The 72,089-nt window shown below is 44.4% G+C and overlaps 1 protein-coding gene across 1 annotated transcript; it reads right to left on the bottom strand.

Moving 5' to 3' along the window:
- Nucleotides 1-19,978: 19,978 nt before the first annotated feature.
- On the bottom strand, nt 19,979-67,235 carry LOC142767564 (uncharacterized). The gene is made up of 8 exons (XM_075869490.1): nt 67,108-67,235; nt 61,747-61,844; nt 54,984-55,173; nt 48,742-48,796; nt 38,555-38,661; nt 34,976-35,061; nt 27,087-27,321; nt 19,979-20,116 (listed from the first exon to the last, which is right to left on the bottom strand). The coding sequence occupies exons 1-8, from the start codon at nt 67,201-67,203 to the stop codon at nt 20,105-20,107; spliced, it is 879 nt and encodes a 292-aa protein (XP_075725605.1). The 5' UTR covers nt 67,204-67,235; the 3' UTR covers nt 19,979-20,104.
- Nucleotides 67,236-72,089: the final 4,854 nt, after the last annotated feature.

Here is a 72,089-nt window from a genome sequence, read left to right as displayed (position 1 = left end):
ATACTCTCTCAAACCACCACGCTTGCTCGTGATCCGAGAGATCAGGCGCAAGACGTTGTTCGCCTGACCCCTCAGTCACTCAATTGCGCCTCCGTTACAGCTTCGCGCGTCAATCCATAGACCTAGGATCTTCATAGAGTCTACTCTCGGAACTACCGTCCACTCTCGAGACCACAGCTTTACCGGAGGAGCATTCAAAGGCTCGAAATTCCACATGCCCTGGCGCGCCTTCCGGAGAAGTAAAAGCTCCGACTTTGTTGGAGGGCGAGGCCCGTACCCCTATAAAACCCTGAGGGACGTCTAGGACCTCCTGCATAGACTCTTCAAGCGTGGTCAGCGCGCTGCCCGTGCACCACATGGTAATACCGTTCAAATAATTAGCATGCCCAACGGCAGGCACTCCAGCTACCAGTTCCGACACCATGTGCAGAGAAATATTGAAGAGCAAAGTTGACGAGACCAACCCTTGCGGTGTGCCCCTTTCTCCTAACTCATACTCGTCACTCAAGACTGAGCCGAACCTACGACGTGCTCTCCACCCCACAACAAAAGATTGCGTGAACCGATAAAATTTACGCTCTAAAATAATACACTAGATTTCTTTCAGGATGTGCCCATGAGCAGCCATATCAATCACCTTAGCAAGATCCAAGGCCAAAATCACCTTGACATCACGTGTATGATTATCCAGAATAGCCCGCTGAATGAGGAGAAAAGCATCCTGTGTGGACGGTGCTCGGCCGAACCTGATCAGATTGTGTCTGAAGAATTAATGTTGCACTACGCATTTCGTGACCCGATTATGAATCGCACTTTCGGCAACCTTGGCTACACATCGTCAGCGCAGCGTGATAAATGTTACGGTCTTCAGAAATATTTACGTATGCTTTCTTTAGCATAAAGATACACAAGGAGAATATTGACGTGTTGTTATGGTGCCTCAGATATACGCAGTAATTGCTTTTTAATCGACAATCATGCAAGTAATAACGCCTGAATTGAGCAATATTGGTGGGAGCTGTGGATAGGGTTGGAGATTTAAAGTATCGCTTGGAGCCGTTTGAGGTGTCTTTATGGCGGACAAACACACAAAGTTACAGATAGACAGAAAGAAAGACAGACAGACATATTAAAAGCTTTGCGTCGAGGTATCTCAAGAAATACTATCGTCTTTAAAAACGTTTGAGTATTCAGACAAAATGGCAACACAAAAAGCATCTCAGTATCAGGATAAGGAGGTAAATTCGAGAGCCACAAGAACCAAGCATAATTTATGCGTTAAACATATTTAATTTGGCTCATTGATTCCCTTACAACCTTGCGTGGCAGGTTAGCCGTGGACAGACAGATCTCCTCGTTTCAAATTTACAAAATTGTCTGTGATTTGACAGCTTTAGTTACACTCACATTACTTGTGTGGAACTATATGTTTTTAAACCAAGGATCAACGTACACAGGGAGGAATTTTCGACATATCTAAGCTGCATACTTCAAACATTCTCGTATCATGACAGCAAAGTAAATCGAAATCGTTTAAAACAACATTATGACAGAAATGACTGAGTGACGTTTGCTGTAGTTACTTGCCACTGGGTCATGCAAATCTACCCTTGATATGGTTTATTTTATCACACTGTTTGTTGCCATCTAGTGCGACAAATTCTCAATAAAGCTCTAGAGTAACTCAAGTGGTTAGTTGGCGGTATTTCATCTTTTTCTACTCAGTGAAGTGCCATGTATCAGAGGAAACTTTTACGTATGAAAGCTGGCCTTCATGACAATGCCTCTTATCTTGTCCACGGAATCTCAGCTATTACAAATGTAATTGAATGATCTCAGGCCACATATGCATGTTTGGCATCTGCTCTGGTAAGCAAGCTGCAATCATGTCCAACCAGTTCATCCTTGTTATCATCTAATCTCTCATCGTTATATTCGCTGGTACGAAGTACGCTGATAGTTTTCTGTGTAATTTCAGCGTGACTAGCAAAGTTGACCGCATGGTTTTCATTATTCAAGCATTTACCTGTGTTATCACCTAGTGCATTGACCATACGTCATACATATAAAGTGGGTGCCGCCAGTGCTGGAACAATTACACATTTCGCCGACAGCTGCTGTTGTCCCCTCGGAAAGATCCAGGTATATTTCTCATACTGTGCTTAGTTTGTTTTATTCTGTGAACGTAAACCAGGACATAGTGTGCACAACGCAGCTGCCGTTCGGCATCCCTTTGTAGGCTAAACAATCGCACCATGTACTTCAGGCTGGGCGCTTGACAAATGAATTACTCTCGTGGTGAAATTCATTCCCATCACGATTGATTGATTGATTTGTGGGGTTTAACGTCCCAAAACCACCATATGATTATGAGAGACGCCGTAGTGGAGGGCTCCGGAAATTTCGACCACCCGGGGTTCTTTAACGTGCACCCATATTTGAGCACACGGATTCATTCCCATCACATATACCAGCGTATTTGTCTGTACCTGTAGCTTCCATTTAGAGCATCTCGATAATCCAGTTTATAACTGCAGTTCTATGTTCTTTGAAGGTAAGCAAGGTGTTGTGGGGAATTCGCAAGGCAATGACTAGTGGGACCATCGCTGAGTGCGAAGCGCGAGCGGGTGCACGAGCTGTAGGCACTGGACTGCCCGAGCATTCGTTTCCGTGCCGGCAGTCTGCTTATTAGCTGGCGTCGCTAATAAACCCCCTTGCAAAGTGGTGGAAGTGTGCTGGGTACGCAAACCTGAAACTTCAAAGCCGGAAGCTGCCCACTGCATCAGCCATGCCTGATCAGACGACCGAGCAAGGCACCACCAGCAAAGCATGGCCCAATCTCAACTGGTTATCGTGTCTACCAGCCTGTGCCAACGAGATCCCCCTTTCTTCAGCGGCACCGAGGACCAAGATGTGGAGGACTGGTTGCAGCTGTTTGAAAAGGTGAGCGCCGCCAACAAGTGGGATGACCCCTCGAAATTGCAGTATGTCCCATTTTATCTCAAAGACGTCACCAGCCTGTGGTTAACAAACCACCGTATTGAATTTACCACTTGGGCCGCTTTCAACACCACCCTCGCAGCTGTGTTCGATCGCCCCGCAGTGCACAAGCTGCGTGCTGAGCAGCGCCTACGCGGACGTGACAAAGGCAGGGCGAAAACTTCACTAGCTATATTGAAGATGTAATCGATTTATGCCGGCGCTTTAACCCTAAGATGACCGAACATGTCAAGATTAGGCATATCTTGAAAGGCATAGACGATGATGCCTTTCAAATGTTGCTGGCAAAGGGCCCAAGTACCCTATCCGAACTTCTGACCTTGTGCCAAAGCTTGGAAGAGATTCGGAAACAACGTGCAGCAGTTCGGAGGTCGACAACAGCAGACGACTCTTTCGCTGCCCTGGCCGTCCGTGGTGACAGCTCCCTGCTGGAGCAGATAAAAGAATATGTACGCGAAGAGGTCACACGACAGCTTCCGTGTCTCTCGTATCTGCCGACCACCGAAGCACCAACAAACCGCCTAACGCCGACAATCAGACAAGCTATTCAGGAGCAGGTCTCCGAGGCGTTTTCATTACCTACGCCTGCCTCTCCACCAACACCTGTTTCCGCGCCACTGACTTATGCGGCCGTCCCGGCAATGCCTCCACCTCGTCTGCCAATGTATACGCCACAACCTGTGCGACCGTCCACCGCGCCGTTTCCAGCTACACAGCAGCACGCCGTAAATCCTTGGCGCACTGCTTACAACCGGTCCATATCTTCCTTTTGCGGAATTCCAGTTCACGTTGCACGTCTATGTTGTCGGCGTTTCACAGTTAACGCACCAAGATATCCTGACTATTCGTTTCGGCCTCCATACCACGCGCCTCACGTACCACCTGAAGTTCACGAACGCGATGCGCAAACTTCTTCCGGCGGCCGAACATTCGCTTTTCGACGTTCTACTTCCCGCTCGCCTTCACCTTCAACAAGTCGTCGTTCTGTATCGCCTATGCATCGACGACCCACCTCCGTTGAGACGGAAAACTAACGGCTGCAGCTCCGGAGGCACTAGCTGCGTCATTGTCTAATCGTTTAAGTCCTCGCCTGTCTCCCGCCAATCTTATCGATGTAATCGTCGAAGGTGTACGAACACTCGCACTCATCGATACCGGTGCCGCGATATCTGTGATTAGTCCAAAACTCTGCCGTTCTCTTCCTAAAGTGGCGATGCTTTTTCCCGTGGTTTCTCTTAGTACTGCGAGCGCCCAACAAATTGAGCCCGTCGCGGCAAGTACAGCAAAAGTGGTTATTCGAAATGTGTTGTACACCATAGAATTTCACGTGTTGGCTTCATGTTCCGACGATGTCATCCTAGGATGGGATTTGTTATCACGTCATCACGCCGTCGTGGACTGCGCTCGGACCGAAGTGGAGCTGTTACCATTTCGTGATGCGCCTTCTTTTGATGCGGCCGTATCTAGTGTGGCTAACCTTGTCGTCGCGACGGACATAGACCTTCCTTTTTTCCGCGCCCAGTTTGTTCCTGCCTGCTGTGCTTCACTTTCTGACGCTACCGTCCTATTCACGCTATCTGACATCTTCGGTAGCAGCCACCACACATTGCTGCTATTCGCCATTCTTGAGCTTTGTCAAGACACTACCGGAATATTTATTTCCAATCCCAACTCGTGCCCTCTCAGTTTGCGCCGCAACGAGACGCTCGGCCACATTCAGCTTATCGATGAAGGTACTATCGTGCCAGCCAATTACTTCGACACCAAGCCAAATATGGAGCTTAACGCGTTGGTTCCTCACTTTGCCTTGAACAGCGTGTCTACCGATGCATTTCACCGTTCTATTGACAGCCATCTCGCCCCGGCTAAACGAGAGCAGCTTGTTACCCTGTTGCACGAATTCAAGCGTTCGTTTGACTTTCCCCAAGCGGTACTAGGAAGAACGAACACTGTTGTGCACACAATTGACACAGGAAAGAGTACTCCTTTGCGCCAGTGCACCGGCGGAGCGTCGCGTAATTGCAGAACAAGTAGACGACATGCTACAGCGTGGAGTCATCAAGCCTTCTTGTAGTCCTTGGTCTTCCCCAGTTGTACTCGTCAAGAAAAAGGATGGTTCCATCCGGTTCTACGTAGACTACAGGCGCCTAAACAACATTACGGTGAAAGATGTTTACCCTCTTCCCCGCATAGACGACGCTCTCGATTGTCTCCAAGGTGCAGAATTCTTTCCCTCGCTTGACCTTCGCTCGGGTTATTGGCGGGTCCCAATGGCTGTGTCTGATCGTCTAAAAACGGCGTTTGTCACACCGTATGGCCTCTATGAATTTACCGTATTGCCATTCGGACTCTGCATTGTGCCTGCCACATTCGAGCGAATGATGGACAGCATTTTACGCGGTCTCAAATTGAACATATGCTTGTGCTATCTTGATGACGTTGTGGTTTTTTCACCCGATTTCACTTCACATCTCACTCGTCTGCGTTAGATTTTACAGTGCCTTACAAACGCCAGGCTTCAGCTTAACCTGAAGAAATGTCACTTCGAGGCTAAACAACTCACCATACTTGGTCATGTCGTCTCAAAAGCCAGCATCCTTCCCGACCCTGACAAGCTTCGTGCTGTTGCCGAATTTCCTAAGCCGACTGCAGTTAAAGAACTACGGAGCTTTGTGGGCCTGTGCTTCTATTTTCGTCGGTTTGTCCGGAACTTTGCCTCCATCATCCCTCCACTCACCAAACTCCTTGCTGGCCCTGCAGATCTTTCGAATCGGACAGCAGCCTGTGACAAATTCTTCGCAACACTGCGCCAACTCCTTACCTCACCACCCGTACTGCGCCATTACGAACCTACTGCGCCAACCGAAGTACATACAGTTGCAAGTGGCGTCGGCCTTGGTGCAGTACTCGCGCAACGCAAAGCAGATTTTACGGAGTATGTGGTCGCCTATGCCAGCCGCGCCCTCACTAAGGCAGAAGCCAACTATTCTGTTACGGAAAAAGAGTGCCTCGCGATTGTGTGGGCGTTAAACAAGTTTCGCCCCTATTCGTACGGCCAAACTTTTGATGTGGTAACTGACCATCAGGCACTCTGTTGGTTGGCTTCACTGAAAGATCCTTCTGGCCGCCTCGGACGTTGGGCACTACGCCTCCGGGAATTCGACATACACGTCGTCTACCGATCGGGGCGAAAGCACTCTGACGCAGATGCACTTTCACGATCACCCGTGGAATCGGATGATACGGATATATCAGCCCTTGACCTTCCCCTCTCTGCCGTCAGCGTCACAGACATGCCATCCGAACAGCGGAAGGACCCTTGGATTGCCTCGCTCTTGAATATGCTTTCTGACGAATTAACTCCCGGTTAGCCGCGTGCTCTTCACCGCCAAGCAACGCATTTCGCCATACGGAGTGCCTGTTATACCGTCGCAACTATCAAGTGGCGGGTCGTAAATGGCTGCTAGTCATACCCAGCCATATGCGGTCTGATATCTGCAAATATTTTCATGCTGAACCGCAACACGCACATGCCGGTGCGCTAAAGACGTATGAGCGGATCCGCAAACGTTACTACTGGCGGGGTATGTACACGTTTGTACGCAAACACATTCGCTCATGTTCCCAGTGTCAGCAGCGCAAGACATTTCCTCATTTCCCCGGTCAACTGCAGCCTTTGCCATGTCCTGCACGCCCATTTGATCGTGTTGGGATTGACCTATACGGCCCGCTACCGTGCTCTGTTGATGGTAATCGATGGGTGATTGTGGCTGCCGACCATCTGACAAGGTACACCGAAACGGCAGCGCTACCTTCGGCTGGCGCTCGTGACGTTGCAACCTTCATCTTGCACCTGTTTGTCCTTCGTCATGGTGCACCACGGGACCTCCTGAGTGACAGAGGTAGCGTATTTTTGTCCGAAGTTCGGCAGCTGCTCCTGCATTCATGCCGTACGGTACACCGCACATCAACAGCCTACCACCCTAAGACGAACGGCCTAGCGGAACGTTTCAACAGAACCCGCGTAGACATGCCCGCTATGTATATTGATTCCGACCACTTCAACTGGGACGTTGTTCTTCCTTTCATGACGTACGCCTACAATACAGCGATTCAGTCAACAACAGGCTTTTCTCTAATTTTTTTCTTTTATATGGTTGCGACCCATGCAACACACTCGACACAATTCTGCCATACAATCCTGATGCCTCCGAGTTCAGTCCAGTTTCTGAAATGGCCGAACATGCCGAAGAGTGTCGTCAGCTTGCACGGTCCTTTACAGCCAATAACCAAGCCCTCCAAAAAGATCGCCACGGCCATAATCTTGTTCACAATACCTTCCCCGTCGGTTCTCTGGTGTGGCTCCGACTGCCTTTCCACTCTCCTGGACGGACTCCTAACTTTGCACCGAAGTATACGGGCCCTTACCGCGTCATACAGCACCCTTCTTCTGTCACTTATGTGATTGAACCGCTCAAGCCGTCCACGGACAAGCGCCGCCTTGGTCGTGAGACGGCCCACGTCAGTGGCCTCAAGCCCTGTTACGACCCTCCTGTTCTCTCGTCACCTTGAGTCGCCAGGATGGCTCGTCTTCGTCGCCGGGGCATTGTAGTGGGGAATTCGCAAGGCAATGACTAGTGGGTTTATCGCTGAGTGCGAAGCGCGAGTGGGTGCACGAGCTGTAGACGCCGGCCTGCCCGAGCATTTGTTTCCGTACCGGCTGTCTGCCTATTACCTGGCGTCGCTAATAAACCCCTTTTCAAAGGTAAGATTACTCGAAATTAAGGTTTCTGTTCTTGTTAACTCTCGCACTCCTGTTGTTATTTACATTACTCCTCACATCACTCAGTTGAGAGTCAGTCATTACCAAGCTGTACACCGAGAGATGTGGTAAACATTTATATAATAAAAATAGCAATTTCAAGAAAACAGTGTTTTATAAGATCCAAGATACTCTATAATGAAATATTTACATGCAGCAAATTTCAGCAGATTGTGAAAATAGTCGGCAGTTTGTCTTTTCAGGGCAGAAAGCTTTTGATATACCTCTTCAGGCGGGAATTACGATGCACTGTTTATAAATGCGTTAAAATCATATGGCATAATTTCAGTGCACTCACTGTTGTTATACGATAAAACGAATGACCGAGTTGTTTTACTTTAGTTTCACTGATTGGGCTCACTCAGCGTGTAAATGAATACCTAATTATCCTGCAGTCATCAGCTTCAATACTTGCTTTAGAATATTGGCTTATTAGGGCTCAAATGCATGCATCGTTTGTTTCTTGGTTGTACTCGTTTTGAGGGAAGGAACAAAATTTCAGGCCACGTTGCTCCTAGAAAGCGACTCGTGCAAACTCTCCTCGAACTTGTAGCGTCTCCGTCAAAGTGATTGCACCAATGCGTGACCAAATTAAGACAAATTACTGCTACTCGTCTGTTTAGGAAGCCTGAATGAATTTGACACTATGGCGCGTGGCATGCCCCGAACCTTGATGTGCAATTGTGCAGACTGCACTTTAAGGGATTACACACAAAAATAAAATATCGGCAGTGCTTGCTACAGTTCGTGTGACAAGCGTAACGATGCAGCTATGTTTTCCCTATGACACAGGCATACATAAAGCTGCTAAGCAAATATCTGAAACCAATAGGCTACAATTTCAGTAAGTGTAATTTTTTTGTGTACCGGAATATATTTTCGGTGTAAACTAAAGCAGGAGAAATGAGCAGAGAACTAAGTTTCATTGAACCAACATAAATATACGATTTATCGTATCGCTTTATGGTATTAAATATATGATAGAGCAAAGGAATCAGGTAACAAACTGGCGGTAAAGATATCATGGATGTAATCAAGAAGAAGAAATGGACATGAGGCAGGTATGTATCACGTGAGCACGATAACTGCTGATCATCAAGAGTGAGTGACTGGATTCTTAGAGAAGGCAAGTGGGTTAGAGGGAGACAGAAGGTTAGGTGGGTAGATGAGATTAAGAAGTTTAGGGGTATAAAGTGGCAGCAGCAAGCACCGGACCGAGACGACTGGCGGATCATGGGAGAGACCTTTGCCCTACAGTGGACGTAGTCGGGCTGATGATGATGATGATGATGATGATGATGATGATGATGATGATGATGATGAAATATGCGATGCCCCCAAGACGACTTAAGGGGGTTCTTAAAATCGTACTGCCGCACTCTGGAATGACGCTAATTATTGCAATACACAAACTTTAGAACAGAAACATTGACCACCTTTACGTGCCTGGTGTATAAGAGGCCCTACCTATTTGTCACTCACACTTCCAGCCGAAGAGTATAGTGAATCTTGGATGAAAATTTTCACATTGTGAATTATGTGCTATAAGCAGAAAATCTTGGTTTAAATTGTGATAACAATACAAGTCTTTTCTGCATTCTTTACCTTATCATTCCGGGCACTCCTTGTGGACCGCACTCCCAATTTGCGTCCCATAATAAAAATGTCTGTCGGCTACGGATTTCCCATGTTGGTCCTCCTTATAGGTAAATTATCATACACAATGAGTTGTTTTACCTCTCGTGTGCGCACAATTATCTTTCCCTAAAATTCAACTTGTAAGCTGATCTACGCCAATCTTAATACTTCCAAACTGGCATATACAATAAACTCAATTTTCGAGTTTGCATTTGAGTGACATAGGAGAAAACGTGCTGATGCTGAGACCGAAACGTGGAGTTTTGATGCGAGGAGAGCTGTGTTTACTGTAGCTGACCTGTACGAGTAGGCCGGAACGCTTTTCTATGCTGAAAAATGTTTAAGTTCTTCTAAATGTGGGAGCGAGAATACCATATACTTCCCCTATGCTAGTTTACACCTGGTCTGCGAGGTAGAATTTATTTGAATTTTCAACATTTCCTTCCAGAGGGCTTCACTGGCGCCCAGATTTTTATTGTGCGCTGTATGCCCAGTTTTATTTTTTTTCTTCCTATTGTGCTCCTTGCCCCTTTCTGTTTGGTGTTTGTTTAAGATATAAATAGCAACTGGTATCACACCTTTTATTCAAAAGTACAATATGTAATTTCGACAATGGCGCACAGGTCACTCTTGTAACAGATCGGCTAAGTATGGGATCATGCCTTGTAGTCGGTTAAGTATAGAGCGCATGAAGAAATAAGAGAATAACTCTTGTGCCTGAATACGTCTTGGTATTTACTTATACAGGGAGAGAATAAGGCACAAGACATATATTGTGCCGGCATTTACAAACTAAACAAATTGTCAAGTATTTTGATAGATTACCACATGAAAGATTTTTCAAATTTTGCAGTTAGAAAGTTATGAAAGTCTTAGACATCTCGACAATAGGTCATTTTTTAAAATACTTGTCAAGACGTTTGCCTCTTGCCCGACATTTCTAGTAGTATCTGCGGCTCTTCATGCAACAAATTGGCAAACGTGAAGGTCATTCTTTCATATAAACGTTCATTTCAGTGACCTTGTCATGGCAGAAGGAGAGGCCTGCGATGCTGCTAAGTTAGCCATCAGTGCAGCATGTAGTGTGCTCGGGCATGAAGATAAATTTCCTCGTGTACGACTCCAGTGATAAATGGCTCACCATTGACACGACTTCGGCGTCGTGTGGCCCAATTTTGTTGAATAAACAACGTTACGCTGCTCGCTATACTTGTGCGCGTTTTTCTTTGGAACTACGAGTGTATTCAGCGTGTCACACATTCTTATTTATATTTGAGCCCTTACCGCGAAATATAACGCAGCAACCAGTTGCCTCAGACCGTCATCGCGTTCAGCGCAATCTCTTTCCAAGCTTTAATTGTAGACAAAAAGTGCTAGCCCTCTTGCGGCATCCAGCATCGTAGAAGCACTTCCATAGAAAGTCAGTAAGCCTTCTCACACTACATTACACTGAGAATACTAGTGCACGCTCGGATTGTCGAGTAAAATTATGAGGTCACTCATTTGAAGCGCGGACGCATTGATAGAAATGTTCGATCACATACTTTGACACCACGGATGTTGGCGAAAAGCTTGCGAACTTGGAAATTTCTTTAGATAACAGTATGCAATACTGGAGCCATAACCTCCAACCTTGTGCGCAGCAGCATGCAGCCGCATCTCTGCAAAAACAGTCAGTCTCACCTAAGGGGCAAAGCAAAGTATGTGATAGCGAGAAGGTGGAATGACGCTGCTACAACGTAGAGGAGCCAAAAAATCTTGAGCACGGCTCATACGGAAAGTAGCCCGTACCAAGAGAATCCACCGTTATTCACAGGCCGAGAACCAACTTTTGAGCTGTTCCGTCACTCTTCCATAGATTAGTTCTTCTTTTGGCAAACGTGACTGCTGTAATAAATAAAGTGACCTTCATGTGCTCTGTAGCTTGAATGCCTACTTTAGAGCCAGAGTAGAAGGCGCAAAATACTCCCCCTTAAAAGATATGCTTGTAAGCACAGGATATTACGCGGGCAAGGCTTCCAACAAATGCGCTGCCCAATAAAAATCAAAATAATGTCTACAATATGCAAGTCGTCAATGCTTCGATGTTGATAGTTCCACCCTACAACCTTTTGTGAGCCATAATTTGTTTATTTTGTATTCTACTGCTTTACTCCTTTAGTATACATTTTGTCTAGCTTTATGTTTATATTTACAAGAAAATATCTAAGTCGGCAAATATAATCGAACTTCCCACTAATAACGACATTCAGGTAGTCGTTGGTTGCAACTAAAAATATACAGCTGAATTCTAGGTACATGCTAATATGCCAAATTCAAGAGCTTTCATGCATATTTTTTTTGTCAGGCCACTCTTTCGGCCCATGTTCTTCATTGTGTGTTTCCCAGAGCAGCTTTTTTTTCTAGTTTCTAGCGTACTTATGCGGTACTTGTTACAACGCATTTATGAGGCATAGATGCAATCAGCTCCTGTAGGTACATGACCTATTGAACAGCACAGTTGGCTTTTCATATGGAGAGTTCGGCGAAAGTACAGGCAGCACGAGTTTTCTCTTCCATTTAACATATTCTGTTTGAGTCACGTCCCAATAACTCAGAAAAATTACTTTTAATTTTTCAATAAATCCTCAAACCAATTGAGTTATCATCAGCATCGAAACTTCAACGTGAACTGATACGTAGGTCTACGATTTACCTTCAGGACGCCTAGTGGGCCCTTTCATGATTCACAAAATGAATAATTATGGCGTAGTGGTCACCTAAGTGTGATTCAGCTTCGATTGAAAAAGACGCAGTAAGCGATGGATGTATAATGTTTGTACAAAATAATCTACAAAATATAAATGTGAATATTAGAAATGTAACTGAGACTAATGACTTGAATTGTCGTGTTGTAATGAGTATGATGATATATTCCCCCAAAACGCCAAGTTTCAATCTCTCAAAATTTTAAATAACATATTAATAGATTACTTGGAGCAGGCAGAAACTAAAAATATAATAGCCGCAGATGCTTTAGTAAATAATCAAAGGCAAGTGTAGGCATTGGCTCTGATTTGCTTGACTGGTCCTTTTCAGTGAGACTGCCTGATTTTACTCCAGTTTTTGAAGCGGAACTCGTGGCAATCATTTTAGCTCTTCGAAAACTTCTGTCAAATCACAACGCCGCAGTCGTAATGACGGATTCTCTTTCAGTTTGTGCCGCTCTGACAGATACAGAGAACTCTCCAATTCTAAAGATATTCAAAACATTAGTACCCCCGCAGTTGATACTCCTGAGGTTACTATGGGTTCCGGGACACTGTGGTTTAAGATTAAATGAATTAGCCTATTCCTTAGCACGAGCCGCACTTAATGGTCCAGTTTTATCCATACTGCTAGATGTTGAATATATTACAGCAATGAGATATCGAAAATCAGCAATCTCCACTGATACGATAAAAAAAGTAACTACAAGGACAGAATATAATCACCTCAAGTTTCCATGGCTACCCCACTGGAGCCAGTCCAGAAAGCTCGAAGTTTTAATTACTAAATTTCGATGTCGTGCCTCCCCCCTAAATTTGTATATACACAGAGCTGGTCAGACAACATCACCCCTCTGCGCATTCTGCGGAGAAATGGAATCACTAGAACATTATTTTTTGTATTGTCACCGATACGCTATACTTCGAAAAAGGTTACTACTTATTCCATTTCTGAAAATAGGCGTTAGATTGACGGCGGAAACTGCACTAAGCTTTGTTGCCTCACTTTTAAGACATTGCCACAGGGATGCTTTCAGTGCCGTTTGCGATTATATTCAGGCAACCAAGCGTATACCTTTGTAATCCTCAATCAAATAATTATTATTTAGTACTCCCCCCCCAAAAAAAAAATCTAAATGGCAAAGTTAAGTAAACGCAGCTGAGTGGTATTCACAACACCTGAAATCTCAAAATTTCCCAGCTTGACTTTTCTATTTTTTTCTGGTTTGCTCTCTTTTTATGTGGTTTTCCTTACATTAGTCATATTCAAATACAGATTCATTACACGTAGTTAAAATGATCACAGAAAAACTACAGTATGCTTTCTTGGCCAATCCCCCTGAGTTGGTATGAGCCATCAGTCCAGGAAAACAAACAAACAAATGAAAATGATAGTTGTAACCTTCATAAACAACACAGAGTAGGCTGCATCAGGAATAAATTAGGGTTAAGAATATCAAAGTTCAAGAGTAAAAAATCAACATGGGTCGGGCACGTAGCACGTACGCAAAATAACCGCTGGTCATCAGGAGTAACTGACTGGATTCTCAGAGAAGGCAAACGCACAAAGGCGAAGAGCAAGATAGGTGGACTAATGAGATTAGAAAGTTCTCAGGTATAACGTGCCAACAGAAAGCACAAGACCGGGTTGACTGGTGGATCACGGGAGAAGCCTTTGCCTACCCGTGGGCGAGGTCAGGCTGCTGCTGCTGCTGCTGCTGCTGCTGCTGCTGCTGCTGCTGCTGCAGATGATGATGATAATGACCATGGTGGTGGTGGTGATGATGATGATGATGATGTTGGTAATGATGATGATATGAACCTAACAACTGAACTTTCAGTAGAAATTCTAGAGTAGTTCGGAACCGCCCATGTTACGGGCACAGTCGCTTATTTCCCTACAACATCTAAAGCATGCATCAACAGCCGAAGGCAGGCTACCAATCGATAAAGGAGTGTGCTCAGCACGCTGAAATGCATCACCGTTCGTCTTTTTTTCGAACGCCAAGCTAGAGCGTCCTCCAAACTTTCCCCTTATATAAGGGCATAGAGTAATTCGCTGCTTTGCGAAATGTAGATCACTTGTGATGCACTCCATTGTTCGCACATGCTTTTGCAGTAGGTGTGATAACACATTTGCGATGGGTTAAAATAGGGCGACTGCCATAAACTACGCCGTGACTGTGCAAGATTTTTTCTAAAGTTACGACTACGCAACGTAGAAAAATTCGTGCGTCAAGTACAACCACCTCGATCCACATTTAATCACCTGCATAAGAGTAGTCTCGTTCCTAAAGGTGTGAATTCAAGCATTGAGTAATAAGAAAACATTTATGCTGGCATATTTTAATTTTTATGCCCCCACCAACATTTATAGCTCTAAAACTAACGGCACATGATACTTGGAAAGTGAGAAGTTCAATAATTGCAAGCTTTCTTTCTCAATGTTATATTAACAGTGCACTTGTGCTTCCAGCAGCGTTCTCTATGAGCTACAGGTAAGCTTTTTACCTGCTTTTCTTTATGCCTCTAAACAACTTTCGGACGCCAGAGTGACATTTCCTTCAAAGAAGAAGCCTTTTTGTATATATACCACAAAGATTCTATATTGGCAGCCATTCCTTCGATGTTTATGTGAATTAAAAAGCTTACTTCAAGTACATATGCTGCACGAAATGTCAGCTCATTCACAGGTTTGCTTTGAAGTCGTAATGTTAACATTATTCACGCAGCATTTTAGTTCAAACCAGCAAAATGAAAAGCGCAGCCTCGAAGAAAAGTGGGTGCTTTACTGCATGGCAAAATTACAAAGCAGCGTGTATCGCAGTGGCTCTTCTTGCACATCATAAATACTTTTGAAGAAAGTAAGAATAATTTACCTGTGTGGCATGTCGCTTCAAGAATGTAGGTTTATATGTACGAATAATCATTCAAATGAACACGAAATAGCTTTATGTCGGGGTCTACCACAGCTTCACTGACATTACTGCCTTGATAACTTGATACCGAGCAAGTGCAAAAAAATTCAGAAGTGTACACCCTGGATAACACGCAAAACTATTCACTTGAAACGCAAACTTAAAAGATTGAAGAAGAAGAAGGCACAGTCTGACGTTATCACTGAGATTAAAAATTCTTTGCAAAACGCAGTGCGCTGCTCAAAGGACCACTACTTTCAAACCCTCCTACCAAACTTCATAAAAAATAATCCTGATAAGCTTTGGCATTACATTACTGACAAAAAACAGCCTGTAAGGGAAATGAAAATCGATGGTGACCTCGTTTCTGACCCTGGAATCAATGCTAAGTATTTTAATCATTATTTTCACAGTGTGTTTTCTCCTGCGCAAACGTATCCACTGTTAATATCAGATCCTGGCATTTATGACGCTGACTTTGTATCTTACTCTGGTGTATACTATCTGTGCTGTTAAATTTGAAAACCAAGTCTTCATGTGGTGCAGACCAGATTCCAAACGCCTTTTTACGCAGATATGCCGAAATACTTGCTAAGTTTCTTGTAGTAATATCTCGTACTTCTTTGTCTACTGGGAAGCTGCCGAGTGACTGGAGGAGGGCTCTGATTGTTCCCGTTTTTAAAAAAGGTGACCGGTCCAGCTTTCAAACTTACCGTCCGATATCTTTAACGTCTCAATGCTGCAAGATCATTGAACATAATATTTCCAAACAGATTTTTGAATTTCTAGTCAAAAATACCGTACTAACAAATTTTCAACATGGTTTTAGAAAAGGTTATTCCACGGCAACACAATTGGTGACAATAATTCATTCGTTAGCAGCGTGTCTTGACAATAACGGCCAAAATTATGCTATATTTTTAGATTTCAAAAACGCTTTCGACAAGGTACCACACGACAAATTAATAGCAAAGCTTAAAAACATTCACATTCTGGATATTTTTGTTTCCTGGATTGCAGCCTACCTATCCAACCGCCAACAGCTTGTAAAAGTTAACGAAGAAGAATCTCTGTGTCTTCCTGTCACCTCTGTGGTTCCACAAGGTAGTGTTTTAGGACCATTGCTTTTTTGTTGTATATTAACGATTTAGTAACTGTTGTTGACCCTACTGTTCAAATTCGATTGTTCGCTGACGACTGTGTTTTGTTTCGGGAAGTCACATGTACTAATGATCAGAACGAACTCGAGAAAACATTGAAAACGTGCGGGAGTGGTGTATAGAATGGGGAATGGAATTAAATTTGGAAAAAAGTGTATATCTCTGTGTAACGAGAAAGAAAAACCCTAGTAAATACGTGTATAAATTAGGATCGTCTTCTCTCACACAGGTTTACAGTCATAAGTACCTCGGCGTTACGCTAACAAACAACTTATCATGGAACATGCACATAGATAATATTTTCTCGTCTGCCTTTCGGAAATTATGCTTCCTAAGATATAAGCTCAGAAATTCCCCTCCAAACGTTAAGCTTCTTAGTTATTTCACTATCGTTAGGCCGAAGCTGGAGTATGCGAGTATCGTGTGAGACCCCCATACTAAACAAAACGTTAAAAAACTTGAAGGATTCAGCGGAAGGCCATTCGGTTTGCTTATTCTAGGTTTTTGCGAACGGACTTCCCCACCGACCTAATGCTAGCTAATAATAGTCCTTCCCTTCAGGATCGTAGAAAGAAGTCCCGCCTTGATTTTCTGTCTCTTTTATATAATTGCAAACTTTCCCTTGATCCAATCTCTCCTGCACGCTTCTCACACTCGTGATTCGCAAGAGCTCAAAGGTCACTTTGCTCGTGGGCGTGGCGCACGCTGCTGACACACAAAATAATTGTGACAGTTGTTCGCGCTACTCCAGCGTATACTACTGTGTTCGTTTCAGTCACATCCTTTCAGTTTAAACAGAGCGATTGAAGTGTCCAGCTGGGACAGTCGTTAGCCCACGCACGTCCGGTGTATGCTCATTCTGCGTGCGGTTTCTGCTTCAGTTGAGCGCTGCAACTTTCGAGCTTTTTGTCGATGTTTGTGCGAATCCACAATTTCTTCCTGCAGAATCCATTTTTTCGCCCTCTTTGAGAATTATGCCCAATAAATTCTCTACTACCTCTCTAAATAATAAATTCTCTACTACACGTTTCACTTTCGTGTTTCACCGATTGGTAAAGAGAGGAATAGTCGCTTTTGTGTTATACCGATTGCTAAAGAGAGGAATCGTCGCGTCTTTGTCTACCTATGCCGAACTCAGAAACTACAAGGCAAGTGAAGGAGTCTGAAGGCACCATTACAGATCGGCAGAGGAGGATGAGGAGAACAAGAGCAAGAGAGAAATCAGGGAGGTTAACCAGGCACATGCCCTGTTTGCTACCCTACGCTGGGGAAATAGGAAGGGGACATATAAAGTTGAGAGAGAGAGAGAAAAAACAGAGAGAAAGAGAGAAAAAAAGGATTGTCAGTCAGTGGGCTGACTCGTATGCAGTGGTGGCACTACAGAAAAGTTAGAGGTATTCCCATGGGCCTGTAGTCCCCAAAAAGCGCAAGACGGCTTTGACTGCCTTTTGAGCCACCGAAAGACGAGGAAGGTGCTCCAGTACCATCTGCATAGAGAGTGGTCGATCTTTCAATTGTCGCAATGTGTCAGAAAGTTTCTGTGTTTCAGAGGCAAACCAAGGGCAGCGGCACAGCAGATCGTTAATGTCTTCTTTTGTGACGCAGACGTCACATTTCGCACTATCTGTGAATGCAATGAAGGTTGTATATGTTTTTATTAGGGCAACTCCCAACCAAAGGCTACAAATGAGCGAAGCATCATGCTGACGAAGTCCGCATGGAGGTAGAAGTTCTAGTCCAGGGTATATTTGGTAGAGTCTCCTATGTCTTATGCTTGGGGTGTTGCACTCCCGCAGACACAGTCTACGTGCCAGGTGTCGAAGTTGCCTTGTAGCGTCTGTCCTTGACAAATGAATCGAAAGGGTGCGCTCTTCTTGGTGGGTCGTGCGAGCCGCGTTGTCTGCGGAATCGTTGCCACTGATACCACAATGAAGAGGTAGCCACTGAAAATAGACCCCATGGCCTCTTTCTGTAACGTAGTCAGTCCTTCGACGACGTTGTAGCGAAGAGTTAACGTACGAGGTTGCCAAGCTTCTTCACAGATCGAAGGAGTTTGCAAAAATAGTTATTATGCAAAGCAGCGGTACGATACTACATATTTCAAAGTCTACCTTCATTGCCGAGAAACAGTCACTCGGTCTCATATGTAAGCATTCTGTACAGTACGTTATGGCGACTGTACTTCAGTTGTTTATTGTGGATATATGATTCGATACAAAAAACTAGTATTTTGGAAAATGCTTTCCCAAAATAACCCGCGCACTTAGATTGAAATACACTGGAGCTCATTCTCAACAACACTTTATTTTATTGCCCCGTCTAGTGATAAAAAAGTTGCACTTTCTACTTTAATATGCACGTTACTCACAATGGAAAAATTAACAAATATATAGTTCCTAGAGACAACAATGATGGTCACGCTTTAATATTCTGGCAACTGATATGCGGCAAGCTGAAATAAAAGTCTCCTCGATAAACAAAAGGAAAGCTTTGCCAATTCAGAAATGGCAGAGTGCTTTAAGGCCTACCATGAAAAAAGTGTCTTATAAATTCGCACATGCTCTGGCATATCTTTGAGAAATGCTTTTATAAGCACTTGCTTGTTCGACCACTACAATGTACAGTACACAATTGGCTGAGTTGTAATAAATACACACCCAGCCAAAGAGGGAATCCCTGCTAATTCCGTGTTACGGTTAGACTTGTTCTGTTCAATGTTCGACCCAACATAATGTTGGCTCAGTGGAGAATGACACACCACGTAGTGTGGAGGCATGTTACCTTGCTAGAAGGGCGGGAACCAGATTAACAATTTTGGAAGCCACATTCGGTAAACATGAGTAAACTGACATTGTATCAGAAAAAATAGGCATCTGTATGCGTGTGTGTAAGTCGTAACATGCTGCTTTGCTTAAGGACGATGAAGGGCAATAAATATCAGTTGTAGGGAATCACGAAACTTTAAAATATGAATAAATAAAATTTTATTGTGTCCCGTTGACGTTCAAAAAATGTCTCCTGCCGGAACGCGTGCTAATTAACTAAAAAGAGCTCCACTGTTTCTAAGTCGGTAAAGAGTTCAGTCAGTGTAAATCGCAATTGGGCCAATGTGATGCAGTGTGTATGCCTCGGGCAGTCTTCGACACTAGCATAGTCTCTCCGAGCGTCGATGCCCTGTTAAAGATGCTTTAAGTTGCACCTTGGTATCGGTACAACGCATAACAGTGAAATGAATGCATATCACTGGCCAGAGTGTTATTACAAGTTGTCGTTCTCATGATAGACCTAATCTTTGTATTGTTCGAGGCGCCAGTAGTAGTAAAGAGTGTTGTCATAAGATATAGTATTGGAACCCATATATTGCTGCTTTATCCCCCTTTTTTATGAAATACTAGCAAGACTAGATATCTACTGCAATCTGTCTTAATTGTGGGGTAAACGTAAGCGAAGCTTTCTGAACCGGCTGGATGTAATTTCTTTGTATAACTGCTTCAGTATCACTGACAGTTGGACGAGTTGGGGTGGGTTCGTACTTATGAACGGCGCAAAAAAAAACACGGAAGACAAGAAAATGGTAACAGCGTGTTCTCTTTGTCTTGTGTTCTGTGTTTTTTAGTCATCGTAAATGGTGGTTTGTTACTCTCAAGTATTGCTTATGTTTGACAGTCGATGTCTAAAAATAAAAGCAAGACATTCATGTGTGAAGATTAGAATGCATTTCCGCATTTAATTCTTGTGGCATTTATTATTCTATTGAGAAAAATTTCCAAGAATATGGTTGTGGACCACTGTATTGTTTATCTGTGCTGAAGAGTGGCTTCACAAGCAGTCCTGAAATATAGAAAAACAAATTATTAGCTAAGTATCAATACCTGATTATTCATAGTATTTCAATATATTATTTTGCATATCATTATTCATAATTGTTTGTAACGTCACCTGTAAGCTTAATAAGACGCTTTATAACATTCTAGCGCACGCTGTTCAAAAGTTTTGCTTCAATACGCGGCAAATCGTCATCCTCCGCAAAAAAAGTAGGACCAATTTTTAGGTGCTTTGTGCATCTAGTTCTACCTCCATTGCTGATCTTTGAAATAGCATAGTCTCTTTTGCATATTGGTCAACGAGTAACTTTCAAAGAAATGAATGCTCAGTGCAAGTACAAGATGCAGCGTTCCGAGGATTTTCGGGCATTTTTTCTCAAGAATTAGCACGTTTACGAACTGTTCCTCAAAAGCGAAAAAGGCATACCCACAGCTACTGACCGTAGTCGGAATACCTACGGTGACCCATGCTGACGGGTCTTCTCCAAGAGATAGAAAACTTGGGACTCATATAAAGTAGTGACTGAAAGTGAAAGACTGAGGCAATAGCTCAGCCGGTGACCTTCCTCCCCTCATTACTGTCACTCCCCACTTCCTACTCCGGACTATACCATACTTTGAATGACCACGTACAGTAAACACGCTCCCCTCCTTTCTATGCTAATGCCTCCATCACTTCTTTTTGCCAAGCCCTTGCTGTAATATAAAATGCTATGCTATGCTAAATTTTCTACCTTTCCCTTTGCCTAAGCATTGCTCGTCATTACTCACACATTCCTTTCCTACTCTTTGCTATACCATAAACCTGTCTGTCGTATCCTTCACCTATTTCCCTTCTCTCTTGCTTCTTCCTCCTCTGCCCATTACTACTCTTCACCTTCACAGTTTTGAATGAGGCGTGCGTTGGATAATAAGTATTTTCCCTTCCTTTTCCTTTTTCTCGTCCACTACAAAGTATCACTAATATTTCCCCTCTTCTTGCTAATCTACAGTAAGTTCCATTTCGGTTGCATTGGCATAATAGCCCAGCGTTTCGAAGCTAGATGCGCATGGTCAACATGGATGCAAGGCAACGCGGACGTGGCATCCTAGTTCGTCACCAGTTTCAGCAGTTCTATGCATACTAACTTCCAGCTTCAACCGCTTCGTGATCAATATCAAAACCAATTCACGTGGTCTAGTTGCTCTTTCTCAAGCTCTGACTAGCGAAAGCGATTCCTAAATGGAAGTCATATTCTAGAGAATTCAGTAAACTTCGTCACCACTACCTTAGGATGACACACTCCGGACACGAAGCGATGATGTTTTGATGTTTCTGGCAAGCTAAATATATGTAAGTTGGAACGTCACTGCAGGGCATAAATGCCAGAGTACACAGCGTTTACTTGCATTTTAGATGTCGTAGGAGACTTCTTAGTAGCACGGTCCTCGTAGTCTTGAAACAGAGTTACTGTCATTCGGCTCCTTAATCGCAGTCATCACTGCGTGCAACCCTTCGTTAGCTTTACATCAGCACTTTATTGCTAGTTTCGATAGGGTCCAAAATGGCAAGGATAATTAACGCCCTGAAATTGGCGAGTAACATTCTGTTGGCGGGAGTATACCTACCACTTGTGATCTTTAAGTGGGAGTGAAGCAAAAAAGTCATTAGTCATTACTTCCGTGATGGACAATGATAAGCGCAGCTTTACGTTACACGAAGTTTCTTTATTCTTCACGGCTCTATCAAAACCTAAAGCTTGACGAAAACTCTGAAGCTCACTCAAGATCGCTCTTGAAATATACGTATTTTGCACTTCAAAATTTTCATGGATCAGAGTTACTCCGATTCACAACTGTTTTCTTCAAGCGGACTCACTTGTACTCAAACCCACCAAACATGATACTCACCTGGGATCACTCGCACTCAGACTTACGGCTCAATTCGAGTCTGGGTGAGTCCAAATGAGTCTACTCTTGAGTCATTTAACCTAGAATCACCTTTTTATACCATCGTATCAACGCTTGTAGGACCATTGTCTTGTGTTATCGGTAAATTTTCGGCGCCTGTTGTTATAGTAGCTACAAATACGAGTAATAAGTAGTTGGAAACCAGCAAATTGTCATTTCTTACAAGAAATGACATTGAATATACTAGTAGAAAACTTTATTGGAAGAAATTGTTGGAGGGAAGGCTAAAGTACTTTTGTACAGGGTCTACAGCGCTGGTGAAGAAATATTTGAACAATGTATGGACGATACCACTTTAAAATAAATGTGAGGAGACGTGCGTGTTAATATGCATCCCGGAAACATGTATCATAATGCTGAAAACCCTTAGGTACAACCATGGTCGGCGGCAAAGGTGGAACTCACTCAGACTGATCCAGAAAAAATATCTTGAGTTTTGGAATCACTTGTACCTACACTCGCGAAAACTCTCCTGAGCTGGACTCACTCAGACTCACACTCGCAAAGATTTCTTCTACCGGACTCACTAGGACACACATTCACCAAAATATTATTCACCCAGAGTCATACTCAGAGCTTGATCAGTCTTACTGAATCCCAGTGAATTGGCTTATGAGTGACTCGGCCAACCTATCTATGCCCGGGCGCTGTTACATTAACTTGTGCCGGGGAAGACGTGAGGGAAATATTGAGCAGCAGCTGCTGCCACAATATCTCTAAGTGCTTTCGCGTATTGCATATCGGATATTTCTTATTAGATATCGCTTAGTACCAAGAATACACTCCGTAAGTCGGCACGAAAATACTTTGGCACGGAAATGCAATACACTAAAGTTCTTTCGGATATTGCTTAGTACAGAAAGTACTTCCGGTACTTTGGCACGAATGTACAATACCAGAAAGAACTTTTGAATCTACTTATTGAAAAGTGCTTAGTAGCGAAAGTACTTTCGGTGCTTCGGCACGAAAGTGCTTTGACACGAACGTACAATAACCAAAAGTGCTTTCTGATATTAGTTAGTACAGAAAGTACTTTCAGTACTTCCTCACAAAAGTACAATACCTGAAAGTACATTCGGATATTGCTTATTGTATACTGCTTAGTACTAAAGTACTTTCGGCATTTCGGTACAAAAGTACAATACTCGAAAGTACTGTCGGATATTGCTTAGTACCAAAAGTACTTTCAGCACTTCGGCACGAAAGTTCATTGGCATGAAAGTACAATACCCAAAAGTACTTTCAGGTATTACTTAGTACAGAAAGTACTTTTGGTACTTCGGCACGAAAGTACAATACATGAAAGTACATTCGGATATTGCTTATCATATACTGCTTAGTGCTGAAAGTACTTCCGGTATTTCGGCACGAAAGTACAATACTCGAAGTACTTTCAAATATTGCTTAGTACCGAAAGTACTGTCGGCACTTTAGCACGAAAGTGCATTGGCATGATAGTACAATACTCGAAATACTTTCGGATGTTGCTTATCGAATATTGCATAGCACAGAAAATACTTTCGGAACTTTGGCATGAAAGTCCAACACCCGAAAGTACTTTCGGTACTTCGGCCCAAAAATACATTACCCGCAAGTACTTTCGCATATTGCTTAGTACAGAAAGTAATTTCAGTGCTTTTGCGTGAATCTACAACACCTGGAAGTACTTTCGGATATTGCTTATCGGATATTGCTTAGTACAAAAAATACTTTTGGTACTTCGGCACGAAAGTACTTTTTGGATACCGTATATTGCTTAGTACAGAAGTACGTTCGGTACTTTTGTGCCGAAAGCATGAAAGTACATTTATGCTTTACCAGTCAACCGCCAGACTTGCGCGCAATGCGCAGCCCAGTCACGGCAAGAGCTTGAAAAGCGGCCTCTGAGAGCATTTTCTTCGCTGCGTTTGGGCAACTGCAACTGAACTATCTGGGTATCAACTATGCCATAAACAATCATACTTTTTTGTGCAGTAGGCCAGCATTCGCTATGGTATCCATCGTCCTTCTTCGAAGAATCGCATATTCGCTGCACGCTTCCGAGGAATTTGTGCAATTTTTTTACGCCGTGGCTCACGACGACGACGAATTCTGTCTTAAGTGGGCATGTACCACAGTTAATAGGTGTTCATAAACAAGCTCTAGTAATGATTTGAGGCATTAGATGACCCAATATTTACGCAATGCGCATTGTGTGATGCCTTGTTCTTCGTTCGCTGCTCTAAAACGCTCTAGTACTCATAATAACGTGATTCCTTTCCGGTCATCAGGCCTGCCTAAGGCAAGTTTACAATGAAGTTTCACACAGCGGCATGGCTAAGTGACCCAATACTGGGCTCGCACGCACGAGACTCGGGTTGGAATGCCACTGTGTTCTAAATGGTTTTATTTACTAAATTTTAATCAATCGTGCGAAATTGGTTACGGACACCGGCGGCGGCGGCGGACCACTGCGGCGCCACAAGCGGCCCTAGTGAATTGCTAACAGCTTTCGCGGTAAAGATTGGACGTTCTCTTACTAATGGAAACCATGTTTAGACGTGCCGCCGCAGGCGCTAACGTTCACACTGGCGGCGATGTTGACGCTAGCGCCAATTGAGGCGTTGCGCAGGAAAGTGGTATTTCCTACTGGAACATGACAATCGCTGTTAATAGGCATTGAGAGATTGGAGACTCCGATTAGACGCAGAGACCCGTAGTCTGTTTTTAGTGAACGCGCAGGCTGCCATTTTTAATGTTCAACAACACACGGGAGAAATATTCCACTGGCACTACCTTGGAGATCGATATCCGGTGCCTATATAAAAAGTGGCGCGTAAATGGCCAGAAACTCGCTAGCAGACGCTACCTATGTCGGCGTCAACGTTTACAGATACTTTAACGTTGGTCAGCGCTGTGAGGTGAAAGAGAGGGGTACATTAGGAGAGGAGAGGGTAGGTGGTCATGTGAATTCTCCCCCGTAAACAAAGTCAGCCACTGTAATAGGGCATTTTTCACCAATGAGAAGGTACAGTGAATAGATTCAATTGAAAGACATTCTTTGACGCATATTGCGCGAAATAAAAATTATTTATAATGCAAGAATAGTGGGAGTTTCTGCGCACATATGTCGCTGAGGTAATTTCTCTGTTACGCTATGTTTATTAGTCACAGTGGTTCATTCAGACTTGTTCTTGCTCAGAGGACATTCCCGTCAAAGTGCGGTTGGCGCTGACCTTTTCGGCAATGCTACACTAAAAACTCACTTAGGGCCACTTTCTCCACTTTATCAGATTTCCTTGAGCCGAGCACTTAAACAAAGGCCTTTTTACCGAATGCAAGACTCTTGAGAGGACAAATGAATGTGATAGATAGTGGCAGATTAATAATGGAAGGCAGTACTGTGCACTGATAATCGAAGCTAAACAAATAGACAATTTCGCCAACGCACATGTGTCAGCAGATTCTCGCTTTCTTTGAGCTAAAAAAGAAGTGAATTTTCTGGACATGTTGCGCTGAAGCTGGTCGTCCAGTTGTCGGTGCCCACTGAACTTTTATCGCCTTACTAGTAAACGTGAAAAAAATGCTGTTTGAGTTTTGCGTGGTGTGCCGTATAGCTACGCAAGGGGTGGGAAAGAGAAGTGATGGCAAGTAAAATCGATTTGACGTTTATAGAGGGCGGAAGGAGGCAAGATCGAGCAAACTAGAACCCATATATAAGTAAATAGTGACGATCTAAATGGTTCTTATTCAATTAAAAAGTCAGAAGTAGGTCAGCATTGTGCAAAGGAGTAGCCTTTTCTCCTTTCTTCGCTTTTTTTTTTTCTTTCGCCAGAACCTGCCATGTGTTATGCGGCGTTTTCATGGAATAGATAAAGGTATATGAAAGGAGCCTAACTGAAGTTGATAAAAGAAGAAAGAGAGAAATATCAGCAACGATGTGCACACCGATAAAAAGGAAAGATGAAATAAAGATATTTGATGAAGAAAGATGAAGAAGCAATCCAAACTGGGCTCGTCAGGTGGTGCAACTTCCTAGTCGATTACGCCATTTTGGAACGTCTTACGTTGGACGCTCAAAAGAAGGTGCCATGACGTTGTTTAGTGGGGTGAAGGATAAACAATGTTTCATGAGATGGAAGCGCAGGAAAAAGAGAAGCGAAGAAAAAACTTTCCTTCAAAGATAGCCTAATAAATATGTAAAAGAGCAGATGGACAACGAATCAACTTAGGTATACTTATGGGAATAGCGTTGACTCAAAGCAGCGCGAAACGAACTGAAAGACTCATAATTAAGCAAGTACATGGCTATCTGTGTAAGTGATGTGGCAACAAGGGCGTTCAATGGAAGATAAGGAAGTAGGATAGGACTCATTGAGCAGGAGCGAGAAGGTATCAGGCCAACTTCAAAAGAATTTTTGTTGTTTTATTGGGGGGAAGGGAGAGGGGAAGGGTTTGGCCTTTAAAGGGAGCGCTGATAGTACCTTTACCGCTATCCTCTCTTTATTTCCACTTTCCTGACGTAAAACTGGTGTCAATTTCTTCGTATATGAAATATACTTCGAGGACAAGATTTTCATTGATACGCAAGTTCATACGAAATTTTCAAGTTTTGATAGCAAGAATATAATCGATCATTCATGATTTCGCTACACATAATGCACTCCTATTGGTTCCGTGTAGTAGGAGTTATGAAATAAATTTTGGAATTGCTTCAACGAATATTAGAGAAGGCTGGTACTTAATACGAGGGTTACAGCATTTCGCTCAATATACAGAAAATTACAAATTATATCAGTAAAACGTGTTCGCATTCAGTGTTAGAGTATCAGGTAAAGAGCTTTTTTATGTTTTTCTCTTGAGGAGGGCTACCTACTACTCTGCTTTATGTTGACTACATTTAGCACTTTTTGGTGACTACCACAGGCCGTGAAAGTTTTACAACTCTGTAAACACTATCGACCTTTTTTTTTTGTCGTACAACACTTAAAAGATGTAATATTTATTGGCTTGTTGCTTTTCGAGGGACCTGATATAAAAATACTCACTTGAATGACAACCTTGATGCAGCAGCCGTCCGAACCAAGAGGCGACAAATAATCTCTCAGTCGATCTACTTTAAGATCCGGGTCTATTGGCAATCGTTGAGGAACGTTATTGAAGTCTGACGCGACTGTAAAGTGAGAAGGCAAGTTGCGGAAGAGTACCCTAAAGTGTTGTCCCGCTTCGATTTTTGCTACTTCGACACCATAGAACAGAGTTCCTCTTACGCCAACAAGCATCCTGCAAGAATAACCACATTATCAATATGGCTACATTATGATAGTAGAAATGGCATTATTATTGTAATGGCACTAATATTTTGTATTTTCACGTATCAATTAGCTCATTTCGATAGCGCCATCACTGGCTACATAGTGCATTCAACGTGTTAGGTAACTTTTTTATCGCAAATTGCATCGCTTCATGGATTATTTCGAATAGTTCATCGGATTGAAAATGTGTGTTCTTAGAGCTGCATCTAGGTTCTTTTCAGTGGAAAGGCTAACAACTTCATCAAGGTGTAGGGTGTCGTGGTATTGACAACGAGAGCATTTTTTTTTTTATTTGGAGCTGCATATTGAGGGAAAATAATGTGTAAAGGCTCCAAGTGAACTCTGCGTCCTACTTCGTTACTATTAACAATGTTTTGTAACAAATATTGATGCGTGAAAAAGTTCTTAAGATGTGATTCACAATTTTTCAATTAGGCTTTTGGTCATTGTGCGCATACTTAGGTTTTAATATTTGGTGCAGTAGCATTTTTATAGCCTCACCGCGTTTCACGCGGAAAACTTTATTTTGTATTAGTGAAAGCATCAAAACTTTGCAGTTGCACTAGATAACCTTCTGCGTTCAATGCGTAAGTTACCGTGTTTGATTTCCAGTGCAAGACGGAGACCGCCAGTTTTAAAAAAGCAGAGGGATCGAGTACCCGGCCCTATCACTCGGTTTTTTTTTATGTTCACATAGCCCACGCGAAATCTCGATTAAAATAGGTACGAGTGGGCTTCGTGATAGTGCGACGGCCATATATTGCTTAAATGGTTCGGAGGCACCAACACCCTAAAGGGATCTTGGCAGCATGGTCCCATGCCAATTCAAGTATGGAACTGTCCCTCTTCTTGTAAAACAATAGACCCCAGACAACAGAAGAATAACCAATTCGCTAACAAGGCAGGGATCAATACGCAGATGCATGCTCTTTTTAAGCGTCTTGAGCACCTGGCTAAACGACCATGCTTTCTGCAACGCTTTCCATTTCTGCAACCTCTTTTTTATTACACTAGACGATGGAGCCTACCGTGCACTTCATCATGTCCACATTCGAGAGAGTCATCAACATACCGAATAACTGTGACATCGCGGATTTCTTTTTGGCCGTTATTGTCATAGGAGGTGCAGCGGTGGGCCAACGGGCGGCATTTTCCTGCGTGTCTGGCATCGTTCAATATCGGCGAGCACTCGGGCACGCCCGTTCGATAGGGCAGAACGATGTCAATGGTGTAGCGAAGACGACGGCCGTCAAGAAGGTAAAAAGGAGAAAAGGCAGTGATTGCTTACGTCACGGTAATGCTGGATGGCTAGGGGGGAAAGCAAAATAGTCGTTGCATCATGGAAACATGGTGGTTAGTGGTGCGTGGTAGTAGTGCACGTGGCAGAATGTGAAATCACAGAATTTTCTCAAGGTTTCCTATTAAATATGCAGAGCATATTTCCAGCAAGAATAAGCGAACGCAGATCATTTAGCTTCATATCACGCGTTATACTCTTGCGGCGTCAGTAACCGTCTAGGATTTTAGGAAACACTGAAGCCGTGACTGTCTCCATTGTGCGAACGAGTTTAAGTGAGCCGCCTCTGATTTTCTGCGGTAATCTCATGATTAGAATTCTCGTAGTACCAGTGTGAACAACGACACTAAATAAGTTAGACCACCGCGCAATTTCCGAGAAAAAGATCAGCTTCTCAAATGCCACTTGCAACGTGTAGACCAGAAAACAGCCACCACTTAATTGTGCCAAGCGGGTAACCCAACTCTGGCAATTCTGCCTCAATCACTTACTCCGCCGCATGTCAAGGAATGCAAGCAAAATAAAAATTCTCAAACTTTTACCATCGACCTGAGTCGAGCTAAGCACCACCAAATATGACGTCTACAACCCCTTCTATCCCCGTGACTTCCACCAAAGGTTAGGCCTGGCATGCAAAACGTCTCCGTCTACTTGCCATTGACGTTTCTTTGTTTCCTGATTCATGATTCTGACGAGTACGAAAGAATTAATATACAAAATAACTGTGGCTTCAGGTAACCTAAGTGAAGCATTTTGTGTCGTGTGTGGTTCGCACAACAAGCGTTGAGCATAAGTGCGACACGCTTCCAGCAAACGCGTCCGGTCGCCAACAGCCGGTCGTACTTATCGGCAGTTCTCTAATTCGTTTGCAAGAACACAGAGGTTTGTCCAGTCTTACGCGTTACCTAACCGATATGATGACATGTTTTCTCGCGAATCGCATTTTTATTTATTCAAACTGTCATGTGGATACACACCAGTGCGCTAAAGAAGCCCCGCTGCTCGTTACGCGAAAAAGCATTGAAATACTAGTCATTTTTACCTGCGTATTTGTTGAATGAGGTTACAGTCGACATATAGCCTCTGCGCATATCGCCTTTTGCGAAAAGCTAGAAATGGTTCTGAAATATCGTAGTAACAGCCCGTGAACGGCACTGACTCCTCGTTCCCGTAAACATGCCTTTAGTTACGTTACGAAAGGTCAAAGAAACTTTGCGTTGTTGTCATCACTAATATGTCATTCATTGACGACGGCTTTGTTTTTACTTAATAAACATGCAAATTTTAGTAATATGTTAAGGTCATCACACTCTGGAGTATAAAACCTGCAAAGCTGAAGCCAAACGGTGTATTTGTTGCCTAGTCTTTATACAAAATGCAAACAAAAACGTGGCAGCATAGCAGAGTGCTTACGTACTCTGTGCAGGATTAAAAAGTGGCAACGTTCGTCTCCTGGGTGCTGATTCTTTTTACTACGATTAGTTTAACACCTTCTATGCAGTTATTCAGGCACGCCAGATAGGCACGGTGGTTCTGCCACACTTGGGCTGTCTTGAGCTCAGGTATTCACCAGCTTCTCTTAGACGCTAGGATCTTGCACCATACACTACATGTCACCAAATTTCTGCACCGCAATCCACCATAGCGGTGTATGGTGCGATCTAACACGCCATCAAATAAACATATTTTCAAGAGGGATTGCAAATACTCCACCACCGTAGCAATTAAAATAGCCCCATGTCGGCGTCGTCACAAGTAAACTGTGGAGGTTCTATTTGAAGTTACTCTATTGCGACGTTCGCGATGCCGCGAAATCCCTCAATGTTCCTAAGTTTCGTATTAAAGACCGCAACAGGAAGCGAACTTCATCAATGGTTTTTGGCTGTATCCCATGCCAACAGTAGCAGCTCCTCATTCTCGCGTCGTGTAGCTGATAGAGCAGGGTATAACAAGATGATGTGGTTCAGCTTTTCGGCGTCACCACATCTGCATCACACAAAAGATTAGCCGCATCCCGCCACATGCTTCCGCGCCGCAAGCCAGGCACTGTCGACTCGCAGGCGGAGAATAGGTCAGTGCTCTCGTGCCTCCAGGAAATACTCCGGTTGAAGGGCTGGAGGTATGGCCACTCGCCTCCAGCTGGTCTCTTTCTGTCGACAGAAACAGATGCCGCAGTAGTCGTCGTATAGAGTCTAATGAATTCGCCGCTGTCGTGACCGCAATGTCTACTTTCCGGTTCCCAGCAGTAGGCATCTCTGAGAGAAGCGAGTGCAAAAGCAGAGCTATGGCGCCAGCCCTGATGATGATGAATCTGACCAGTGGCAGGGACATTGTCGGCCCGGATTCATCAGGATGCAGCGGCACTTGATGAAGAGGCCGGGATTCGCACATGATTGCTATTGGAAGCCCACTGCGTTTGAAGGCAACTGCGGTCGCAAGAGTTCAAATTGCATCAAGATTCCTTGCACCAAATGTTTTGTGGCGAGGCCCAATAGGACGATGATCACTTATGACAAAGTCACATCCGCAACGTCCTTCCATCGCGGATGTGACGTGGCCTTCCGTCGTGTAAAACTATCGCTACTGAATAGAAAAGAAAAAAATAAGAAAAATTTCCCCGTTGGGGGACGAACTTCTGACTTCTTGGCACGTTATGCAAAACCCTTTGTGCTTCATCAACTAACACATGGAGGCCAATACATGCTTCTTTACCAGCGCGCCTCATACATCTCCCACATTTTCTATCGCATGGTGCTTCCTGTTTGCGAAGCGGGGTCGGGCCATCGTCTGTTAGCGATGGCTAAAGGTTACGCGGCATTACTATTATTATCACCGATACAAAACGAATCATTCGTCGACGATGCAGTTAAAGCATGGCACTCGAAATCACCGACACGCGACGTTGTCTTTTCCGTTCGGGTCGGTGGGTGAAAGCATGTCGTCGGAGCCATGATGTATCCATATGTAGCAACGGTGTTTCGCGTCTAACTAATCCGTATGCGATAGCGCTGGCAAATGAAGCTGCTAAAGTAAACGCTGCAGCAAGGCAACGATTCAGACGGGCGAATGTCATGCTTTGGGGGTGCGATGCAGAGACCACTAGGACGCAGAACAACTGCGGGCATTCCCGTTTTGAGCTATGAACTTCTTCCTCCTGAATTTCCAGAGTGCAGTGTTGTGGGCTTTGCAAAAACGCTGGTGTACGCTACCCTATTAAAAGGCTGGTGTACGCTACACGCAATGCCGTTACTCTCTCCTAACTGAGGACGCTTTGAAGAACCACGTACCGAGTACCAGTGTTCAGTGTATGCTTGTTGATTTTGTTAGCGCTGGATACACGATACACTCGATCCTTGTATTTGTTCTCAATTCAAGCTACCACAAAAGTAAAATGATGCATATAGTGGTTCATCGGCGTGATGAAGTGCGCGTAGGCGTCAAAGTGGGGGCATCTACGCTAAATGGGGCTGTAGCTATAGCACACACCTATAGACATTGTAAAATCTCTCGTATATCAGTACACAGTAACCTCTATTTGCGTCAAGACACATTCTTTTTCTATTAGCGGTGAAGCTCCCCATAATCACGGCATGCCTGTTGGCCGCGTTTGCATTGCGCTCTGTAGCCTTGATGACGATGATAATCATCATGGACAGCGACAGGCTTGTTCAGTGTATTGCGTCCCGGTGCCCTACGGTGCATTTTGTGGGTTTATAAACAACCAACAACCACTAGGTGGACGTGCACAGACATCGTCTTTTGCAACTCCAGGCTAGATCCCATACCTCAAAAGGGTAATAGGAAAATCAAAACGAAACTCAGACTCAACACAACATACCCTTTGTGGCAAGTAAGCATGGTATATAGGTGTGCACCACTTTGTCACCCATTGTGTGTGTGTGTGGTCAATGTCACGGGTGATTCCCGGTAACACCGAAAGGTTCCGATACTTCGCCCACTCATTTCATTATTCATTTTTAAAGCAACTTTTTGATGCAATCATAAGCGTTGTTTTTTTAGTGGTGAGGCCACAATATTTTGTAAAAATACACAGAACATGGAGTCAATTCAGTGGGCGCACAGGGTACATATGTGGGCAGAGTTTTTATCCACGGCTCTTCAATTTGGTTATGCTGCGCATTCCGGCACCACTGCAGGGTATTCACGGCATGCAACTCGCCCGATATGCCGATGCTATCTGCATCTCGACCCCTGAAAAAAATTTAGGGAACACAAAGGAGGCTTTTCAAGCAGAGGCAAAAGTAGTGGATTACTTCACGAATCACTGCGTCATCCAGCGTGCACAAACAAAGTCTCAGTTTGTTCAACGCAATTCCTGCACTAAGGATAACATAACTACCACCTTCTTCCTAGTACGCGGCTCCGTCCACGTAGCTAGAATATTAGAACATTGGGACTCTTCATACATGATTGGCAATGGGTCTAAGAAACTATTGTCAAGTTCCGGAAGATTGGCAACCGGGACGAATGAAAGTATTATCTTGTCTTGAAGAAAAGAAAAGGGTTACGAAGTAAGAACTTAGTCAGTCTTGCTCACGCTTTTGTAACTAGCCGGATTGTCTGTTCGCTACCCTACCTCTAGTTGCGTAAGTATTATGAAGACAGGGTGAAGGTTGTCTTCAACACAAGTTTGAGTGTGACGCATCAATGCCAGGTATCAAGTTTGAAAGGAAGAAGTCTCCCTCTCTCTTGTAGGCCTCAACAATTTCCAGAAATTTATGTAAGATATAGACGCAAAGTTTGCACAAACAAGATCGAACCAACAGCTACTGGCTTGGTTACACATAAAACAAGATGGCCTTATACACAAGAGGGTCGGCGTACTAGAATTATAGAGTCAAGCCAGTTCAGACCATTGTGGACGCTGCTAAGTTACGGCGGAACCTTCGGAACGGCACTACGGCAACAAACGGTCATTGTGCTGCATAAGTGTGACTGAGCGAAATCTTAGAACATGACATACGAAACCAGTCATTTATCGGAGAATAAAATAGAAGCACTGCTGGTAAGAACCACCATATATTTTTCTGACTATGTCTGAATGTTTCTAGATTCACCTGATGTGTGGTGAATGCAATAATTAGCGGCCACTCGGATCACTCCACATGCCAAACAAACACTGCAAAACTACGGCGCGGATGCAGATCCCAAAACCAGCTTTATGTTTGTGGTTTCTCGACCCCGAGGCCCTCAAGACAACAAAGCCGCTGATGCGGCAGCCCAAAAACTCGACAAAGAGGGGTCTCCTTGTGCTCCTGGTTATCTGAAAGAGCCACGCGCGGAATTTTCTGAACTTTCAAAGAATATATATAATCAAGACCTGTTATTATCACAGCCCTCGCTGGTAGCCAGCCCTATCTGAGCGGCCAAAAAAAGCGCACCGAGAGCAACTTTGCTGCGTCCGGCAGTAATAAAACAACTTGATTCGGCAATCGCTGGCTACTGTTACCATGATGTTCATAGCGACCTAACTCCATGAAGACGGCGTTCACCATAATTACAACGGGCACCTGTGGTTGCCCCATGATGAATGCATAGGTATGAAACACCTAAAGTGAAGTTCGCAGAGCTGCAGTGCTCGCTGCATAAAAGATTTGAGCTCCCTGGGGGGGAAAACAATTTTTCTGAAAATCTAAGCCGCCATAAGAAATTTGATCCTATGAGTCTTAGTTCTGGTTTAGACCTCATTTCGATCCTGGCAATGAATGTTGCGTATCAATAGAGGTGAAACATTTAAGAAGCCTGGTTAACGTGCGATGTGAGAGGAAGTAGGAAACCACCACGTGGCCTAAATACTTGGAGCTTTTCGCGACGGCCTGCCGTATAATTATAAGGTTTTTGGGAGGCCACAGTTATTGTTTGGATCTCTCGTTAGTTTCCCTCGTATACTCACATATCGTTGGAATCCACTCTTAGAAGTGTCGCTCATTAAAGGTAGCATGAATAAGTACTCCGTGAGGTGCAGCGGAGCCTGCAGCACTTCATTTCCTACCCGTGTCTGAATTATCATAACCGTTCCCTACAACGTTCACTGGCTGAGCCATGCCTTTCGCCTTACACTGAAGTTGTGCTGCTTCCTCTGTTGTAGCCTAGGTGGCAGTTCTCCGCTGTCCGGCAAGAAATTCGTATCCCGAATTTGCTGTATCATGCATTATGATATAGCAAATATCCTTTACTGCCACTTGAAATGAGCACTTAATTTCCCTTTGAATTCCATCATGGTCGCGCTTCGGTTGAGCTTCCCTTTTATTGTTCACACTGACCCCAAGGTTTCAGGGCAAGATAGTCCAGTTCTATTACTCACGTTCTGCTTGGATCGACACACATATATAGGACCGCTGTGGTTGAGCCGTTTCTAGCCGGAAATTGCCATAGATTGAGACCTTTTTCCTAAATTTAAGAAAGACAAAAATAAAAAGTGGCAAAGATATATGTTACTTGTTGAAAAACACATTGCGCACTGTAACGAGTTCCTAGCTCTGCTTGTCTTGAAATATACGTTGGAGGCGGAAATGCTGTAGGCCCGTGTGCTCAGATTTGGGTTCACGTTAAAGAACCCCAGGTGGTCTAAATTTTCGGAGCCCTCCACTACGGCGTCTCTCATAATCATATAGTGGTTTTGGGACGTTAAACCCTACATATCAATCAATCAATCAATTGAAATATACGTACTGTTCGAAGGTATTTTGAGAAGGATTAGTCCCGCGTCCAACCATTATATTCCTTTAACAACGTTGTTCATGGAAGCTGCAAAGCGCACACGGTTTGTCTCTTACTAGCTGGCACGTGGAACATTTATAAGAGGTGTGTTTGCGTCCTCGTTTTCGATTCTCATTGAGTAATAACTAGTGGAATGTTTTAGTCAGACTATCCAATGCACTGGCTTTGAAATTTGCAATACTTTGATGGGTTGAATATTTAAATCATGGTCAAAGTCAATGTGGTTACTTTGTTTGACAAGGTGGCTAACAACTGGGGCACTTTTTTAAAAACAATCACTGATTTTCTCGTTAAATAGTGAGAGCATGTTCTTTTACCCGACATTCCATAATTTCGCCACCTAAAAATGCATGAGAAAACTGTCAAGCTCATCGCTACTTTACTCACCAAACAAACGCGTGAGTTTGTTGTATAGTTCAACGCCATAAAACATACTAACTACGGCACGTGAAAGCCTATAGATGATTGGCCACACACGTTAAAATTCGTTCACGCTGTATTGTAGGCACTACCGCACAGCACCAATCGTTCAGGCATTCTCATCACTCCAGCATACAATTGGAACGTTGTTGCCTTGAACGGCCTTAGTGACTCCTGACGATGAAGCATGACATTTCGAATGCCAAATAATATGTTAACACTATGACGTTACGCCTAGAGAGACTGAAGTGAGAACCCGCTGCAGAGGTCTATTGGTCAAGGCACTCGACTGCTGACCCGTAGTTCGCAAATTTCAATCCCGGCCATGGCGGCCGTTTATTGCGTCGATGCGAATAAGTTAGGGTCCTTGGGCTGACATTTGAGCGCTTGTTAAACACCTCAAAGTGTTTGAAATTCTTGGAGTCATACATGACAGTGTCTGTCATATTCGTATCTTGGTTTCAACACTTTACACCCACCATTTATTATGACACTAAAACCGCGTCTTGTGGAACAGCTGGCGCATATTTCTAGTAGACAGTTTGTAGTATCTCAGTAGCAGCTACCGACGGCGTTATGCGTTCAAATAAACGACCATAGTTTACGTAAGCATTACTTCTTTCGAAATTTCATCCAATACTTTGTATTCAATATATATTCTTTATTTGATATTGTTGGCTACTGATATGTGTGGCTAGATTAGAATTCGGTTCGGTAGAAAACTTCACATCTGGAACACCCATTGTGTTCACGAAGAAAGGAGACCTGGAAAAGTTGATCGAAGTACTTCGAAAAGCCGAAATATTCGCATATACAATGCCGATCTACAACAATTTTGCTGAATAATATTTATAAGTCCAGTAGTTGTGACTGCGCACACCATCATCATCATTCACGCTTGAGGTCTCACTATTCACTGACATCTTTCTCGTGACGCTTCTTATGACAGCTACTATACGCGTGGCAATGTCATCACAAAGTTTCTCGTGATTTACCCTCAATTTATCTGATGCGTGGCATGAAACCTTTCCTTTTCGAAGGAATAAAGTACCCTACGAATACACGGCGTATCTGTGTGTCGTTCAAGCTACCTTCACACGCGAGAGCTAAATCCCGCTGCTTCACGGACCGGATAGTCACGTCATTACTTTCATCCGGCGCAGCAGTGAACACGTCGCATGCACACAGCTGGAGCTACGCTCGCGGAATCCTCGTGCATACACTCGACTCCTATGCTTAAGCAGCGCGCTTAGGCGGTCATGCAGGCCACGCGCTCTGAATGAAAACCACACGAAACACATTCGGTCGTTGCCGCAAAACAAAAACATGTGTATCTTAAGCCAGCAGCCTGTTTTCTAGCCACGCCAATCCAACGAATGTTGACAAATCGGACGTTGAATTCTCTCATTCGAGAGCAGACGATCGTCAGACGGCGGGACCGCCATAGCGGTGACAAATTTCCATCCGTGCCACGAGCGGAGGAGAGTCGATGAAGCGAGAACGGCACGTTTTGATGACGTGCACGTCACGTGATGCCCCGTCCGCTGCGAAAATTCCTTCTCCGTTTCCTCGTGTGAATCCATCTTTATAGTGTTTTCATAACTAAGAGCCTCTTCGCATAAGCACTGACTGTTTTAGTAGAGAACTTAAAAACTTTACTTGGGCCCACTTCGGGCGAAAGTAAAGTCAAAAAGCATCATCCATGCGAGTACATAACAATGCCTGACAGACATGACCATAGCACCAGATGCAGTTCTTCTGTCAACGTTTTACACCGTGCAGCGCGAAGTGCAATTTACGGTCAGCTAAACTAATAAATACGATGCTCCATGTGGTTTTCAAACGTGGCTACCCACCCTTCCCTGTACGGACGAGATACCATTATGAAGCTTCTTAGAAAATCACATCGAATGAAATAGATATTGAGAGATGCTACCGTCAAGTTGAGCCATCTCAGGCAAAACAAGTCCCCGTAGATTGGCTGCGCTGATTATTTCTGCCACTGTCGTTCAGCTTTCGCTAGTCAGTTTTGTCCTAACTGCGTCACAGCGACTCAGGCCACCCATACGTCTCTCGCTACATGGGCTGACTCGCACAGGCCTTCCAAACCGGCTTAATCAACAATACGAATGCCGGTTATGCCAGGAAGATCATTCAGGCCGGGTAGACAAGAAGAACACGTAAGAGAAACGACGCTGCAGTAACCTGTAAGGTAGAATACCGTTTCCGCCATACGATACTATCATATGGCGCTCCGTCGTCGCCGAGCTATGACCCCGGATTTCTTACTGTTCTCGTCACGCATGTTCCTCTCATATGTGCGCCTTGCCTCCAAACTGAAGAGGTCACTGTCGTTGTTTTGCACATAACAAATTGGCCGGAACAGAAAACATGGAAATGCTTGACATTGCATCGATTCACACTGGGTAGGCAGCCACTCCATAAACAAGCTAATCTACTCTTACATTCTTTCTATATTTTAATCCTTTGTTCAACTAAATCTTTCACTTTGTACCAGTTTGAATACAAAGCTTACGCCTAAAGCTGTTCCTTGGCGAGCCTTGTGATAATTGCTTTCCAAGTCGGCTCTCTGAATACTTGAAAAGTACATGCCACACTTGTTTTTAAAGCAAATTCTACACTCATTACGAACATTAGCGCAGATTTACTTAATTGAGCTGTATTTTGTTTGTTTCTTGAGTAATGGTGGTAAACTTATTTTAATGTTATCGTGTATACTTACAAATCCAGTCGGAGGAAACTGGCCAAGCCTTGCTTCATCACTGATATGTATTGATAGGATAATATGGTCGCCTCGATAGATGTTCATTTTATATGAAGTTCTCCATTCTGCGAAGGAAACCAAAAACAAAATTGCATGCTCCATTTTACCAACAACACTTCGCTCTGCCCATGAATGCGCGCTCTTGCATTCGAGATCGCATCCAGAGGAGAGTCCTATCGTTTGCCAGTATCAAAACAGATGGAACGCGAGGACGGACGCTTCGTGTCAATTTCACTTGATGGAGTCATGAGCTGCACTGAAATTCGTATGAGAACAAAATGATTTCGACACCATGCGAAGTGCTAAGTGCTCAACACCTAATTATTTGTGCGATGTGCAAGGTAATACTTCAGATCAGTTACCATAGGTAAAAGCTTATGGCACGGAATTTCGATCCTTATAGAAATCCTGTTCGGGGCTACGTAAAACTGCATGAACTACAATTCTACAATGAACTAAATGGCACTCCGTGGTAGTATGTACCGAGTCTGAACGGTGGCAGTGGTAGGTCGAATCGGGGATGCCAGGCTTGCGCTGACTAGAACATGGCTGCGGTGTTCGGTGGCCGTAGGGCAGCGCCGGTAGCTTGTCCTTGTGTCCGTGGTCACCCATTTGTAGCCAGCTGACGGTGTCCGACGTAGACGTGCCGTCGTCGCAGGTTAAATTAAATTACGAGACGTACAGGAGGAAGCGAGCTGCCGAAGTAGAGCAGCGGCCGTGGCGTTCAGTCAGCTAGAAATCTACCAACATTCTGGGCACCTCGCACCATCAGCCGCCCGCGCTCGTCATCTTTTTCTCCAGCCGACCAGCCGACACTAGCGCTGCGCTACACGCTATAGTGCAGCGGCCGTGTTAGAGTGAACTGATTTGCATCTGTAAACCGACAGCTGGAACAGCATAGGCGATAGCTAAAAACCAAATTGCACGTGCACAAAAGTGTCTCGTCGGGCTACTTTATGAACACACACCGAACGACAAGCATGTGTTTCCACGTATGAGTCAGCGATGTGCCGACGAGTGCGCCCGGCGCGCTGCGCCACGGGCTGAAAGCGCGTCGCATCGATGCTCATCGCTCCTTGTGCGCACACCGTACGCAAGAAACAATGGTTCATTCAGGTTAACCGATGGCAGGGGCCTACTGTTCAGTCATTCTTAGTCCTCGGCATAGCACATTAATAAACCCAGAGACACCGATGGCAAGTATGACGGAATCAGCCGGTAAGCTAGGCCCCCATTCGCTGGGAGTTGTACAGGTCACATTTACGGGTCACATTTACGTCAACTGATCTCGGCGCAGGTGGCTCGAAAAGATTGACGTTTGAGTGATCCAGAAGCCTCTCATTGTTGTATAAAAGTGTAGACGAGGTAGGCAAGCTATAAGGATTGCCAGAGATGCTTTTTGTGTTGTAGTTTTACCAACCATTGTTGTTTTTCTGGCGTACTAGTACACACCGTGGCATCGCAAGTCGGATTGGACGCCGGATCGTAACGTTCCTACACTCTAAAAAAAAGAAGGGAGCGGGAATAGAGAAACGGGCTCCGTTCCTCCTTCGTCGCAGCGACTTCCTTCCTCTCGGGCGCTTTACCCGTCGCGCCCTTTCGCGGCGAGGACCAAACGAGCAACGTTCCTCCTTCAGTGTTCAAGTTTCTCCTCAATCACGGGGGTATTGCGCGCGCGCATGTGCACGCCGGGCCTAGACGGCCGCGGCCAGCCGCGAGCGATTGCTTTTACCTAGGATTTATGCAAGCAATGTGAGAGTAACTTTTTTTTATTGGTGTAGAGTAAAAGCCTCTCTTTTTTTATCGCCAGGCACTCGCACGATGTTCCGCACACTTCCGTGTGTGTCTCGTGTTTCTTCATACTACCAATTCGTCACAAATACGAGGAGCTCTGCTTCCCAAGCAGTCTTGCTTTATTATTACCTTAGACTGTACACAAATAATGAATTTTTTCGGTGTCGACATACTTGGAAAGCCCGTGCATTTTTAGTTTCGCATGGCACCAACAGCACTCATGAATTCGATGAGGCGCATAAAAAAGCATCACGCTTAATTTTTGCAACATTCTAGGAAACCTGATACCACTGTACAGTTCATGCGTGAAAGCACGATCATATATATATGATAGAGTTATACGTTCCGCTACTGCCATATGGATGTTCTTTGCAGTTTACCCCCATTCGAATACGGCCGCCGTGGCCGGAAGTCGAACCTCCGTCCTCCAGCATAGCCACATGACACCCAATAAGGCTATGCTACCACGGCAGGTGAAAGCACAAAGGGAAACAGGCTGCAAAGTTTCACCGAGCGTTTATTCTCCAGAATGGGTTACAACCATTAAAAACAGTTGAAACATTATCATAACTACACTTTTGTGAAAAGTAAAGCAATGAATTCTGTCAGTTAAACCAAATTCTCAATCACATGCGTTTTGAACTGCCCATGCCAGCACTGAGAGGTAAGACTGAATTATGCACGCGTGCAGTATGCCTTTCTCGTCCATGATTATCCTTTGTCGTGAGACACTCAACACAAAATGCACTTCTAGTAACAGCTGTGCACAGCAGGTAAGTACTAACACTCACTCACCTTTGTAAAAAGAGTATTCCAAATCCAGAGTAACAGTAACCATCACAGCCACAGCGCTGACAACAAAATTGTGGCACGCACTATGACTGCAAGTTGACACGCGAGGCAAATCGCGAGAGGCATCTACATTAGAAAAGTATCTAGGCACAGCATGCTACAACGTTATAGTACATTTGCGCACTGCAGCGCTAGTTTCTTCACTCAAGTAATAGAGCTGGCGCGACGCCAACAACCACTGCCATCGCTCACGAAAAAATACCGTCGGATGCGAGGTCATCGCTTATTTCTCTCGCAAGACCTGCGTTGTAACGTACGTATACGCTGCTAGAACGGTCGTTACCACATCAAAAACATTGTCATTGAAGGGCTAGTGGTGTACTGTATCCATGGCTAACGGTCACACTTGTGGTGAGCACGTAAAAATAATATAAGCAAACGTTAACACGAAACAACTAAATGAGGTCGACGCGACCACAGAACACCTACCACGACAGAGACTAAGTCTGGTCTGCATTCTGCGCTTTCTCCGAGTAACAAGTGGAAGAATAAAAACAGTCGTGACCTCCGAAATGGCTATAGTGCGCGGCAAGCGTTTACGTTCTCAGAGGTTTCAAGAAGAAAAAAAAAACTGTGGCAGTGGTCGACAGATGGCGCAGCGTTCGGAATGCCGTGGGCATTCCATGAATGGCTTGGGGAATCGTGTTCGCAAAAACCAGATAAGCTCTACTAATTAATCCATTCATTATTGTGCAACCGTTACTAAAGTTCCATGTGTCTAAACATCAGCTACAATATATTAACGTGTGCACATGTTGTGGTATTACCAGAAAACGTAAAAAAGTGTACAAAAGCTTACTTATAACTTGTGCCATTGAGGTCAGTCGAAATTTATTGCTATATAAGCTTGGGCGTTTCGTAGTAAGGTGTGAGTAACACGTCGATGTGTGTGCCGCTGTGTATAATAATTCATTGTGCTCTTGTTTAATGAGGTCACTACGTTTACTACGTGTCCTTGTGTGCATGTGTAGTTACCTTCACTGCATTAGCATACATTAGTCGTCCGGTGTCAGTGAGTAATCCTGAATAGGTTGAGTGGTATAATATCCGCATGGGAGCCGTGATGGTGGGCATAACAACGTACGTCACCGCATGCAACCTTTTTTTTAGTATCGTTGAGTCCCTCCAGATGGCGCCAGCTGTCACCTACTTCACGACTATGACGCTCTGACACTTCTAGCTACTGCTATAACGTTGAACATCTATCTTTCAAAGCTGCACTACTGAGTCTGAATGGTTTCGCTGACATCGAGTGCACATCTCGTGACCTGCGGCCCCGTAAACGCATGAATGACGTCGCTACACTATGTGAATCTTCGAGAAATAAATACAGCAAGCTTAGCATGCACTCTTCGGGTGAGGACTCAACAGCATCCGTGTCTTTCAGAGTGAACATCACCTCACTGCCTCAACGAAACCTACTTGCTCCGTCGTTCTCTTTCGCGATGTTTTCATCGCTACAGGATCGTCTGCATGTTTTTATAATCATTTCGTTCGATATCAAGCTCAGTGGGACCGTTGTTTATAACTTTCGGTGCCGTGTACTCCTTATCAGTCGAGGAATCGATGCATTTGCTAAGCCTACTCGCTTCGCTAACCTGAGGTCAGCCATGTTGATTTTTATAGGGAGGAACACGTTTCTCCGTGGATGAGGGAGCAACGTTTCTCTATTAAAGACGAACATTGGGAACATCGCCGTTCCTCCCTAAATTGCTCTATGTGCTTCGCTGAAAGCTTAAAGCGAAGTCAGCCAGAGGATAACGCTATTTAACCGAGTGGCTGATTACATGCCCACTTCTTAAAGTCTAGAGCCCTGCTTCTGCTTACAGGTTGATGTCAACGATGAACATGCTGCCTCTACCGACATGCTCACGATTTAAACAAATAAAATATTAAGGGAATGCCTAGCAAATTGGGGTTAAAAAAGGTTTCACGCAGCAGCATTGGTTGTTGTGCTGGAGGAAGGCCGGTCATCAGATAGTCCACTTGACTGGTAGAACCTTTTGAAAGCTGTGTTTTCGTCATGTCATCCTTTACTTTTTCTGAAAAAAACAGTGGCCTTCATACCGATCTTTCGTAGTTTTTTTAGTAGTCGAGAGTAATTTAAGGTGAAGCTTCGTTTGTTTCGTACATTTCTTCTCTTTTTCTTCTACCGAGCTCGCCGATTCTTCCTTGTGTTCTTGCATTGTGGAAGTAATTCTTTCTGGGACAGCCCGTAAGTGCTCCTCCACACGTCTAGGATATACAGGGCTGATATTGCAGTAGAAATGGCAGAGAATAAGCTGGTATGACAGCCCGTGATATCTGCAGGCGATCACCACAACTGAGAAACTTGATACCATCTGTAACCTCGTCAGTTTCAGCTCGCTTCCCAAAGCATGTTTGCTCTATGCGCACGAGGGAACAAGCTTCCCTCTAGAATCGAGGACAAAGGGGAAGTCTTTTGTTACCACCACTGCATTGTTGATTCCGACAACACCTTTGTTTTGAAACTTTGAAAGAAACAGAACTTCTACCTGGATGAGCTCCAAATTCCTGGATTGGAACTTCCCTTGGGCGTGTAATGTAGGTAACAAAGCTGATACCTCTGGACATAACTCTAAATCGGAGTGGATGCCAGTAGCTTCGTCAACATCGCTGAACTCCATGTTGCCGTCAAACACATCGCCACCAGTTACCAACGCACGACCCTGAATTGGTTTCTTGTAGCTTACGGGGTTTCCTCTCGCACTTTAGCGTGAGAGGAAACCCCCATTTAGACAAGTGTGCGGGAATATTGGAACAAATTCCAGAAACAGCACCAAGCTTAAGTTTCAACCTACCACGGAGAATTTCGGCAATGTTTTCGCCTACTATGTGCTCGCAACAAGGAATTTGGTCCTCGGATACGAATTATAACCTTCAGTGTCACCTGGAAGGCTTCTCGTGGATTTTTAGCAGCCCAGGCTTTGAGAACTGCACGGTTATTTGAGTTTGAATAAGTGCTGCCGATCGCAAGTGTTTTCTTCGAAGGCAAAGCTACTCCGACAGCCGGGTGCGCTGGTCGGCATTTTTACTACTTTAAACTGCTAATTCACTCAAGGATGCTTTATCGTCGTGTTACGTGTGAAATACAAACTTCGAAGATGTTTTCCAAGTAAAAGGTATTTTGATACTGATTGTAGGTCATCTATTCCAATGCATTCTATTTGTTTCTGAAATTATTTTTCCATCACTTTGAAAGACCTTCTCCTAACTCCTCGGACAATTTCAGCTACAGCCCAAGGAGTTTGTGTATGAAATGCATCTTCACATAAACGTTATACCATTTATGTCAGATGTGCCAGATGTGAGGCTTGCAAGCTCACCCATTAAAGCACAGCTGGATTGTGGCGCTCATTCGCACAAGACTGTGCATGTGGCCTCTCTATTTTTCGTTAATGTTCAAAAGAACCACAACCGTGGCAACGCAGAATTTTTTGTCAGGGGAAGGGGCACCACCTTGATCTGAAGAGGGTGCCAGACAGACAAGTGTGGTCAAAGGTCGATTTTCGCTCTCTAAACAATAGCGGAAAATTGCGGGGGGGGAGAGAACGGTGCAGGCCCAGCGTGCCACGCGATGGCCACACCACTCAGTCATTGCAGGAAACAAAATAATCATACATTTCTTAGGTACAGGTGCGGCACCTATTTATCACTAAGTAATAGTCATTCGGCCCTCACCTATCTACTTTAGTCAAAATCCACGCATTTGGTAACGCATTTCCCGCTGTTTCCCATGCAGAGGTAGCAGATGACGCTCCTTCACTATTCCCAAAATGACAGCAGTGCCGCCGCTCCGCGGGATACGGGAAGGGGCCGCTCCTCAACGCTGTGACGGCGCGCGCCTACTCAACTGACAGTATCTAAAAACATTGGCTTGAAGCAATCTATGCAGTTCACTGCTTTAACAAAATGCTCGACATGGTTTTTTCAGACGTTACTCCTAGCGCAGCAGGTGTGATTCTATTCTTCGAGGGAATTGATGCACTTTGGCCCTACCAGATTTTAAAACTCTGTGAGAGAGTAGCACTACTCTCGCAAAGGGTGTGTGAACTCTATTTTATAAGCGTCACTGCACTCTAGCGAGGGAGCTTGTGTCACAAGTCCCGTTAATTTGGGAGGTGATCGCCGGGCTAATTCCAAGGGCCGAGGTATCGGCCCCCTGAACCGCACCACGAAAGCGTGGACAATTTAGAAGTGGTCCTATTTGGCACGCCAGCGGACGCTGGCTGTGGCCCAAACAACAAGTCAGAGCCAAGAGTTGATAAACAAAACAAAATTATATTCTCAATAATGGCAGATCAACACTATACACAAGTATGCACACTCGACAATAGTTGAATACAATGTGTCACCAATCAAACAATGTACTACACCGTACAATCAGCCACACTCGAAACAACGGACACAGACAACAAGTCTGGATGATACTCTTCCGAGAACCACTCGCTCAAAGTCAAGCGTTGTTGTCGTTCCGCTGCCCCCGAAGTTTCTCTTCCAGGAAACCTCGCGTCTTCAATTGGGCACTCTCAAAGCTTCAAACTTCTTCGCCGGAAACACGTCGGCTTCACACACGCAGCTGTTGTCACGCGTATTCGCTCGATAGCGAAAGACACACACTCTTGCCTGTAGCTCGAGTCTTCACCCCTCAGGTGGAAATCCTCTTCTTCTCCTCCTTTGTCATGGTAGACAAAAGGCTTCACCCACAAGACGGAACACCCTACGCACTCTGGCGCATACTTTCTTCTTCTCCTGCTTCGTCACTAAGGACAAAACCTTCACCGACAGACGCGGCGGGATACCCTAGGCACACTGGCGTTAACTTCCTTCTTCTCCTGATCTCCCATCTCTGCTGCGCGGTTAAATACCTTCCGCGCGAGATTCCAGAAAGTTCTCATCATTTCATCGGCGCAATACGCAGCGAAAGCTGGGGGAAAGGGCGAGACGATACGGGGGCCGTCCGCGACGGATGACGCAACCCGGCATCACCACGCCCCTTTCCATCGAGAAATTTCCAAGGCTTGCTCGGCCGCCGACGCGAGGAGGTTCGTTGGCGAACCTACGCTTCCAAGGAGAGGGGGATGCGTGCCCGGGGAGTCTTTGGATGCTTGTTTTCTTTTTTTATCGTTGACCTCTCGACGCTTCGTCGCGAGAATTTGGCGGCGCACCCCTTTTTTTAGCACTCGTTTTGTGACAGCTTGATTCATTGATATGTGGCGTTGAACGCCCCAAAACCACTATGTGATTATGCGAGATGCCGCAGTGGAGGTATCCGGAAATTTCGATCACCTGGGGTTCCTTAACGTGCACCCACCACGGCGGGGCGGCTAGACACCGCGGCGGGGTGGCTAGGGAGCTTGTTCACAAATATGGAACAAGCTTCTACTCCCGCAAAGAGAGTCACCAGCACTCTCTTGGGGCTGCGAGTGAACGCGATTGTTTAGGCCGCATTCTTTCTTTTTGTTTCGTCTAGCTTTTAACGGCACGACAGGGCTTGCGTACTCATGTCATGGGCCCCAACAGAGTCAGCCTTGACTTGGTACCATGATCTCTAAAGGCTTGCGTGCCTGTGTTTTTGTTTGGCGTTTTGCACTGCGAAATTCATATTACTGATAGCGAACAATCGCTAAAATATTCCGAAATGATTGCGGATGCTCGAATTTCCTATAAAGTTTGAGAAATCTCCGCGAAGCAGGTAGAGGACCTCCGGGTTATATATTGTCTCATGACGTATATAAGGTGGTGTACGGCAAAAGAGCCGTGAACGTGGTTTATTAAGTGGTGAACGATGCGGAAAAAGAGGCGGCAACTGCTAAATTTGTCATGTGCGCTTGTGCTTTGCGGCGCCAACTCTGCTGAAACCCGCAACCAATTGCTTCTTCCGGCAATGAGAGGGTGTCGTCATTGCTATTACCCTCAAGTGAATGTGCGCATGTGCATCTGCCGGGCTTGTCGCAAACTATTTCGCAATTGATAAGTCATGAGTGGAGGCTAAAATGATTTCCTACTAAACTCATGCTGCTTCGGTGGCTATAGTTCCTAAAAAATGCGCCATTATGTTTGCGCACACACATCCAACTTCAGCCCCTTTGTAGCTCCCTTCGAACCTCTTTTCTTATCGTGACAAGTCATGACAAGCCGGTACATTGGCTCATGTTTGTTTACAAACTTGCCATAGCACTCAATGCACGCACTAATTATAAACAGTTACATAATATATTAGTGCCAGAATGAGGGGTGTATCGTATACGTTCTTTAAAGCCTGCTCAGGTTCACCAGTCGACTTCACGTTCTTTTTTCTAATTCCGTTATCATAGATTTTGAGCCATCGTACACCATCCTTAATTTTGGTATTGGCAATGTGAAAAGAAAATAACGTGTGGGGTTTATTTTTTTTTGTGTGTGTATAGGTAAATGTTTTATGTGGGGCAGCGTCCGCTCACCCTGGGCACCAGGAACATAATTTAGCAGAGGCTACGTGCATAATTAAAGAGCTATATAGAACGTTTAGCGAAAATTATCCACTGCTTTTGCTTTACTTTAAATGTGCCTGAGAAGTCTCAGTCGGGGGTCCTAAAGTCTCCTCTGAAGCCGTCATCAGTTAAGAAGTGCGTATTGTGTTTTTATTTACTTTTGCACGTAACCTTTCATTATGTTCTCCATTAGAGCGAAAGGTTTCATCTCATCGTACCCCATCTCCGTGGCCGAGGGATGACACAGCACGATTAACAATGGACGTATACATGAACACCAAGCGTTTAAGTGCCTCTCAAATTAATGCGCAGCTGGCCCTTGTTTTTCTTGTACGTCAGAACTGAACTGTTCTTGGAATGCAACGTTACAATCGTCTGACCTGCATTCTTTTCAAACACTCTTATGGCCAATACTTGCCAAATGCATGGCGTAGACATTGCCCCCCCCCCCCTTCGACTAGGGGATTCAAGACAGCCGCAGCCCTGCTCCCTTCAATGTCCTCCTCAATGTTTTTAAGTAAATATGTTTAGGTGCTACTAGTTCGCTGTCTAGTCAACCTTCGGCACTAAGATTTCGCATTTTTCAGCTTTAAACACTCCTTTCTTTACAATTGGCAGAGAGAGTGCTTGCAAAAGTCTAGTTCAGTTCTTTGAGACAGCCCTGAACTTTTACTCTACAGAATGGCGGTACAACTAGAAGGCCCCACAAGTTCAGAAGTGGTACTGCTGCCTCTCGTGGGTATGAGGCGCCTGCTCCACGTCGCAAGCGTGGCATTAATACAACATATGACGTCTCAGCTGAAATCGTTCATACAAGTATGTGTATATGCTGCTTAGTGCCTCAACAAACCATGAACGTTGACGCCATTTTCATAAGCTATTATTTTTATGTGCCAGATGTGCAGCCAGTAAACGAACCTGATATTTTTTCTATGTAAACGTATTGTTATACCTATGCAGGAAACATAGACACAAGAAATTTTGTACCAAAATAGAGTTACTTACTGTTTATGCTATCACCCATGCTGTGTTCGTCACCTATTTTGTCATTAAATATTGCCTGAAACAAATGAAAAATTTCAGGAGGTGTTTTTTTTTTAGTTTTCTGAAATGCAACTGAATGTACCACGTCTTGTACAACTGCTGTTTTTGTCAATCAGACCCTCGCTACGAGAAATATACATTAGTGGCTACTTTCAAATTTCAAGGCACTAAACATTCCAAAACCTACACATATTGATACTTCAGTTAGATGCATTTCGTGATGTGTTTCTTCTGTAAAATTGACCGTCCTGCACATTAGCAAATTTAAAGCCCTCAAATCAAACTCTCCACGTGTAACGATAGTAATAAAACAAGGTGGCGAGGTGCTTTTTCTATCGATATTACAGTTCAGTAGATATAGGAGCACAATTTAAGCGTCGGCTACTTTTTATCCTTTGAGTGATTATAGAGCAAACTTGTTGAAGAAGCAGGTACTTTTGTATTCATGACATATGAACGATTCGTTCAGCAACGCCACGCTTGAACATAACGGATCAGACACTCCTCGCCTTTCGAGGCATAAGAGAAAGCTGTCTGGCATGCACGGGCATAGCAAACTTATTTTTCTAGGGGTGAAGCTCCTTAAGGCGTGGGTCTGTGCGTCTTTGGCGTATGTACGTAGCCACCTCTAGTTTGTAATGGAATCCATATGCTGTTGGCGCGCGCTCGGAGTTGCCCTATGGATAAGGCCGCAGAGCGGCGAGCGTGCAAGGCGGTGGCAGCGCGTGCTCGCAGACAGAATCCCGATGTGCGAGCCCACGAGGCATAAGCACTACGTGAAGCTGTGCGACGCCGCCGCCAAGATCCCGCCGTACGAGAGCGGGAGGCCGAAGCGTGTCGTGTGGCTGCGCGACGCCGCCGCCAAGATCCCAGCGTTCGAGAACGAGAGGTCCAAGCGTCACGGCAACGGCGTGAGGACCCTGCCGTATGCGAAGCGGCATGGCTGCGGCGCGAAGAGGATCTCCAAAACGTCAGAGAACGGGAAGCGGCCAGAAAGCGTGCGTATTGGCAGGCAGACCCCATGTAGTGAGAGCTCGTGAGGCGTCTGCAAAACGCATCAGGCGAGCTCAGCCCCAAGGTGCTGACACGCGGTTTAAGCGAGACTTTCTAGACGTTACGTTCGGACACACTTGCAGTGTGTGCGACAGATTATGGTTCTCAAACAGTCTAGTCCCAATATCTTCCATCAAGAACGACCAAGCTCGCGCCAATGCCATCTCCGTGCTGCAGCGCGAGTATATATACACACACAGTGTTTCTCACGTCTTTCCTAATGATGTAGTGGGCAAACTTTCACTGAAGAGTCACGGTTTTACCGATCATTTCCCCTCAGGAGCTTCGCCCACTTATCGTCATTCACCCCGTGGATATGCTGTGATTCTTTATTATTTATATTGTGTTGCAAAATGCTCCCCAATTAACATTTGTCTACCATCATAACAAGAATTGAACTTTCATCCACGTCTTCAGCAGCGCAACACTTCTGAAGAGACGGGCAAAAGCGAAGGAGCTTGTGCGCAGCATCGAAAGGCAATGAAATTCAACAACGTGAATTGACCACTGACCTGAAAACAGTCAATCGACAAGCCCACAATCATCATCATCATCATCATAATTATCATCATCATCATCTTAATCCTGACTATGTGCACTGAGAGACAAAAGCCTCTTCCATGTTCCGCCAGTCAACTCAGTCCTGTGCTAGCTGCTGCCAATTTATACCCGCAAACTTCTTAATCTCATTTTCCCTCCTAACCTTCTGTCTCCCCCTCGCCCACTTGCCTCCTCTGGGAATCACGTTGGTTACCCTTATTGACCAGCGGCTGTCCTGTCTACGGGTGACATACCCAGCCCATGTCCATTTCCTCTTCTTGATTTCAACTATGATATCCTTAACCCCCGTTTGTTCCCTAATCCACTCTGCTCTGTTCTTGTCTCTTAAAGTTACACCTACCATTTTTCTTCCATTGCTCGCTTCGTCGTCCTCAATTTAGGCTGAACCATCTTTGTAAGGCTCCAGGTTTCTGCTACGTAGCTAAGTACCGGCAATGATTGATTGATATGTGGGGTTTAACGTCCCAAAACCACCATATGATTATGAGAGACGCCGTAGTGGAGGACTCGGGAACTTTCGACCACCTGGGGTTCTTTAACGTGCACCCAAACCTGAGCACACGGGCCTACAACATTTCCGCCTCCATCAGAAATGCAGCCGCCGCAGTCGGTATTCCAGCCCGCGACCTTCGGGTCAGCAGCCAAGTACCTTAGCCACTAGACCACCGCGGTGGGGCTAAGTACCGGCAAGATGCAGCCGTTATGACCCTACCTCTTGAGGGATAGTGGCAATTTACCTGTCATGATTTGAATGTGCTTGCCCATTCTTATTCTTCTAGTTACTTCAATGTCGCAGTTTGGCTCCACCGTTATTACTTTTCCTAAGCAAACATAGCCTTTTAAAACTTCAAGTGCACTATTACCTATCTCGAAGCGCTGCTCTCTTACAAGGATGTGGTACATTACTTTCGTTTTCTACAGAATAATGTTAAGACCTACCTTTCTCCTCTTCTGGTCTAAATCCATAATCATGAGTTGCGATTCGTCCCCTGCGCTACTCAGCAATGCAATGTCATTGGCGAAGCGCAGGTTACTAAGGTACTCTCCATTAACTCAGCTATGCCGCCAGGATTGTCACACAGTTCTGTAACTCATGGAAGTTTCACTCGGAACTCGAGGCTATTCGAGTCGGTTAAAAATGGTGACAAGCGGAGCTGACTGGTGCGAAGTCTTTATGCGTCTAAGGCATGCGTCTAAGGAAGTCTAAGGCATGCGTATGCGCCAAACCTATTCAAACTGCAGCTTTCTCTAGAACGTTCTCCTTTCCGGTGCTATCAGAAGTACGCTTTTCGGTCAGCGTTCATCAACATGTTTATTGTGATTATCATATGCTGCACCAAATTGATGAAAAAGCAAAAGGAGCTCTGGGAGAGGGACATCGCCAGTGGTTCTTCTATATAATCGCCCGCGTCTTGAATGATATCCCAACAAGACAGTGAGCAAAAACACGTGTATATTATCAAAGCTTTGTAAACAAGAACTTTTTCGATTCGTGCGATTCTCCATGTAGGCTTTACACGTTGTTGACTGACGGGCTCTTATAGCCACCGAACGACAAGGGGCGGCCGCAACAAGCGTTACATCACTACAAATGTCAATAATGAACAGGCGACTATTGTTTTTTGTTGTTGTTGTTCAGGACTTCACTCGAAGCACGGATTTCTATTGTTATTCGCTGTAAATTATCGTATAACTCCACTGAACAAATATTCAAACTCAGCTAAGTCGAAAAGCAACATTGACACCATCGTAAATGTTTATGATGATAAATGGAGCGAAGCACAAAACAAGGTGTACATGAGGTTCACTAAAAAGAGGACGAAGCTGCAGGAGAGAACTGCCATTTTCCTTCAGTGTAGTGAACAATTCGTTTTCTGAAAGTCTGTTTCGAGTACTTCTGCAAATCTATTCCTCGTTTTTTTTTTCTCAAGCTCATTTCTTAACCCTATTGCAACGTTCTGTGCTAGACGCTCGACGTTCGGTATGCTGCTGATTGGATTACGCCGACGCTGGTCAAGCGGCTAGTGTAACTAATTCTTGTAGTTTCGAACTTCATCAGTTGCTTTTAAATTGCCATTTAAATAGATGCACGGTGGTCAGATCCTTCATGCCCGTAACTCTGTCCTCGGACTAGCATATATTTCATTCATTGCTTGCAGTATACCCATTGTTCACAGAGAAAAGGTGGACATGTTTCCTAACAGCACCGCTTCACGAATTCGCCACACAGCACCTTGAAGCTCTTGGTTACCCGCCACTTTGCGTATGGGTAGCAACAGTGCTATTCTTGGCTTGTTTCTGTTCTCAGCCGTACAAAGTAGTAAAGAGCCAGTGGGGGTCACCAGCGCTCAGCGCTCAACGCAGGAAGTAGAAACACTGAAGAAACAGTTGCATTAAACCTCTCTCAAGGTCACTTCGCAAGACCATTATTCCGGACAGAAAAACATCAAAATCAAGGGAATGCTGCACGAGAGAACTGAAAAGCTAGTCGACGTACTGGCCAAAGTTGGCGATGCACTAGGGGAACCGATTAAAGAGCAAGACATTGACGTATGTCATCGCGTCGCCACACAAAAAGCAGAACAGAGCATCGTTGTAGTTTTCAACCAACAAGCAAAACGCGCGCAGGTGCTTGAAAAAACACGCAAGGCGAGAATAATTTCCAATGTTCTGGGCTCTGACAATTGCCAAGCATAATCATCAATGCAAATCTCTGCGCGCAGCTAAATATACTTCTAGGCTTACCCATTGCTAAGAAGAGGCAACTGAAATGGCGCTTCATCTGGGTGAAGAGCGGTAAAATATTTCCACAAAAAACTGAAACGTCAAACGCAATTAGTATCGGCTGTGAGGCAGATATTGAAAAAATGCGGGACTATAGCGTGTGTCTTTGATTGGAGCTTTAGTTTCTTTCAATCATAATAATGATTTCACCAAGTAATGTCTTGAGGCCACATTCATACGATTATCTTTCCTTCTTTCACTGCAACGCACAGTCTGTTAGGCACAAACACGACGAGTTGTTTGCGCTACTCGGCGAATTTCCGTTTCATTTTGACAACGTGATGATAACGGAAACGAGGTATAGAACAGACGACGAAGTATTGCGTATGCCTGGTTTTCAAACTTCATTTTTGAATCGATCTGATAGGAGTGGCGGGGGTGTACTACAGTTCGTATCTGGGCGTGTAGCACGCAACATGCTTCCAGACTACTCTCCAATGACATCACATTATGTAGTGTCAAGCTTAGAACCTCACATGTGCGTTTTCACAGTTGTATATCGTCCACCTAGTGGTGACGTTGCAAGTTTTATAGCATTTCTGGAAACATTGTTTTCTTTCGTCTGCACAAATATCTTGAAACTTGTTATCGGCGGTGATTTACACATTGACCTTTCTATAAACACCCTGAAGTCATGTAAGCTGCACATTCTTCTCGACTCATTCGGCTGCATAAATGTGATTTCGTCAACTACACTAAATAGTGCTACCTCGGAAAGTTTGCTTGACCTGTTTGTCACCAATGGCTCTGATGTTTTACAATCTGGTGTTATTGCAGCGACAATAGGAGATCATCCCCCGTATACTTATTATGTAAAGTGAATCATACATCCTGGAAATCTCGTCATTTTGAGGCATTTTTTTATTCAAGCTATTGATCTAAAAGCTCTAGATAAATTTCGCACTGAACTCGGAAAAATAAATTTCAGCCCAGTACTTGATTGCACAGACGCATGCGAAGCATACCATGCGTTCATTCATGTATTTCTATCCGTCTATTCATGCGTCCACTCGTCCATCCGTGCGTCTGTCCGCGCGTGCGTTCATACGTACGCACGTCCATGTCACTATCTGTGCGTACATCCGTCTGTCTGTCTGTCTGTCTGTCTGTCCGTCCATCTAGTGAACACTCCAACTACAGCTAAGTACCGCCATCTCATCATATTGCTACATGTACGCTGCCGCAATGCATGTTGTCAATGTGCGCGTGTACCCGACGAAGAGGATGAAGGTCACTTGGAGAGCCGGACTGGCCAGCGCTGCAAACGCTTTTGCAAATATATTTTCTGAATATATTTGCAATATATTGACTTGTTACTCACGTAACAATATATTCATCATATACAAGTACCGCCATCCAGCGGACTTTCTAATGACTAAACAAGAGGTGGCGTCTACTACAACACGGTTTGTGCGAACCACAACGTAAGGGGCTTCGCCCCTGAAAGAGCTAAAACACGTTTAAAGTCATCACAGGCAACAAAAGACACAGGACCGAGTCGACAGGTGGAACATGGGAGGAGCCTGTTTCCGGCAGTGTGCGTAGTCATACGATTATGGTGATGATGACACGACTTGCAGTCTTGCTATTCAAGCCATGTCTAGAAATTCATATTTGTATTACACTGGTGTCATGCCTTCAAAATTGTAGCGTATGCCATGCTAACAAAGAACAACCAGCACAACGAGACGTGTTCGGCGTTTGGTTTATGCTGCAGTGCGTTATATGCTAAGAAAATAGGAAGTCAGTCGCTTATCACCGGACAACAAGAAAAGCAGGCAGAAATAGTATATCAGCGTACTCACTTGTAACTTATCGTTATTTGTGACCCTTATTCCTACAGAGTAGTAACCCCCAGGTTTTACTACTTCGTTGAAAGACACAGTTTGATGTTTATGCTTATCATCAGAATAATACGTACGAGCTTCGCCTTTCGTGACAGCAACCTTAACGTACCACCTATCGCTGTAGTGTATTTGGATCCCTGCTTCATCCCTGCAATCAGATTGATGGACGATTGTTAGTAAGTCAGCACCGTTTGCGGCCGTTATTCTTCAATAAGTAGGCTTCTTCACACATTTTCGTCAGTTTAGGCCTGAGGGAATAATAGCAAAACAAAATCTATGACAAATATGAGAAGAGGTAAAACCATGCGGGAGCCAACAATTACTGTGGCTTTAAGTGCTGGTGCAGATAATATCTACCAACGCATCGCCCATGGCCAATTCGTGAGGCTGTGGTTGATTAGTCGCTATGTCTGTGGTGAAATGACGGAGTACTTCTTTGTTCTTATTTCGAAAGATCGGACAACTAAAAATCAAGCTATCTCTGCAGAGAGCACTGCTTCCTAACTGCTGCTGCTTACTGGGTCTGTATAGAGTTTCGTCCTTTTGCTGACATACTATTCAGTAATATATTTCTATCATACACTTCTTTCGGTTCCCATTGAAGTCCTGAGCAAAATATGGCACTTCCTATCTATATGTAGAAGGATGCCTTAAAACTGAAATTTCTCTAAGCAATTTATCTATCTTACTTTCCCGATCGATTACTGTGAAAGCGTAACTCTGTTTTCTTTTTTAACAGCAGAAATATGCTGCTTTGCTCAAATTTTCAGTAAACCTCGCAAAAATTATACCTGGTTTCCCGGATCGAAACGCATGGCACCAACCATTGCTCGTCGTAGCAACCTTAGCGGCATTCGAACTATGAGAGCTGGGCATAAGTGCACACTGTTCGAATTACGCATTCCACGTATGTGTGAACGAGACTGCCGATTATTAGGGTCACTTCTTTATTACTCCAACAAATCAATGTCCCTACCGCCTATTACTTAAATTAGCCTTCTTGTCTGAAACTCATAGCAGGGGAGAGAGTGACCCGCTTAGGTTTTTTTCTTCTGACAAGTTCCGTGGCCCCGAAATAACTGAAGCGCCCCGAAACTTCGTAACATCAACTGGCTTCGGCTCGTTCACTGCTTGTGCTTCGGCAGGCGTGCGATGCACCATCTATCAAAGCGTAAACAATGGAGGAACTGTGCCGCAGTCAGATGGCAACGCGATCAAAGGGGTATTGCAACATGTTTTGAGCATAGCAAAAAAAACTGCTGATCTTCATTTTAGGCTCCCGAGAACACGTTAGTGAAATATTGTAGCGCTACGTCACGTCCAATAAGAAATAAATTCTGAAATTTAGCTATACTCATATTTTTTTTTCTCTCGACAAACATAGCGACATACTAAAAAATCACTGGTTTTGAAGCCACGAATCAGATACAGGCTGATTTGAGCATGTCGCACTCGGTTGTTTTTGGGACTGCCAGGGGAGGCCGCGACTTCTCCACGCATGCGCGCGTGGTCACTACAACGAGCCGAGCAATAAAAAAATAACATTAGGAAAAAGCGCTGAAGAACACCAGGTGCACATGACATGCGTTTTCTTCATGTGCCATCCCTCCCTGCTTCACTGTCCGTGATTTCGTTGGTAAGACAATAGGGAGAGAATGGGGAGGAAGAAAATGCAGAGTGCGACAAACATAAGTAACTCTGGACTGATGGCGCGAATTCTCGCGGTAGTGTACTCATGAGGCAATAAGCTCTTTGAGTAAACTTGCTCTGTGACTTTTTTTTAAGTGTTGCGGGGCCTCTTTAAGGATGCAGGGCAAGACGATTTACGGGCATCCTCGTAGTAACGCAATACAACAATAAATCGTTCTGCTTAGAACACTCTAAATGAAAGCATTACCGTGAAAACCATATTTGCTGAATTCCACGTGATCGTAACAGAAAAACAACATTCGTTGTGAGGGCAGCAGAGCCAATGGTTTCTACGAAGTGGCCAGGCAAGCTTCTCTTTCAATTTCACTTTACACCGTTCGCTTTTAACAACAAAAAATTTCAAATAGATCGTGTTCTATCAAGGCAGGTTCTAGGCGGGCAAGCTGCGCGTTGTTTTCTTTATTCGAACGTTCTAACTCTATTATACCATGCGACAACCTTGTGAGTGTACGCGGGAATGCCTGGAACGGCAGCAGCGCCAAGGCAAAGAGGGCGAAGCCCTAGCAGCGTCAATCCACTCGTGGCGCTGCGGCCGGTAGTGTCCAAAATGCCGCCGTTTCAATAGTTCCGTACGTTTCCGCCAAATCGGTTGAGCGGTAGAATCTCCATCCCTATAAAAAGGCTCGGGCTCAAATCGCAGGTAATGAGGGCGCATTTTCATTCTTAGTATGACTTGTTACAGTTGTATTGGTTTACCTTGTTGTCTTATACTAGCCTCAGTTGTTACGTATTCCTGCAAAACGTGATCCTAATTCTGAAGTACTGAAGAAGAAATTTCACGACAAGCGTTTCTATGACGAACGAAAATATTCGTTTGCGTCATTTATTTTTACTTTGGTACGTTGTACATGAATACAGCGTATATTTTGGTCAATATTTAATATTTTAGGAATATGTTCGCAACATCACTTGTATATACCGCTTGCAAAAACGGCGGCAACACTGGGCGACGGCGTTCATAGTAAAGGACAACGAATGCGTGCGTTCCCGGGCTTCATTCTTGTCTGTTCCGTCTTCTTTATGGCAGTGGCGTCTCACGCGTTCGTTTCCCCACGACCGGGTGGGAAACTGATTTTGCCTTCTACCTTTAAATGAAGATAGCCTAGTTGAGTTGTAAAGAAGCTAGTTGACGACAGAGCGCTCCTACGACTGCAGCTATACAACTTCAGCGTAGAATAACGTGGGACGCTGCTGCCATAACGAACACTGAATGAACCGAAAGGATGAGAGGACAAGCGCTTACAAGCACTTTATTCGTGCGCTTGAACTGGCAGTTATACCATGCATATCCAACTAGCCCAACTTTTCATTCTGTCGCTGAATAAACGAGAACGGATCCCGGCGAACGCATGCTTTACCCGTGGCCACCGTGGCCCTGTGTTGCCACCGTTTTTGCAAGGAGAATAGCGCAATTGTATCTACAATGTCGACACGTTCACTTTTGTACTCACGCTTTGTGATCGCTAAATAGTGTTATCAGCCAAGCATCTTTTTCTTTACTGTCAGAAGGAACTTTAAAAGAATAGTCGGAACAACGCAGACCTTCGGAGTTTCCAGCCGACCAAAGATTGTAAGCTACCAGATTTTTCTTAAAAGGAGCCAGCGGCTGGCCTGGTGTTAGGAAGCAGAATATCCGGGACACGCAGGACAAGTATCGTATTCGCTAAAGTCTCGGAAGCCATACTTTACGTTTTTACTAAATCTCGTTCGGTGGCGCTACAAATAAATAAGCTCGCAGTAGACTTTCTTCTACTTGACAATTTGCGTACATTTGTTGTAGCCATAATCAGCAACAGAAGCTAGATTTAAAAGACGAAGGCAAACAAATACTGCTTCACAAGTGACACTAGGAATAAAAACGCCTAATCTAGAGGTGCGATTCAAATCCGGGTCTTTTGAGAGGCAAGCGGGCAATTCACGTCTTCATCCCTTTGGCGGAGCCGCGCGCAACTGTAAATACGACGGCACTTTGCAGAATATCGACAGCAGCATCACCAGCGGATTCACTGTGTTTGGGCTTCAATTATCGAAGCTTGGTCCAGCTACTGCCCTGTTCTAGTACATTTTACTTCTCTGGGAGCAAAGACTAGGCTACAAAGCCGAGGCACACGTTATTTAGTGCGCTTCTGCTTCTGCGAGCGCTAACACTTATATATTAGGTAGCATGAAGCTAAACTTAATAACAACATATACAGTTACTATGCGCAAGATCATTCGCATTGTTGGCATGAAACCTCATTTCGTGTGGTATTTTCGTTTTTTGCTGTTGCTTCTTTTCAGAGTTTATAGTGTAATTTTGCTTGTTTTCGTATTTTCTGGTCTCATTTCGCCTTTTTCCTGCCCCCGTAAACAACGATGGCCTCGCTCGGTTGCAGCAAGTTCACATCGAAGCTTGTAAGCGAGCATGACTGCGTGACCGTTAGGTAACGTGTAATCATGGAGCTGATAGAAACGGAGATGGTGGTGCGTTGTCAAATATTTCGGTTCCCGCATGTGCAATCACCGAGAAAGAATATGTGTGTCAGTGATGCCATCAGCGCAAGCGGGTTTTCCCAACGCGATAGTCGCCTTCGAGGTGGCAGTGGTCCGTCGGCTTTCAGCAAGACCAGCTTTGGAGAAGGAACGTAAAAGCAAAGAATCTTCTTTCAACTTGCGTACCGTACGTCGTCATTATGTCGGTTGCCTGCTATTAGGTAGTTTTAAAATAGCGCACCGCGAGCCTTTGCGGTACGGTCGCTGCCACTGCGCATGCATCGTAACGCGAGTTGGCGTTCGCGTTCGCGGACCGCACGCAGAAAATCCGAAATCCGTGCGGTGACGGCGGCCCGCATGTGGCCCGCAAGCGCTGGTTTCGAGGCTACGGTGTCACTGCGTGCGTTGCGGTTCGCAGCAGGGCAAACTCTATTCTAAAACTCTTATGGCGCCCGCTTCGCCCGCGACGCCCGCAGCGCTTGCAAACGGTGTTCAAAAACTCCCTATTGCTGATACAATCACGTTAGAGACTGCGTAATGTAAGACTGCACCCGTAGGCGTCTGCGGCGGTAGTGGTTCTTAGCACTTTGCGATAAGCGTGGCTTTCGAGAATAAAAGCACCAGCGCCAAGCTCCGCCTCAGCAACCGGCGCTTTCATGCCTCTTAAGCGGCTCACTGTGCAAAGATGGCATTCTTGACTGCGTAAAGAGTGTGCGTCGCCCGCTTACATTTACGAACTTGAGACAACGACTGCTGACCAGTCGAGGTCAAGATATTTGCGACCCGTCATTGCCTTCGCGTCCACAAAAAAAATAACAATAAGGCGATTGTCTCTAAAACGTTCCTACGTCTGCAAAAGAAGGGAAACGAAGATACAGGTCCTGTATTCACCAAACTTTTCCATATTTGTTCTAGCACTTCGTTACAAAACTAACTAATGCTCCTGTTTAGCCCATAATCTCCTCGGAAGGGTCTAAGACTATTGTGTAGATAGTTATCATTGACTGGGGCGCATATTGCGCAACACAGCAGTTACATTTCAATCGGGGGTGTCATGAAAGTAAAAAAAAAGGGGCTCACCCTTCCTTCTCGTATGTTGTATCAAACCGTCCTCGCCGTTTCCCCTGCGAAAGTTGTCTGCAGAATACTTAGTGTTGCACTGCTTCAATACTCACTTCAGCTTCGCCCAAGTGACCACGTGATTTAAAGACGTGATATGACGTCATTGTGACGCCGTTATGAAGTCAGCAATTTCGGCTTCTCTATGACGTCGTGGTTGATTCCCAATACAAAGTTGTCTTATGATATTTTTTGTACCTCAGTAGTTTAGGCGTCACGTAGCCGATAGTCATATGGCACGTTTGACGACACGTCTAAACTTTTTGTTTTGATAAGCCATGAACACGCAATGTCGTGCAGCATGCCGGTGAATCTGAACTGGCGGTTTCATTCGAGGGGTCCAGAGCCACGCTTTCTAAAGAAATTACCCATTGTTTCTTTGGGTGAATCAGTTTAACCTAATTTTGGAATAATAAACGACGCTAGCACTTTCTCCCAAATGCTGTCATGCATCCACGTTGCATTTGGCTCAAGCTGAAATGTTTGATTCACGTTTAGAACGAACAGGAAGTATTTCAACAAGCTCTGAAGCCCACATTTCAACTATACGGTAGTTTACAAAAGCTCTGAAACAGGTATGTTACTAAAATAGTCGGTGTTTTTTTTTCTTTTTCCTGAAAAGCAGTCGTGTGTTGATATGAATCAGAATTGTGGGCTGTATGTTTTGTTTATATTGGCGCCATCAGATCGTTCCAACACTGGGGTCCCTTACTTGTACCTCTCCTTTGAGTGGACCATTAGCTGAGGCTCGGAACGCTAACGTGCAAACTCAACATCTCTTAGAGAGGCCCTGCAACAATTTTAAGCACGGCCACAAAAAGCCGCTGAGTGGTAGTCAAGGCTCCCGAAAGCACGAGAGATAATCATTATATCAGAACAAGTGGCAAAAAGACACAATAGGTTCTCAAGATCAGCTAAAGACTGTTTGCTCCTTTTTCGAGAAATGAGAAAAAAAGCTAAAATATCGCACGTCCAGCCGTTGTACCAGCCAATGGCTAATCTGAGCAGAAGACGCTATGTCGTTAGAGTGGTAACCTCTGGAGGCCCCTACTTGTACATGCTTTCGCGCGCGAACACTAAAAACCGCGTATTTGAAAAAGCAGAAAAAAAAGAAAAGAAGTGCTCTGGACCCTTGTCACATGTGTCGTATTTTCTTTGTCCGCACTATCAATCCCTGTTTAGCTTCCAGCTATATTATTGGTACGAGAGGGAAAAGAGTGCAATATGAGCGTGCGACGAAATCTTTGGAGCCCTGCTCGTACTTGGCGGGCTCTAAAAATGTTTGTGTCGGGTACATTCAGGAAGCAATACGCTCTTTCAATGAATCCTTTCCATGGCTACTTGAAAAAGTGTTGCAGGGCCCCTTTAGTGGAAAGTGCAAATTGATAACACATCGACGTTTCTGCGGGAATGTACTTACGTGTCTTTCGACGTGTAAAAGAATACACGAAATGTGTAGCCGTTGTATACTGGTGGCATTAATTCAGCGTTGAACTCTCCGAGCGTACTGTTTCCAAACTGTCAAAATAAATTGACAAATAATCAGGAAAATATTCATCTATCTATCTATCATCTATCTATCTAACTAGCCACCTACGACTTCTATCTCTCTCTTGGCCATTTCGATAATGATATCGATACCAAACTTCGTATGGCATAGTATGACTGTATGAAAAACATATTTGACTAGTCATAACATGAAAATCATGACATGTATGTCAGGAATGTCATGATTTACATTTCATGGTTTAGCAGCTCTTGCGGTGGTTTCGTCCGCATGGCATGTTAAAAAACTAGTATGGTATGGCACGATTGCATGGTGAACACAAGCGACAGACCGTAACATGAAAACCATGACATCCGTGTCCTGTAACAACATGACAACATGCCACGCTCATGATGCGCTCACGGCCGTTTCGCTAGTGTCACATATACCAAATTTGATATTAGAGTACATAAATGAATGACCAAGGTATGTGACTGGTGCAAACATGATAATTATGAGACGCGTGTTGTGTAAAAACGTGACTACATGCCACGCTCCTAGTGCGCTCGTGGTCAACTCGCTAGCTTCACATATCCGAAATAGGTGACCAGTAAAAGAATTAGGGATTGTGAGATGCACCCACTATGGGATGCACCGGCTTCCAGTTCGAGGAGACAAGACGACGGCGAACCGCTCCGCCGTAAGCCTGACATTTATCTGTATTCGCACGCTCGGTGGCCCAATTATCTTCGTAGTGCTGAACCATGGTCGGTTGTTCAACCGTTGGCTGCTCCAGCTCGTGAGCCGCCACAGTGGTCTAGTGGATAAGGTACTCGGCTGCTGACCCGCAGGTCACGGGTTCAAATCCCGCCTGCGGCGGCTGTATTTTCAATAGAGGCGAAAATGGTGGCTTTGGGACGTTACACTCCACATATCATCATCATCATGCTCCACCTCGAGCGTGAAATGCAAACGCATGCATCGATTTCAATGAAACGAAGGAAGAAAAATTAAGTCTCCTCATGTTTGATGATACCTTCTATTTGCTGAAGCACTTTCCATTTGTTGCATTGGTGTGAATACCTTGAGTCTAGAGTGAATAATTCCACCGAAAATGAATAAAAAGTCAGGACTACGACTTCCAAGACAGCAAAAAAGCACACTTTATAGAGGCCAAGCAGAAAAACAAGCATAGTAACTTCGCCTTTAAAGAGTTGACATATGTAGTCCCCCAAGTCCAGTCTTGCTTTTGCGTCGTGTGACCAGAACTTCTGTTAGTACTTGCCGTCAGATAATATGGGAGCGCATGGGCGAAATCTACGTGCCATACGAGGTGAGCGCCGGTCGTTGCAGCCATATATGTGACAAAATATGCGAAATCTTCGAGAGTAAGTTTACATGAAGCGGTGGACAAGTTCGTTAGAGTTTATCTTAGTCAAACTGTGCGCCAGGACGGTGCACAACAGAAGAAAAACGTTAAACAAGCGCAGGGTTTCGATTCTTCGGCGCCGGCTATGTTTGACTGTATTGTTTATGTGCCGCCGTGCCGCACTACTTGATCAAAATTACCGTTCAAATAATCATCTGGCTGCGACTAATAAATGCTTCTTATAGCGCAGTGAAGGCTAGGAATCAAAAGATTTATCGACGCGCTGAATAAGCGCTGCGCTTCATGCCAATCAAACGACAATATCGGCTGAGCAGTGATCCCGAAATAAACTTTTAGCACACAGCTACAGTCCTTTCCAACCCCTGAAATAATTAAAATAGTGATTTTTATCTGAAGTAACGTATTATACAACAAAAACTGCCTTCTGTATCAATTGATTAGCTAGCCAAACTGACAGTATCCCTGAGCAGCATAAAAGCATTGCAGACCATTTTGATTGATATGTGGGGTTTTACGTCCCAAAACCACCATATGATTATGAGACACGCCGTAGTGGAGGGCTCCGGAAATTTCTACCACTTGCGGTTCGTTCTATAACGTGCACTCAAATCTGAGCACACGGGCCTAAGTATTTTTCGCCTTTATCGAAAACGCAGCCGCCGCAGCCAGGATCCCATCCCGCAACCTGCAGGTCAGCAGCCGAGTACCTTTAGCCACTAGACCACCGCGGTGGGGCTGCAGACCAATTTAGTACGATAAAAAGAAGTTCCCTTACCGTTTATGTCTTTCGTAGCTTGTCATTGTCGCAGCCACGGTTAGCAGAAACAAAAAACTAACTTCTAAAGCACATGAAATTGCACGGGGTGTTGCTTTTTTTAACGGAGCGGAAGATAAACGTGTGTTCCTCTGCTAACCCGCGTGGTACGTCGAACCGGAAGCCATCGTATCCCGCAGTTCCCTGCGATTTCCTATATTACCAGTCACACATTTAGTATGACGTGACGATAGTGGATGGCGATGGTATACAACTGGTGCAAACATGGTAATCATGACATGCAAGTCACGCAAGAACGTTCACTAATTGCCACACTCCTAGCGTGCTCGCGGCTGTTTCGGTAGCGTCACATTTACCAAATTTGTTATTACCTGACATGAATAGGCGACGACAGTAAAAGACATGTTCAAACATGATAACTTTGATATGCGTGTCATATAAAACACGACTTCACGCTACGCTCATGTTGTGCTGGCGGCCGTTTCACTAGTTTCACATATACCACATTTGGCATTTGCTGACGTGAATGGACCGCCAACACAAAAGCTAGGTGCGAACATGACAATCATGACATAAAAGTAGTGTACGACATAATATGCGCCCATCTCGTAACGTTGTGCTAATTGTAAAGTGACATATTTACCTTCCTCATTCGTGCTTCGCGTTTCATCGGTTACATCTCTATGTTAGTCCACTAGGCAGATATAAAATAAATCATCGTCCAACGCAGTCGCTGAGAGGACACAGGAGATATCTTGACAGACCTGTCGAAAGCCTCTAACTCCGTGTACGCAAAATTGATCTCCATGAGCAATCTTTACCATGGTGACGCAGTACTTCACGTCACCGCTTACAGACAGCAGCACCGCGTCGCACGAGCCCCGGCAACGAAAAGCACAGTGCAATACGGACTATGTCAAACATGTGCGGCTAATCTGTGAAAACTCACGCGTCTAATTCCATGGCTTGGCCGACAGCAGAGTGCCAGGGGCAAATCGTCGTGGACCGAGAGCTCGTTGTTTCGACATACAGTGCAGGAACTTTTCCTTCTCCCTTTTTTACTCGCCTTTCAGTCCGAATTTTAGCAGGGTCCTGCCCTTGACGTAAATACAACAGTGAAGTCTTGGTGCAACCAAGGAGCTTTAGGGATCTTTAGGAAGCAATACTGTGATTTCCAGAAGGTTTCTTTTAGAGAGTGAGCTATCAGTGCATTGTCACAGTGGTATACCGAATCACTGATCTTCATTAATACGGTAAAATGGTGGACTTGCCGCTGTGCCTCTATACGATGGTCTACGTATATTTTATGAATATTATTGCATTGTCTTCAAAAATATTCAACATGCCTAACACAGACAGTGGAAGTTTGCTAAGAGCACATAAAACAGCAAAGAGGTTCCTTTGTGGTTGTGTTTGACTGGAGTGAAGATATTCTTATAAATACTTGTTCAGTTCATTTAGATGTTCTGATGGGTGCTGTCCCCTTCAGTTTCAGTAACGTACATCGAATACGCTTTTGGGTGGCATGCGCTGACACACCTTCGCAAATAAGCTATCAGAATTTCATTTAATAAATTATTTATTATATTCATCAAATCTTATTCGCGGTCGAATCACAATTATACGAGTTTTCGAACAATATACACGTGGCTTCTGAAGTTGTGCACAGCTAGAGTTGTGCTGAAAGCACAACTTTAGCTGTCTAGCTTTCACAGACCCTGCGTAAAAAATTTGGCACATCCCGCGTACCACGCAAATCGATGTTACGCGGAACATGTGGAGGGAACGATACTGCAGAGTAAATTTTTATTGAGCGACACGTTACGAAGTTACGCTAAATATATGAACAAATGTTGTACGCACAGACATACATTGAACAACGACATATGTTTCACGTAACCAGTTGTTGACACTTGCGTAACGATGCCAGCAGCAACATGGGCATTACCAGCACCATAAGTGGCAAGCCAAAATGAAGCACTTACGTTTGCGAGGATACTAGGGCTAGTAGAGCTACGCAGACCAAATTCAATGCATGGTTCTTAAGTACAATTGACGCTAACCAACCGTTACGCTTGTATCATTGAAGTATGTACATATGAAACGTTTGTAAAAGTAGATTGCCAGGCCAGCACTGCAAACAAAATTTACGTTTTACCCACATTCGCCCCAAGTAAGAATTTTTTGTCAAGGCATCTTCGACACCGGGCGCCACTCTGCGATAGTGCACTAAACGACCCGTATAATTCTTCGGTTTGATTTCGGCAGTGGCCCTAATAATATTTATTTTGATTCGACTGGCCAAGTGTGGTGATCTTAGTTCTTCCTAAAGCTCTCGCATTTGAATTGCTTACATATGTTCCTAGATATATACAGACTATCAATCGCATACGGCTGATGTCCGCATAGCGTGCCCCGTAGTTAACGGGTATGTGGCGCAAGCGCTTGCAGAAGTTTGACGGCGCATGCGACAGGAGTTTTAGGTTACTCATTCCATGGCTTGGCACATGTATTTGTTAGACACTTTTACCCGCACATGGAGATTCTGCTCTACCCCAACTTAAGGAGGCGACCGAGAGAACGCCCAGACGTTGGAAGCTAGATCGATGGATACATCGCCATAAATACTCGAAGGTGGCTGCTCTCCGCTGAGAAATACCTGGCATTTAAATGTAGAAAGAACCGTACTGAGACGATTTTTCTAAGCTAGTACTGAAGCAACAGGACTTGGCCAATAGTGTCGGTTGACGGAGTTTGTGCTTCTTATTCTGGCAGACATTTTACGCTCCATAGTTTCCTCATTTCTTTATCAACGTTGTTAAAACACTGTATATTCTAATGAGTAACATTGCATTAAAATCACACGGAAGGTATCTATTTTCTGATTCACATGTGGCCAGAAAACAGTTAAAAAACCAGAAGTTTCTTTCAGAATTGCAGTCTAAGTGTGGCTGAGCCAGACAGTGGTTCTGTAAACTACTGTCTGGGAAGCGCTGTAATAATCGTTACAGGCATTGCGTTTGCTTTGAAGGGAATGTTTTACTAGTGTCTCCGATAGCCTGAGTTTGTGAGCAGCTATTTTTGAGACATTATACACTCAAGCACTACCTATAACTTTGAGGTGATGTACCGGAAAGTTCCAGTGAGCTCCCCAGCACTCGCGGACTGTTACGAGATCGTGGAGGACTTGAGCCGGCATCGGCTGAGAAGGGTTGTATAGAGTCATATTAAGAGTACTCAAGTGTGGATCCCCGCAAGCTTTCCTGCAACGAAGTGAAGAAAGATAACACTTAGAACTCTAATTGTGTGCTCTTATGAGAGAAGGCCACCTCTGAATATTAGCAATATTTGTAATATTTGCAATCTTTTGTTATGTCGTAAAAACAGCAATGACCCGAATGATCATTAGAAAGAACATAATCGTGTTGATATAGAGCCTTTCTTGTCTATCAAAAGATTGAAATAGTGCTCTTTTTTTGTAAAAATGAAAAAGCTGTCAGCCCACTGCTCAGCCTCGGGTGCACGTTAAAGAGCCCCACGTGGTCGAAATTTCCGAAGCCTTGCACAACAGCGCCCATAATAATCATGTGGTGGTTTTGGGACATTAAACCTTACGTATACATCAATTTTTGTAAAAATTGTCACTTGTATACTCACAGTTGTTTTGAAACTCAAAGCACCATAATAGCAACTAGCCATTGTGCTGAAACGCTTTTAATTTAGAACTACAACATGTAGCTGCTCGAAATACACTTTTTCTTTATGATTCTTCGCATACAGGAGTCCAAAAAACAAATCGCGTGCGTTGATTCACATCTATAGATACAATGAAATTGTTGCCCTAATGCTTTTTAAAAGCCCCATATTTACCTAAAATATTGAGCCGAAGCGTTGCTTCAGGTTCTACGCAGATTCCAAGTGACAAATTCAGAAACTGGCTTCCTACTCCAACCAAGGGCTCCTAACGAAACCGCTTCGGCTTCAGACGCTCTGATTGTGTATTCTCCGTGCTTTGATTTGCAATGAATGGTGTTCCTGACTGATGGATGGTTGCATTTGGAAGACAGGATAACTTATTAAGACTCTAGCTTACCCTACGGCATTGTAGTACTTGATAGATGCATGAATCATGGAGCCTAAAGACCACAGAAAGCTGTAAATCCGTTAGAAATCAATGGTAGTAATAGCAAAGCACCGCGGCACCGAATCAACATTGTTCTATTGCTCTTTCACGACAATACTCTTCAAGCACAGAAATACCTGAGATCAATGCAATAGGTTATTAATGATTTCTCAACATAACAATACAGTTGTTCGGCTTTTCCATATAAAACCGCAATACCGTTAGGAGGGACGTCACCGCAGTGTATCCCTCAATTTTCAAGAGCTAGAACTCTCGAACGTGCACATGCAAACGAATAAATGAGCCTCAAGGATCGAGTGTGTATAGGAATTTATTCACTGGAACCGAAAATGAATTCCTCCACCTTCATGTCAATTGCCAAGCCCTCCAACCGCTAGGCAACTGTGGCGGGATCATTACTAAGCATGATGGTGGTGTTAAGAGTATGACACCCCTATTTCAAAAAACGTCATCCCCAGCGTGATGCCAGTACGTTTTTTTGGCACTGGTACACGCTGGAGACACTGGTACACGCTAGTATTCGCTGGTAATTCGCTGACAGCACTGTGAAATAGCTGTGTAACACTGGTAAGGGCACTGGCTTAACCGCTGTGATGCTGGTGCACCCTGGGAAGCGTGGTGCACACTGGGAAGAAGTCTGTCCCCTTTCCTTTTACCCAGTGCAGGGAAGCGAACTAGAAATATTCTGCTTATCCTCCCAGCCTCCCACGTCCTTTCTATCTCTAAGGCGTAACTTAAATTGAGCGTTTCCTCGGGTTTTAGCATAGCACAACAATGCATGGTTCTTATAGGAAAGGGTTGGTGAAGAAACATAAGGATAAAGAGCAGTGATGAAAGGAAAGAACAGTAATACAGACTGCGTAGCAAAGCATAGTTGGCGATTGTGTTTTCGCCGCCTCCAACGCATTATGACTTGACATCATGCTTGTCACAATTTGGGTAAATGTGGGTCGACTATCGCAATTTCTGGAGACTTATGGATTGTTCGGGTCAATTCTGCCTTCGGTCTCATTATAGCAGTCACCCATTGGTAGTACAAGCCCAGAGTGTTTTGGATCGGAGAATTTTTCGCTTCTCTGAAGAAGCTCCAGTTCACTAATTTTGTGGCTTTGTAGCTTTGTGGCTTTGTAGATGTGAAGGATGTAGTGTCTCTGCCCCGGTTTTGTTGCGAGTTTTACCATTGTGTTCTCCCGAGTTCATAGCTTAACGTTATGTGCGGGGCAGTGCGAAAGTGTGTTGTTTGAGGCTGTTGCCAGTGCGAGTCGGTTTGGTCTGTTTCGTATGGGCTGTGAGGTGCTCCTGGTTGGTATCGTTATATAGCTTCCTGCCTTTCTGATCCTCTTAATGACATCTCCGCAATGTATAGTGAGGGTTCAAGTTCCCTATGATAAGTTGTGGGGTCTGTTGGCCTACTGTTTTGGCTTTCCTAATAGCATCCAGGAAATAATGTGTTTTGTCTTAGGGTCTCCTGTATCCATTAGGTACTTAAACGAACTGTTGTTATCGCTTATTGGGAACGATCTGGATTATTATATATGTAGGTTGGTGCCCGGAAGCTTAAGGACTATGATGAACGCAATGCATGTGTAATGTACCAGCGTGCAGGCTGACGTGTTATGTGTGTTGATGTGCTTGCCATATCTAGTTTTTTTTTTTTTGGCATATGCGGCTGCTCTATCTTGCAGTGCTATGATATCTAATGGTCGGGGCAGAGTATTGATAAGTTCTTGGTGTGAAGCAGCTTTCCTTTGAAGTCTTCTGCAGTTCGAATGTACCATATTGACAATTGGAGTTGTCATTATATAGGCAGGATGTAGGAAGATGTGAACAACGCAGACGAGAATGGGTATCATTCATTGGTATCGCCTACGTTATATGCAATGTTTGCTGTTTATTTGGCACCCATGAGATATTTATTTGGTACCCGGGCCTTGCTGATGTTCTAAAGAAGAGTGCGTTGCTGGTCTAAATGGTTTACAATCCTAAAGCTTGGTAGCGCAAAATTGACGAGGACCGGAATGAACACACCAATACAAGAGAGAGCGCTACATTAGCGACACTTCCGAATAAGGCTTAGTTACAATTTAGCACTCTGCCACGTATTTCTGTTTAACTTACTGTCCTCGTCGATTTTGCGGTACCATGTTTAAGGTTGCTTATGCTCAATTGTGACGAGTTTCACTAATATATCATGATTATTGCCTCGAGTTCAACTAGTTTGGTTCGTACTGCTTCCTGGATCGCAATTAGGCTTTTTATTTTTTTATTTTTTATAGAGGGGCCAGGTGGTGCTCTTCGATTGCCTATGTTTCATCATTTTGTTCCTGTATAGCAGCATGAGTGTTTTAGTGTCCAGGTAGGCAATCTGTTGGATCTGAGAAGGGTTCGCCATAGCACTAGGTGCTGGATCACTTGGGTCATGCACTGTAAGATGGTCTATTGTATCGGTTTCCCTGGTATTAGGTTCCGTAATGCGAATTTGTTTCGTGCTCATAGGTGTGGTGCAAGGTGTTCCAGTTTCCAATGCCCTTCTGCTACATTTTGTGTAGTTTCTAAATATCCTAGCCATACTTTGCATAAAAGCTTGATGTGTTGCAATCGCACTAATTGCTTCGGCCTTGTGTCAAAACCAATTTTTTTTCACATCTGCGTGATAGCGGTAACGGATACTGGTGGTGGCAGTGGTCAACTACCACACAGCATCTGCCATTGTGATCTGACAGCAGCTTTCACTGTAAAACAACTGGTGTAATGTCCTCATAACAGCATCCACTAGAAAATACGGCAGCCGCGACTGGCAATCAATGTCATGTGACCTTCGTTTTAGCAGTCGATGACGATAAGCACTAGACCATCGCGGTGGCCGGAAGAAAGAGAGAGAGAGAGATTATTCATTTGCAAAAAAGTAGAGTGGTTGGCCGGAGCTACAGTTTGCCCTAGCCTTCTATTCCACAATGGGTACGGGTGAAGGGAGTGAAAGAGTGGTGAATGACGACAGAAAGCCTTTTTTAAACACTTTTGGTAACTACGACAAGCACACTTGCGGGGTTCTCACTGCACCATTATTCGTCAAAACTTTTTTGTCGTAGACAAGCATTCATAATAAAATCCAGAAGCGTTACCTACCCTACAGGCTTGCAAAGAGTTTTGTGCAATTTTTAGATGCTGCATCTAGTTCACGACAATCAAGAATTATGCCTCAAAATTACGATACTCTATACCACCTCCTAATTACTTCTTAAACAAGCCTGTTGCCGTATTTTTCTGTTCTAGCTGTAACGAACCTGAAAACATCGACCATTTTCTGCTATCATATTGCAGTTTCATAAATTAGAAAAAAATTATTTCAAAATTTATTTCAAAAACTATTAATTCTACTTAGCACTGTGAACACTCTGTTCATTGGGACTGATTCATTGAAACTTAGCAGCAAGAACATGGGCGGGGGCCTCCACAAATTCCTGGTTGACTCAAGGAGATTACCTAGCCGAGTAATTGATCAGCTCTCTTTGTAAACCAAGTCTAAATTTAGCATTTATAAACTACTATAATTTACCGTGCTAAATATTTTTGCATTAGGAATAATTCCAAGTTATATGAAATATTAACTTTTCTTCTTTACTTTATTTTTCCTTTGTGCGAAATTTACCCTATTTTGTTGAAAAAAGTAAACATCTATCATTTTATTCTGCATAGCTCACACTTTTCACTCACATTAACCACTGTCTTCTAGGCCGATCCCCCTTAGTCGGTACGAGCCAGAACAGAGGTAGAAGCATGACGGCGGCGAAAATGCTGTACAGCCGTGTGCTCATATTTGGGTACACCTTGAAAAACCCCTGATGGTAGAAATTTCCGGAGCCCTTCACCATGTCCTCTCATAATTATGTGGTGGTTATGGGACATTAAACTCAACATATCTATCAATCATCAATCAGAGGCACAAGCAAGCAAGCCTTTGTAATGGG

The sequence above is a fragment of the Rhipicephalus microplus genome, chromosome 7 (assembly GCF_043290135.1).
Source record: "Rhipicephalus microplus isolate Deutch F79 chromosome 7, USDA_Rmic, whole genome shotgun sequence".
In the NCBI taxonomy this organism is placed as follows: domain Eukaryota; kingdom Metazoa; phylum Arthropoda; class Arachnida; order Ixodida; family Ixodidae; genus Rhipicephalus; species Rhipicephalus microplus.
The sequence above is the reverse complement of the archived record's forward strand: the minus strand, read 5'-3'. Positions and strand labels throughout refer to the sequence as shown.

Excerpts from the sequence above, each read along its gene's own strand:
- LOC142767564 (XM_075869490.1), bottom strand. The coding sequence starts at position 67,203 with ATGACTCTATACAACCCTTCTCAGCCGATGCCGGCTCAAGTCCTCCAC. Across the intron at positions 55,174-61,746 it reads TTTTACACGTCGAAAGACAC|GGATGAAGCAGGGATCCAAA; the intron begins GTAAGTACATTC and ends ATCTGATTGCAG. Across the intron at positions 27,322-34,975 it reads TGTGTCGATCCAAGCAGAAC|GATGCTTGTTGGCGTAAGAG; the intron begins GTGAGTAATAGA and ends TTATTCTTGCAG.